At 37.4% G+C, this 60,948-nt stretch overlaps 2 protein-coding genes across 2 annotated transcripts; both read right to left on the bottom strand.

Moving 5' to 3' along the window:
- Nucleotides 1-3,498: 3,498 nt before the first annotated feature.
- Nucleotides 3,499-5,131, bottom strand: LOC141400622 (odorant receptor 67d-like). The gene is made up of 4 exons (XM_073979915.1): nt 4,785-5,131; nt 4,182-4,721; nt 3,887-4,076; nt 3,499-3,810 (listed from the first exon to the last, which is right to left on the bottom strand). The coding sequence occupies exons 2-4, from the start codon at nt 4,490-4,492 to the stop codon at nt 3,598-3,600; spliced, it is 714 nt and encodes a 237-aa protein (XP_073836016.1). The 5' UTR covers nt 4,493-4,721; nt 4,785-5,131; the 3' UTR covers nt 3,499-3,597.
- Nucleotides 5,132-21,284: 16,153 nt separating this feature from the next.
- On the bottom strand, nt 21,285-24,078 carry LOC141403287 (odorant receptor 67d-like). Its single transcript, XM_073985474.1, has 4 exons — nt 23,965-24,078; nt 21,966-22,501; nt 21,671-21,860; nt 21,285-21,594 (listed from the first exon to the last, which is right to left on the bottom strand). The coding sequence occupies exons 1-4, from the start codon at nt 24,076-24,078 to the stop codon at nt 21,382-21,384; spliced, it is 1,053 nt and encodes a 350-aa protein (XP_073841575.1). The 3' UTR covers nt 21,285-21,381.
- Between the last annotated feature and the right edge of the window lie 36,870 nt (nt 24,079-60,948).

Here is a 60,948-nt window from a genome sequence, read left to right as displayed (position 1 = left end):
GCCACTGACCAAGAAAAAAACAACAAAACCAAACCAAACACAATAATTATGCCGTATATAAAATATAGTGATGTTATATCACGAGTTTGCTTTAAAATCTGTACGTACCGTAACGTGGGCTTATACCAAATCACTGACATATACTAAACATTTTTGGCGACCAAACTTCCCCATTAAGGACTCAAAATATTAAATTATGTTAAAATAAGTTTGAAAGAAATTTTTGAAAAAGTTTTAGAGTTATCTTGGACAGTATCCGACAGGTTTTTGAATTTTTTTGGTCATTATCTCAGGGAGTATTGACTTACTTCGGAACAAAATGTACCATTTTAAATGAGGCCGCTCTAACAATCTACTGAAAAAGAGTCAAAAAGATGCGAGAGGAGCTCCTAAACTTCACTTTATCCGAATTTTGTGTGGCAGGTACCCGCAATCAAAAACACCCTGCGTCAAAAACACCCTGCCGTCAGGGTTTCTTGGAGCTTTTAGGCCAATATCTTAGGAATTAAAGCGAGCCACAAAAAAAACTTACTGAAAAAAATTTCAAAACGATCCGTGAGGAGCTCTTAAACTTCACTTTATCCGAATTTTGTGCGGGAGGTACTCGAAGGAGTGGACCGATACAATCCATATTGCAACCTGATACATGACTGTATAAAAAAGTACGATGTGCAAAATCTGCACCAATCAGAAATTTCCTTCGAGAATTATCTTGCGGATTTGCCATTAGTTGGTGACGTCAGGGTTTCTTGTAGCTTTTAGGCCAATACCTCAAGAAGTATGGACTTCCGCAAGAAAAAAATTGTACCGTCATAAAGGGAGCCGCAAGGAAAACTTACTGAAAAAAGTGCAAAACCATCCGAGAGGAGCCCTTAAAATTCACTTTATCCGAATTTTGTGTGGGAGGTACCCGAAGGAGTGGGCAGATATAGTTCATATTTGAACCAGATCTATATCTGGAAGGAATAATACGATGTGCAAAGTTTTGACCAAATCTATTGCTTCCTTCGAAAGTTATCGTTCAGACCATTTTACAGAAACATTTTGAACTTTTGTGGGGAAGGTACCAGAAGGAGTGAACGATATGACCCATCTTCGAACTTATACTAAGTTTGGACAAAATATTACGATACCCAAAATTTGGTTCGAATCGGTTGAACTGTTCGAGTGTTATCAAGCGCACAAGCCTGACAGATATTTTTCGTATCAAAATGTATAAACCTTCCTAGCCTAAAGGCTGAGGGTATTAAAAGTTTCATTGCATCAATGAAGGATTTTCATTGCATTAATGAAAAAGTTTCATTACATTAACGAAAAAGCTTCATTGCATCAATGAAGGATTTTGATTGCATTAATAAAAACGTTTCATTGCATTAACGAAAAAGTTTCATTGCATCATTGAAGAAGTTTCATTTCATCAATGAAGAAGTTTAATTGCATTAATGAAGGATTTTCATTGCATTAATGAACAAATTCGTTAATTTTACTTCAATGAAACTTTTTTCGCTTATTCAATGAAGCTCTACGTTGGTCCGACATCAATGACAAAAGTCATTGATACAACGTAGGATTTTATTCATATTACGTAGCATCTTCTTTCAGTGTATTCGATACAAACAGTTTGGAAAAAAGCTATTTCCATATCCTTAGCTCTCTATTTGTATCAGTTACCAAATTACCTTACTGGTCTCTATAGGAGAATTTGCCAGTTCCAGTGCCAAAGCCATCAGTTTGATGTTTCACTCTTTGGTCGAATTTTCGGACTTCATTCTGTCTCCTGTACATCTCGATTTGTTCACAATCCCGCTTTTCCATCTCTCTCTTTTTTTTGTGTGGAAAAGACGTTTGTCCTCTCTCCTTTTCTCCCGATACTTCCCTCGTGCGCTACGCGTTGCTACTGATTGTAAAGTAGCCCTATATGCCGCATTTTTCTCTTCGCTAGCAGCACGACACTTCCGGTCATACCATGGATTCCTTGGTGGAGGTCTCTGGTATCCAAGTAGTGATTTTGCGGCTGTTTGCATGGAGTGGGCAATGTTACATGTTATCGGGACGAGGAGTGCATTGATTAAGCAATTGGGCCAGTTGAGTGGAATATGCTGTGGCTATCTGTTGTGATTGCAGCTTACCGATGTCCAACTTTCGTGTTGTGTCTATCTATCTATCTATCTATCTATCTATCTATCTATCTATCTATCTATCTATCTATCTATCTATCTATCTATCTATCTATCTATCTATCTATCTATCTATCTATCTATCTATCTATCTATCTATCTATCTATCTATCTATCTATCTATCTATCTATCTATCTATCTATCTATCTATCTATCTCTCTAACTATCTATCTATCTCTCTATCTATCTATCTATCTATCTATCTATCTATCTATCTATCTATCTATCTATCTATCTATCTATCTATCTATCTATCTATCTATCTATCTATCTATCTATCTATCTATCTATCTATCTATCTATCTATCTATCTATCTATCTATCTATCTATCTATCTATCTATCTATCTATCTATCTATCTATCTATCTATCTATCTATCTATCTATCTATCTATCTATCTATCTATCTATCTATCTATCTCTCTAACTATCTATCTCTCTATCTATCTATCTATCTATCTATCTATCTATCTATCTATCTATCTATCTATCTATCTATCTATCTATCTATCTCTCTATCTATCTATCTATCTATCTATCTATCTATCTATCTATCTATCTATCTATCTATCTATCTATCTATCTATCTATCTATCTATCTATCTATCTATCTATCTATCTATCTATCTATCTATCTATCTATCTATCTATCTATCTATCTATCTATCTATCTATCTATCTTTGAAAAAAGTCTATCAGTCTCATACCATTGTCAGATGTTTCGCTGTGTAGACTGAATTTCCCGACTGTTGGGCCAAAGATATTCTCCTTTCCAATGTTAGCATTAAAATCGCCTAGTATAATTGTAATGTCATAGGCATGGCAACGGTCATAAGTTTCTTCTAAGCGCTCGTAAAATATATCTTTGGTCTGTTCGTCCTTGTCTTCAGTGGAAGCATGAGCGCAAATAAAGCTGATGTTGAAGAATTTAGGTTTTAATCGAATTGCAGCGAGTCTATCATTCACTGGGGTGAAGCTGGAGACCATATGTTTTAACCTCCGACCAACTACAATTCTTGAGATTTAGCCGTTCTAAAAAACACATAATTTTTATGCACATATAAGGGAAATATGCACATATTCAGACGAACCGGCTAAAATAACCGAAGCAACCGTGACTGTCCCCCCAACAAATATATGTTTTCTTGTGGAGCGAAATTATCCGAAAACGACTCCTCTTTCTATTGATTCTTCATTCCCTCATTGAGATTCTGTTTGTTTCTTACGCCTTGAAAGACAATGTCGTTTTCAAGTTCACATGTACTCATCCGCCATATGACTCTCCTTTGCATTAAGTTTTTCCCCATCAAAATATACACATTTTGTTAATAAGTAATTTATTTAGAAAGTGAATTGGTGCAAATCTACTGACAAATAACACGATATGTATGCGCAAAAGAAAATGTAAACATTTTACATTCATTCAACAAAAGTCATCAACAACATTGTTAAAGAATAAATTGTTTTTGTGATTTGTAGACCAGTATTCATCGATAGTTCCATTACTGATCCGATGGTTAATCCTGCGGTATTTTGAGCCACCATCAGCATGATACATAACATTTTCTTTTCCTTAACGGAAAGTTCGTACCAGCGAACATCATTGTAACAGGATTGAATGAATTCTTCGTTCTTCGCATTAAATGAGAGGATGATGAAAAACAAATGATTACAAAGAGGTCAAGTGGGATTTCCAAAGGTTACTTACTGTTATATCCACCAGTGTGCCCATGGCACAAAAAACCTGCATCATTACAAAACAATACGCCAAATAAATATAACCGGCTGGCCAAGTTCCCAAAAGTAGGCAAAATAGTGCACAAACTATGGCTACGAAGCAGGTGGTAATTTTTGCAAGCACATTCCAATAGCATATATCTCTGCTGGCGTTAAGGAAACTGTAACAAAAAATTTAAAATTTTTTACTCATTCACAGAAACAACAAAAAATATGCTACGCTAGGTACAGTCGAATTGAGTGGCTGTTGTCGAATTGCTACTTACATTAAATATTTCTGGTGAAACTTTATAATATCCTTTAAAGCAACCATAATGTCCCGTTTTCTTTCCAACTCCGACTCATAGTCATCATCATCTAATATTTGATTGATTTCACGAAATTTACATTGCAGAATTCCCTTAAATGTGGAGATCTGCGATATGGGTGTCAATATCGCCATATCAGCTGCATATAAACCAAAACCACCAACAGTTATAAAGGATGCCTGGACCCCATTTGTTATCCACAAACCGTGTGTGGTTTCAACATCCACGCCCGCCCGGTGCAAAGCCATACACAATTGCTTCGTGGGCATCAAAAATGAAATTGTATAGAACTGTAATCGAACTCATACCAAGGACCAGCATTAAATTAATAAAGGCACATATTTTCATTAAATTCGCCAGCAATTTTAAGCCCCGATTAAGATGTACACGATAATCGGAATGCAATCGTTCATATGTCTCATAAATATCATTACATTCGGATAGAAGAAAACGATATTTATCCTGTTTTACAATGAAACTAATGGAAACGCATAAACCCTGCGAACAATAGGATTTTGTTATTAAAAGTGGCCCAAAAAGTCGTTATCAATTTTGTTATACCTGCAACAGGGTTCCACCAGCCAATGAAATTACTTGAACCAGAATTGTCCAATCTCCCTCCTTGACATAACCGTCAATCATTGTAAAGGTGAGTAACAAAAAAGATACACACAAAAGTATAAAAAGCAGTACGGTACGAAAGTTCACGCGATAATTTTCATCGAAAACATCGACTCCACAAATGTCTGAACAAATCCGTGTAATGCGTATAATTGCATTTAAGCGTTGAGAATGTATTTTCGCCATGACGATTTGAACGGAATGAAGTTAAGATCTGTACTGACAACAATAAATTACGCACAATTGTGAAATTGAAAACGACGAAAGGCTTACACCACTCCTTTTCTGGGAGGTAATACAGCCAACTTATTAGCAGTGTATGGCAAATGTCCTTTCTCACATATTTATGCCGATTAATAATCGCTCTCGAAGGACGCAAAACATTAAAAAGTTGTTATAACACACAAACATACCCAGCAAAATAAATTGGAAGTAGTGCAATGTAGACTAGTTCTTTCACGGCATATTTTGATCCAAATCATACGGAGTCGTGAAAGAGGCACTCCATTCCTTACATTTTAACCGCATTCGGATGCGATCCAATGAATGACATCCTTTCCTCACATTTTAACAGCAATTCCTCACATTCTAGGAGCTGTCACTGACAGTTTGGCTGAACAAAGCGTGAAACTCCTGGATATACTGGAGCAGACGTTGGCCCTGCATCTCAGTCAGGGTGGCTATTCTACTAGGGCCGAGGACGGCTCATCGGATGACGCAATGAACACCACAGTCATTCTAGCGACTGTAGTCAACGATGAGTCGGCCTCGGCCTCAGTGGAACCAGCCACCTGTATAAACTGTGGACCAACCGATGCACCATCAACCCAACCATCGGCCGTAGCCGATGTTGCTGGCTTACAAGGACTTGCTGCTGTTGAAGAAGGAACTACGGCCAAAATACCGGCCGGAAAAGCTCCCACCACCTCAGACAGCTCTGCTAGTCAATGGACCAAAAAGAGGAGGGCGTACCACCGAGCAATGCACTTCCTCAGGAAGTATATTGACAGGGAACCCTCATCTATAACGTTGAGAGAATGTAATCTGATCAAGCTTAATCTCAAGGTAGTGAGAAAGATCGAAAGATCTCGCCCTCACTTACCCAAGAGAAATCCTGATATCAGTAAGCTTTCTCTCTTAACGGCTAATGAAGAGGTTAGGTCAATATCTACATCGACTCCCACAGTCCCCAAGGGCCAAACCGGGAGCGATGCTGACATGATCCGAAAACCATTAAATGATTCGCCTCCATCGACCTCAAAGCTTTCTTCAAAGGGATGTCCCGCCACACAGACAGGACAAACCTCACAGGAGAAGGCAGTCCAGTCGAAGGGGACGAATCATAAGAGCTCTAAATCTGGGAAGTCCGACCGAACACCGGCCTCCGCACCTGGGGAAGCACCTACCAAACGCAATCCATCTACACCAAAAAGTGCGGTGAAGAGAGATAGATCAATGGAGGAGCCACTCCCAGTGCTAAGAGACCCAATCCATGTCAACAACCCAAAATCAATACCTCCCTAAGCGGTTGCCCTACGACTGGGAACAGGAAAGATGCCGCAGACAGTTCAGCATCACAAGCTAACTCGGGCCACAAGGAATCTTCCGGTTCTCATCTTAAGAGCAACAGCAGGGGAAAAGGAACGAGCAGACCGATGGTGCCGGACGAGTTGCGAGCAGCGGTCATCGATAGATCTGACCCTGATTGGATAATCAGAGAGGAGAGGCTACTTATCGAAACTCGTCTGCGTGACATCGTGTTCTCAGGCGAAGGGGAACCTCCAAAGCACACCCAATTTGGCAGTGCCGCTCCATACAGAGGCGTTAGGGTCACCTGTTGTGAAAATAGGGAATCTCTGGATTTCCTCACTTCCACGATAGAGGGCCTTGGCGAACTCTGGGAGGGGTGTCAACTGGCAGTCGTTGGTGTCAAAGAGGTCCCTTTCAGAAGAGTGTTGTCAGCATGGGTTCCACCTCAACCTGTGGATCCCGCACGCGTACTGACTATACTCAGCAGACAAAACCCCAATCTTCGGACCAGCACATGAAATCTGGTCAGCCACAATCTGGAAAATGGAGGTGTTGTCATCAGGGTGTCAATAGACACTCAGGGGCAAGATTACCTAAGGACTCGAGAGGGCAAACTACATTTTGGTCTAGGATGGATCAGATTCGGAGGAACGGAAGCAGCAGCCGCTTCGCATAATGCAGATTAATCTGCATCACTGTAAAGCGGCTGCTGCTGAACTTCTTCTAGCCCACAAGAAATCCGAACTTGACATCGTCTTAATTCAGGAGCCCTATTTATACAAAAATAAGCACCTGCACCACCTTCGACACACCCAACGGGGACAAGGTAAGACCTGTATCTTTTCTAAGAAAAGTGTTAAACTAATATTTCTTTCTAATTTCAGCGGAGGTGATATTACTGCTGTAAGGATGTAATCAGCTCCCAGAGAGCCACCATATTCTCGTCCATTTACATGCCATTCGAGAGCCCTGACCCAACGGGCAAAGACATGGAGAAGCTCGTCAAAGAGATGGGTAGCACTTGTCTCATCATCCTAGGATGTGATGCCAATGCTCACCATTTCCACTGGGGCAGCAGCGACACAAATGCCAGAGGTGAGTCCGTATTCGAGTTTATCTTAAAACGTAATCTTAGAATATGTAACAGGGGAAACGAATACACTTTTCAAAATAGCCCTCATTAACAAATCCCTTATCAGTGACTGGAGGGTATCGGAAGAATGCTCCTTTTCGGATCATCGGAAGATACTCTTCCAGGTCTCTGTAAATGGTATTCGACAGCCACCATTTAGAAAACCGACTGGAACAAATTCAATGAACTAGTAAGCTTCAACCTGGAAGTATCACGCTAGCCCCAAACAGCCACAGAGGTTAGCAGTGCAGTGAAGCACGTGACAGAGGTTTTGGTGGACAGCTATGAGACAGCCTGCCCACAGATTGGGAGAACTATAAAGTATCTTTCAATAAGTACAACAGCGAAATAAAGAAGGCTCATGACCAGGAGAATTCAAACAATGGGTGAACACACAATATCATTTCTAACAACATACTGCCAACAACGAGCCGACACACTGCTTCTTCTCGCCAAGGGTCTGAAGTGGCTTCAACACGAACAAATTACAGCACCTTAATATGGCAAAACCTCCTCACTCGCTCTTCTCTCTAAAATAATTTCTCAACTGTCTTTCAATCCATAGCACTTACTTAACTATTGTTAATTACTTACTTACTTCTTCCCTCGATACCTTCTATGCAATTTTATTTCTTTTCTTTTTTCCAACCCACACTATAGGATGAACACAATGGACCATAAGGTCTCCGAGTGGAGTGGATGTCCAACACGACAGCTGCGCGTCCTTTAACCTAACCTAACCTAACCTAACCATTCCTCACATTTTAACAGCATTTGGATGCTATCTAACGATTGACATCCATTTCTCACATTTAAATTGCATTCGGATGCAGTTTAAGGGAGTCGTGAAAAGGCACTCCGTTCTATACATTTCACAAGCAGTTGCTTAGTGATCCCTAGCAAGCGAATTTGTAGATACCTACAACTACAGAAATTTTTCAAAGAAAGAAAACGTGTGCAACAGTTTCTAAAATTTTTATATAAAATAAAAAATACAACCAAAAGTTGGGAACATTTTTACGGTAACTCACTAGAAGAAAATTTCCTATAAGAACCCCTTTTGCAGATGAAGCAAAAACATTTCAGCTTGGATTAAATGGAGATCGGGCGAAACAAACTCAGTTGCGATTGAATTTAATGAAGAAATTTCAACATCTGTGTTATTGTAATAAAGTTCTTATTATTCTTGTTTAACACAAACAATAAATTCTTTTTATTGGTTTTGGGATTGTATGCAATGGTTTGCATTTTTATTGCATCTTTGAACTGCGTAAAATTACATTCCGAAGAGTACATTAAAATTCAAACTAAAGCACTGCATCAAAAAAAAAACGTGCTTTGGATGCAAATTGAACTGCATACTATTCTAAACTAAAGGGTTAGTAAAAATGCGATTCCAAAGGGATAGTTAAAATACAGTGCCGAAAGGTTAGTTAAAATGCAGTGCTAATGGAGTGCATCTTTCAGTAGTCACGCTCTTGTAAAAATCATGAGTGAAAATCACTTGTACATATGATTTAACTGCATCTTTGGAGGCAAACATTTTGCTGGGTATATACGCCTAGACGCAGATTATCTCATAACCGATGTAACTGCAAATCATTTCCCACAGTGACAATTGTAGGAAGCCTATGCCAATCAAGCAATTTGAACACTTGTCACCTGCCCAACATTTAATTGGTGCAATTGCCCTGTGACATTTAAATTAATTAGTAGATGTATGGTCATACGGTCAGGAGAGCTCACCAACCACTTAATTAATATTTTACTAAAACGAAGGGGAGATGAATTGCAACATACCCTATATGGACTTGAAAAAATTATACTTTAACAAATCCACGTTTTGTGGTCTAATGGTCTATGAAAAAATATTCTTTAAAAAATCCACGTTTTGTGGTCTAATGGTCTATGAAAAAATATTCTTTAAAAAATCCACGTTTTGTGGTCTAATGGTCTATGAAAAAATATTCTTTAAAAAATCCACGTTTTGTGGTCTAATGGTCTATGAAAAAATATTCTTTAAAAAATCCACGTTTTGTGGTCTAATGGTCTATGAAAAAATATTCTTTAAAAAATCCACGTTTTGTGGTCTAATGGTCTATGAAAAAATATTCTTTAAAAAATCCACGTTTTGTGGTCTAATGGTCTATGAAAAAATATTCTTTAAAAAATCCTCGTTTTGTTGTCTGATGGTCTGTGAAAATATATTCTTTAAAAAATCCACGATTCGTGGTCTAATGGTTCAAAAAAAAAAATATTCTTTAAAAAATCCACGTTTTGTGGTTTAATGGTCTATGAAAAAAAATTCTTTAAAAAATCCACGTTTTGTGGTCTGATGGTCTATAGAAAAATATTCTTTAAAAAATCCACGTTTTGTGGTCTGATGGTCTATGAAAAAATATTCTTTAAAAAATCCACGTTTTGTGGTCTGATGGTCTATGAAAAAATATTCTTTAAAAAATCCACGTTTTGTGGTCTGATGGTCTATGAAAAAATATTCTTTAAAAAATCCACGTTTTGTGGTCTGATGGTCTATGAAAAAATATTCTTTAAAAAATCTGCGTTTTGTTGTCTGATGGTCTATTACAAAAATATTCTTTAAAAAATCCATGTTCTGTGGTTTAATGGTCTATGAAAAAATATTCTTTAAAAAATCCACGTTTTGTGGTCTAATGGCCTATGTAAAAAAAATTTTCTTTAAAAAATCCATGTTCTGTGGTTTAATGGTCTATGAAAAAATATTCTTTAAAAAATCCACGTTTTGTGGTCTAATGGCCTATGTAAAAAAAATTTTCTTTAAAAAATCCACGTTTTGTGGTCTAATGGTCTATGAAAAAATATTCTTTAAAAAATCCAAGTTTTGTGGTCTAATGGTCTATGAAAAAATATTCTTTAAAAAATCCACGTTTTGTGGTCTGATGGTCTATGGAAAAATATTCTTTAAAAATCCCTGTTTTGTGGTCTGATGGTCTATGAAAAAATATTCTTTAAAAAATCCACGTTTTTTGGTCTGATAGTCTATGGAAAAATATTCTTTAAAAAATCCCTGTTTTGTGGTCTGATGGTCTATGAAAAAATATTCTTTAAAATATCCACGTTTTATAGATTGTTGGTCCTTGAAAAAATATTCTTTAAAATATCCACGTTTTATAGGTTGTTGGTCATTGAAAAAATATTCTTTAAAATATCCACGTTTTATAGGTTGTTGGTCCTTGAAGAAATATTCTTTAAAAAATCCACGTTTTGTGGTTTAATGGTCTATGAAAAAATATTCTTTAAAAAATCCATGTTCTGTGGTTTAATGGTCTATGAAAAAATATTCTTTAAAAAATCCACGTTTTGTGGTTTAATGGTCTATGAAAAAATATTCTTTAAAAAATCCACGTTTTGTGGTGTAATGGTCTATGAAAAAATATTCTTTAAAAAATCCACATTTTGTGGTCTAATGGTCTATGAAAAAATATTCTTTAAAAAATCCAAGTTTTGTGGTCTAATGGTCTATGAAAAAATATTCTTTAAAAAATCCACGTTTTGTGGTCTGATGGTCTATGAAAAAATATTCTTTAAAAATCCCTGTTTTGTTGTCTGATGGTCTATGAAAAAATATTCTTTTAAAAACCGCGTTTTGTTGTCTGATGGTCTATTAAAACAAGTAAGAACGGCGTTAAGTTCGGCCGGGCCGAACTTGTTATACCCTCCACCACAAGTTCTATTGAAGTAAAATGGAGGTACCTTTCCATGGGGCTATATGAAGGCGTGGACCTATACCTATACAAATTTAAAGGGGAAGTTTGAGTACCCCCAACGAAGTCTAAATACCAAATTTCAGCCATTTCGGTGGAATATTGATGCCGCAACGATCAAAATACCGAAAATCGGGAGGTACCGTTCTATGGGGGCTATATGAAGGCATGGACCGATACCGACAAAATTCTGGGGGAAAGTTTTGTACCACCAACGTAGACAACGTACCAAATTTAAGCCATTTCGGTGTGATAATGAAGCTAAAACCTTCAAAATACCGAAAATTGGGAGGTACCGTTCTATGGGGGCTATATGAAGGTGTGGACCGATACCGACAAAATTCTGGGGGAAAGTTTTATACCCCTAAAGAAGACTACGTACCAATTTTCAGCTATTTTGGTAGGATAATGAATCTAAAACCTTCAAAATACCGAAAATCGGGAGGTACCGTTCTATGGGGACTACATGAAGGTGTGGACCGATACCGACAAAATTCTCGGGGAAAGTTTTATACCCCCAAAGAGGACTATATACCAAATTTCAGCCATTTTGGTAGGATAATGAAGCTAAAACTTTAAAAATTCCGAAAATCGGGAGGTACCGTTCTATGGGGGCTATATGAAGGTGTGGACCGATACCGACAAAATTCTCGGGGAAAGTTTTATACCCCTAAAGAAGACTACGTACCAAATTTCAGCCATTTTGGTAGGATAGTGAAGCTAAAACTTAAAAAATACCGAAAATCGGGAGGTACCGTTCTATGGGGGCTATATCAAAACGTGGACCGATATATCCCATTTTCAATACCAACCATCCTGCAAGTAATAAAAACTTCTGTACCAAATTTTGACTCTCTATCTTTAAAATTGCGAGCTGTATCTTGATTTCAACAGACAGACAGACGGACGGACGGACGGACGGACAGACGGACATGTTCAAATCGACATAGAATTTTATGCTGATCAATAATATATATACTTTATAGGGTCTCCGACGAATATTTCGATGTGTTACAAACGGAATGACAAATTTAATTATACCCTCCATATGGTGGAGGGTATAAAAATATTCTTTAAAAAATCCATGTTCTGTGGTTTAATGGTCTATGAAAAAATATTCTTTAAAAATCCACGTTTTGTGGTCTGATGGCCTATGAAAAAATATTCTTTAAAAATCCTCGTTTTGTTGTCTGATGGTCTATTAAAAAAATATTCTTTAAAAAATCCATGTTCTGTGGTTTAATTGTCTATGAAAAAATATTCTTTAAAAAATCCACGTTCTGTGGTCTAATGGTCTATGAAAAAATATTCTTTAAAAAATCCACGTTCTGTGGTCTAATGGTCTATGAAAAAATATTCTTTAAAAAATCCACGTTTCGTGGTCTAATGGTTCAAAAAAAAATATTCTTTAAAAAATCCACGTTTTGTGGTCTAATGGTCTATGAAAAAATATTCTTTAAAAAATCCACGTTTTGTGGTCTAATGGTCTATGGAAAAATATTCTTTAAAAAATCCCTGTTTTGTGGTCTGATGGTCCTTGAAAAAATATTCTTTAAAATATCCACGTTTTATAGATTGTTGGTCCTTGAAAAAATATTCTTTAAAAAATCCACGTTTTGTGGTGTGATGGTCTATTAAAAAATATTCTTTAAATAAAAAATATGTTTTTATTTATAAATGCAATTAAAACTAGAAAACTACAATAAATTACGCACAATTGTGTAATTAAAAACGACGAAGGGCTTACACCACTCCTTTTCTGTGAGGTAATAAAGCCAACTTATTAGCAGTATTTGGCAAATGTCCTTTTTCACATATTTATGCCGATAAATAATCGCTCTCGAATGGCACAAAACATTTAAAAAGTTGTTATAACACACATACATATATACGCTTAGACGCAGATTATCTCATAACCGATGTAACTGCAAATCATTTCCCACAGTGACAATTGTAGGAAGCCTATGCCAATCAAGCAATTTGAACACTTGTCACCTGCCCAACATTTAATTGGTGCAATTGCCCTATGGCATTTAATTTAATTAGTACACGCATGGCCATACGGTCAGGAGAGCTCACCAATCAATTACTTAATCAATATTTTACTAAAAGGAGGGGGAGATGAATTGCAACATAACCTATATGGACTTGAAAAAATTATTCGTTAACAAATCCACGTTTTGTTGTCTGATGGTCTATTAAAAAATATTCTTTTAAAAATCCATGTTTAGTGGTCTCAGCCGCTAACCAAAAAGAAAAAAAAAACAAAAACTAAACCAAACAAACCAAACACAATAATTATGCCGTATATAAAATATATCGATTTTGAATCAAGAGTTTGGTTGGTTGCGGATTTATAGTTGGTCGGAGGTTATAACATCTGCTCTCCAGCTTTACCCCAGTGAATAAAAGACTCGCTGCAATTCGATTAAAAGCAAAATTCTTCAACATCAGATTTATTTGCGTTCATGCTCCCACTGAAGACAAGGACTAACAGACCAAAGATATATTTTACGAGCGCTTAGAAGAAACTTATGACCGTTGCCCTGTCCATGACATTAAAATTATACTAGGCGATTTTAATGCCAAAATTGGAAAGGAAAATATCTTTGGCCCAACAGTCGGGAAATTCAGTCTCCACAGTGAAACATCTGACAATGGTATGAGGCTGATAGACTTCGAAGCTGCAAAAACATGGTAGTTAGCAGTACCAGATTTAATCATCTCGATATTCATAAGGGCACCTGGCTGTCTTCAGATCAAAGAACAAGTAATAAAATTGATCATGTTGTAATAGATGGAAGACATTCATCCAGCGTGTTGGATGTACAATCGTTCCGAGACGCAAACATTGATTCGGACCACAACCTTGTTGCAGCAAAGGTACGTATCCGTCTAAACGTTGCAAATAAAGCACGAACAGACACAACGCGGAAGTTGGACATCGATAGGCTGCAAACACAACAGATAGCCACAGCATATTCCACTCAACTAGCCCAATTGCTTAACGCGAGCACTCCTTGTCCCGATAACATAACAACACAATGGCAAAATATTGCCCACTCCATGCAAACAGCCACAAAATCTATACTTGGATTCCAGAGACCTCCACAAAGGAATTCATGGTATGACCAGGAGTGTCGTGCTGCTACCGAAGAGAAAAATGCGGCATATAGAGCTACTTTACAATCAGTAGCAACGCGTAGCACACGAGAGAGATATCGGGAGAAAAGGAGAGAAGAGAAACGTTTTTTTCGTAAGAAAAAGAGAGAAATGGAAAAGCGGGAGTGTGAAAAAATCGGGATGTACAGGAGCCAGAATGAAGTCCGAAAATTCTACCAAAGAGTGAAACATCAAACAGATGGCTTTGGTATAGGCACATCCTCCTGTAGAGACCAGCAAGGTAATCTGGTAACAGATTTAAATAGCGTGCTCAGGATATGGAAGGAACATTTCTCCAATCTGCTGGTATCCAATAGTAGCGAAGACGATAATACCACAGATCCAATCCCAGAAGATGGTATAGAATGTATACCGCCCCGCCAAGATGAGGTAAAAACAGCAATCAACCGGCTGAAGAATAATAAAGCAGCAGGAGCCGATGGCTTACCAGCCGAGCTGTTTAAAACCGGAGGCGACGCGCTGATAAGGTGTATGCATCAGCTAGTTAGCACCATCTGGCAGGAAGAACGCGTACCCGACGATTGGAACCTGAGCATCCTGTGTCCCGTCCACAAGAAAGGAGATAAGACTGTATGCTCAAACTATAGGGGCATAAGTCTTCTCCCTATTGCCTATAAGATAGTGTCAGGGATATTGTGCGAACAACTAAAGCCAATGGTCAACGAAATAATTGGACCATACCAATGTGGCTTTAGACCTGGCAAGTCCACCATTGACCAGATATTTACCCTGCGGCAAATCCTAGAGAAGACCCAAGAGATGCAGATCGACACATTTCACCTTTTTGTCGATTATAAAGCAGCATTCGACAGTCCCCTCCGATCAAAGGTATTCCATGCAATGTCTGAATTTGGTATCCCCGCAAAGCTCATCCGGCTTTGTAAGACGATTTTAACTGATATTAGGTCCTCAGTTAAAATTGGAAAGAACCTCTTCGAAGAATTTTGTACCAAAAGAGGTTTCAGACAAGGAGACAGCATTTCGTGGGACCTATTCTACATTTTGCTGGAAAAGGTAATACGAGATGCAAATGTCAAAAGAAATGTCACAATTTACACCAATAGCCACATGTTACTTGCTTATGCTGATGACATAGACATCATGGGACGATCAGTAAAGAAAGTAACTGATAACTTTAGGAAGGTCGAAGCAGAATCTGCGAAAGTGGGTCTGGCGGTAAACGGCGAAAAGACCAAATTGATGGTGTCGACGGGCAAAGCGTCCATAGAGCTCGGACCAACTGTGGAAGTTGGTACCTATAACTTTGAGGTTGTTAAAGACTTCGTCTACCTCGGCACTGCCATAAACATTACAAACAACATCAGTTGTGAAATAAGAAGAATAATTGTTTTGGCCAACAGATGCTACTATGGTTTAAGTAAGCAATTTAAAAACAAAGCCACATCTCGTCAAACAAAAATAACACTATACAAAACGCTGATACTACCCGTGTTAATGTATGCCTCCGAAGCATGGGTACTTGCGCAAGCAGATAAGGCAGTGCTTGGTGTGTTTGAGAGGAAAATTCTTCGAAGGATCTTCGGGCCGATTTGCGTTGACGGTGAATATCGACGTCGTATGAACCACGAGCTATATCAGCTATACAAAGACATGAATATAGTTAAACGTATCGAGATGCAACGATTGCGTTGGCTAGGCCATATCATGAGAATGAGCGATGATGAACCCGCTAAAAAGGCGTATGAATACATGCCACTTGGCGGTGCACGCAGAATCGGCAGGGCGAAGCTTCGATGGAGCATACAAGTGAATGAAGAAATGAAAAGGCGCGGTATTCCAAAAAGTCGAGAAACAGACGTTTTACATTAGAAATGTTACATAAAATAAATATCCCGAATGACCAAAGAATGAACTACAAAACCGACACGGACCACTGTGCGCATATCTATAGGAATTAAGTTCATAAGCATAGACCGAAAGAACTTTAGTTTAGCGTAGACAGTGCAACAAACCTGTGGCTTCTCTCACAAACATGTAAATTTCTGTTTTGTACTTGGTTATTATCTGTTTATAATATATTGTGTTTTTCGTAGAATATCCCTGAAGATGACTGTCGACGACAGTCGAAATTTTGGAAACAATAAAATTTAAAAAAAAAAAAAAAAAACATTAAAATAAACATTGTTTTATTCGACCTTTAGCCAAACTAAATCCAACAAAGTATTACAACAACAGGTCAACAATATAAAAACAATAACATACCATATAAATTACTAAAAATTGTTTATGGTTTTCAATTTTGCTTACAGATGACAACGCCCAAAAGGATACTTAACTTCGCTGAAAGTAAGTATGAAGTGTTTAATGAGAAATGAAAATCCAAATATTGGTTAAACTATTTTTTTATAGTTTTTATGTCTTCGTTTTTTTTTGTCAATTTTCATTTATTTTTGAAATGGAGATAAAAAATAGAAAATCTAATGATCAGTGGAATTACGGAGACTTTCCGTGGTCAATGAAGCACTACTCCCTTAAGAAACCAAATGCTGTATCTCAACATCATCGACGTACACAGGGGATGACACAGCGACAAAAGTTGGAGGTAAGTTATTGTTTACAAAACCAGTAAATTTTTTAACAATGTGTTTATTATTTCAATTTTACTTACAGATGACAACGCCCAATACTATCATTAATGTGGTTAAAACCTGAGGTATTAAATATGACTTGTTTTAATGGTCAAAACTAATTGCAATAAAATGAAATAAACACATTTAGCATTGACTTCATTATTGTTCATTACGCTAGTATGAAATGACTTCGTAACATGAATGAAATCTTACGTTACATCAATGAAATGTGTCATTGATATTGAACCAACGTAAGCTTCATTGCATAGATGAAGAAGTTTCATTACAACAATGAAAATATTTCATTACATTAATGAAGAAGTTTCGTTACGACAATGAAAGTATTTCATTGCATTAATAACAAGTAAAAAAGCATTAAGTTCGGCCGGGCCGAACTTTTCATACCCTCCACCATAAAATATTCTGAACTAAAATGGAATAATTACTTTTCATTCCTGTCCCCAACTTTAAGTGGGTACGTTAAAATGTCAGATAATGTTTATGTACATTTATGCTTCATTCGGGAGGCCCTTTTTTATGGTGCCTATATCTAACTATGTATGTTGACAATTTTTGGTGGACTAGAAATTGGGAGGTACTGTTATATAGAAGTTATAATAAAACATGGACCTATGTTGACAGTTTTTGATGGGAGCCTTTAATATCAAATAACTCCTAATTCGGTTAAAAAATTTAGCTAGAATCTCCAAAATATCGAAAATCGGTACATAACGTGGGAACTTCAAAAGTCATTAACAGCTAGTTCGGAGGTATCTGGGCTATACGAAAATATGAACTTAAATGAACCGTTATATGGGGGCTATACCAAAACGTGGACCTATGTCCACAAGTTTTGTTATATAAGTTTATTGATACTTAAGAACCCTAAATGTCAAGTTATAGCTAAATCGGTCTGAAAATGTAGCTAAAACTGTCAAAATACCGTAAATCGGGGGGTACCGTTATATGGGGGCTATACCAAAACGTGGACATATGTCCACAAGTTTTGTTATATAAGTTTATTGACATTTAAGAACATTAAATGTCAAATTATAGCTACATCGGTCTGAAAATGTAGCTACAAACGTCAAAACACCGCAAATCGGGGGTACCGTTATATGGGGGCTATACCAAAACGTGGACCTATGTCCACAAGTTTGGTTATATAAGTTTATTGACACTTAAGAACCCTAAGTGTCAAAATATAGCTAAATCGGTCTGAAAATGTAGCTAAAACTGTCAAAATACCGTAAATCGGGGGGTACCGTTATATGGGGTCTATACCGAAACGTGGACCTATGTCCACAACTTTTGTTATATAAGTTTATTGACATTTAAGAACCCTAAATGTCAAATTATAGCTACATCGGTCTGAAAATGTAGCTAAAAACGTCAAAATACCGCAAATCGGAGGGTACCGTTATATGGGGGCTATACCAAAACGTGGACCTATGTCCACAAGTTTTGTTATATAAGTTTATTGACACTTAAGAACCCTAAATGTCAAATTATAGCTATATCGGTCTGAAAATGTAGCTAAAAACATCAAAACACCGTAAATCGGGGGGCACCGTTATATGGGGGCTATACCAAAACGGGGACCTATGTACACAACTTTTGTTATATAAGTTTATTGACACTTAAGAACCCTAAATGTTAAATTATAGCTACATCGGTCTGAAAATGTAGCTAAAAACGTCAAAATACCGTAAATTGGGGGGTACCGTTATATGGGGGCTATACCAAAACGTGGACCTATGTCCACAAGTTTTGTTATATATATTTATTGACACTTAAGAACCCTAAATGTCAAATTATAGCCAAATCGGTCTGAAAATGTAGCTGAAAACGTCAAAATACCGTAAATCGGGGGGTACCGTTATATGGGGGCTATACCAAAACGTGGACCGATATATCCCATCTTCGAACTTGATCTTCCGAACTTGATCTTCCGACGGCTAAAAAAATGGTATTTCCCAATTTTCAGCGAAATCGGTCAACAAATGCGACCTGTATGTTGCGAACGGACGGACGGACGGACATGCATAAATCAACTCAGAAAGTGATTCTATGTATATCCCTAGAAGGAACTATGGGTCTATCTCGCTTCCTTTTGTATGTTACATACAAATGCACTAACACATAATACCCCTTACCACATAGTGGTGTAGGGTATAAAAAGGAGGGTTGGCGTTTTTTATTTGGGATGACGATTTTTATTTTGTTTTTCAAAATAGTCACGCTTAATCCCATAGTCGTTGTTTTGATATTTTATTAAAACAATTTTAATTTATTAGTGGGAAAAATTGGCGATGTTTACCAAGGGGTAAAGCAGCGAAGACTATAGTTTCAGATCTCGCCACAGATCTTCATCAGTTCCTTTGTTTCTTGTTTTTCAACAAGAAACTTTTTATACCCAAGGGTCAATTGCCTTACCCCTTGGTAAACATTTTTTCCCACTAATAAATTAAAATTGTTTTAATAAAATAATAAAACAACGACTATGGGATTAAGCCTGACTATTTTGAAAAACATTAATAAAAAAGTTCCATTGCATTAATGAAGGATTTTCATAGCATTAATGAAAAAGTTTCATTGCATTAACGAAAAATTTCTATTGCATCATTGAAGAAGTTTCATTTCATCAATGAAGAAGTTTCATTGCATTAATGAAGGATTTTTATTGCATTAATGAACAAATTCGTTAATTTTACTTCAATAAAACTTTTTTCGTTTATTCAATGAAGCTCTACGTTGGTTCGACATCAATGACAAAAGTCATTGATACAACGTAGGATTTCATTCATATTACGTAGCTTTTTCTTTCAGTGTATTCGATACAAACAGTTTGGAAAAAAGCTATTTCCATATCCTTAGCTCTCTATCTGTATCAGTTACCAAATTACCTTACTGGTCTCTATAGAAGTATTTGCCAGTTCCAGTGCCAAAGCCGTCAGTTTGATGTTTCACTCTTTGGTCGAATTTTTGGACTTCATTCTGTCTCCTGTACATCTCGATTTGTTCACAATCCCGCTTTTCCATCTCTCTCTTTTTTTCTGTGGAAAAGACGTTTGTCCTCTCTCCTTTTCTCCCGATACCTCCCTCGTGCGCTACGCGTTGCTACTGATTGTAAAGTAGCCCTATATGCCGCATTTTTCTCTTCGGTAGCAGCACGACACTTCCGGTCATACCATGGATTCCTTGGTGGAGGTCTCTGGTATCCAAGTAGTGATTTTGCGGCTGTTTGCATGGAGTGGGCAATGTTACATGTTATCGGGACGAGGAGTGCTTTGATTAAGCAATTGGGCCAGTTGAGTGGAATATGCTGTGGCTATCTATCTATCTATCTATCTATCTATCTATCTATCTATCTATCTATCTATCTATCTATCTATCTATCTATCTATCTATCTATCTATCTATCTATCTATCTATCTATCTATCTATCTATCTATCTATCTATCTATCTATCTATCTATCTATCTATCTATCTATCTATCTATCTATCTATCTATCACAACGTGTTCAATTTGATTTCTTGTTTTTTGATCTGGCGACAGCCAGGTGCCGTTATGAATATCGAGATGCTTAAATCTGGTACTGCTAACCACCATGTTTTTTCCAGCTGCAAAGTCTATCAGCCTCATACCATTGTCAGATGTTTCGCTGTGGAGACTGAATTTCCCGACTGTTGGGCCAAAGATATTCTCCTTTCCAATGTTAGCATTAAAATCGCCTAGTATAAATGTAATGTCATGGGCATGGCAACGGTCATAAGTTTCTTCTAAGCGCTCGTAAAATATATCTTTGGTCTGTTCGTCCTTGTCTTCAGTGGAAGCATGAGCGCAAATAAAGCTGATGTTGAAGAATTTTGCTTTCAATCGAATTGCAGCGAGTCTTTCATTCACTGGCGTGAAGCTGGAGACCAGATGTTTTAACCTCCGACCAACTACAATTCTTGAGATATAGCCGTTTTAAAAAACACATAATTTTTATGCACATATAACGGAAATATGCACATATTCAGACGAACCGGCTAAAATAACCGAAGCAACCGTGACTGTCCCCCCAACAAATATATGTTTCCTTGAAGAGCGAAATTATCCGAAAACGACTCTTCTTTCTATTGATTCTTCATTCCTTTATAGAGATTCTGTTTGTTTTTACGCCTTGAAAGACAATGTCGTTTTCAAGTTCACATGTACTAATCCGCCATATGACTCTCCTTTGCATTAAGTTTTTCCCCATCAAAATATACACATTTTGTTAATAAGTAATTTATTTAGAAAGTGAATTGGTGCAAATCTACTGACAAATAACACGATATGTATGCGCAAAAAAATTTAAACATTTTACATTCATTCAATAAAATTCAATAACAACATTGTTAAGGAATAAATTGTTTTTGATATCTGTAGACCAGTGTTCATTGATAGTTCCATTACTGATCCGATAGTTAAGCCTGTGGTATTTTGAGCCACCATCAGCATGATACATAACATTTTCTTTTCCTTAACGGAAAGTTCGTACCAGCGAACATCATTGTAACAGGATTGAATGAATTCTTCGTTCTTCGCATTAAGTGAGAGGATGTTGAAAAACAATTTATTACATAGAGATCAAGTGGGGTTTCCAAAGCTTACTTACTGTTATATCCACCAGTGTGCCCATGGCACAAAAAACCTGCATCATTACAAAACAATACGCCAAATAAATATAACCGGCTGGCCAAGTTCCCAAAAGTATGCAAAATAGGGCACAAACTATGGCCACGAAGGAGGTGGTAATTTTCGCAAACACATTCCAATAGCATACATCTCTGCTGACGTTAAGGAAACTGTAACAAAAAATTTAAAATTGTTTACTCATTCACAGAAACAACAAAAAATATGCTACGCTAGGTACAGTCGAATTGAGTGGCTGTTGTCGAATTGCTACTTACATTAAATATTTTTGGTGAAACTTTATAATATCCTTTAAAGCAGCCATAGTGTCCTGTTTTCTTTCCAACTCCGACTCATAGTCATCATCATCTAATATTTGATTGATTTCACGAAATTTACATTGCAGAATTCCCTTAAATGTGGAGATCTGCGATATGGGTGTCAACATCGCCATATCAGCTGCATACAAACCAAAACCACCAACAGTTATAAAGGATGCCTGGACCCCATTTGTTAGCCATAAAAAATAAGTGGTTTCAAGATCCACACCCGGTGCATAGCCATATACAATTGTTTCGTGGGCATCAAAAATGAAATTGTATAGAACTGTAATCGAACTCATGCCAAGGGCCAGCATTAAATTAATAAAGGCACATATTTTCATTAAATTCGCCAGCAATTTTAAGCCCCGATTAAGATGTACACGATAATCGGAATCCAAACGTTCATATGTCTCATAAATGTCATTACATTCGGATAGAAGAAAACGATATTTATCCTGGTTTACAATGAAACCAATGGGTACGAATACACCCTGCGAACAATAGGATTTTTTAGTAAAAAGCCCAAAAAGTCGTTATCAATTTTGTTATACCTGCAACAAGGTTCCACCAGCCAATGAAATTACTTGAACCAGAATTGTCCAATCTTCCTCCTTGACATAAACCGTCAATCATTGTAAAGGTGAGTAACACAAAAGATACACACAAAAGTAGAAAAAGGAGTACGGTACGAAAGTTCACGCGATAATTTTTATCGAAAATATCGACACCACAAACGTCTGAACAAATCCGTGTAATGCGTACAATTGCATTTAAGCGTTGAGAATATATTTTCGCCATGACGATTTGAACGGAATGATGTTAAGATCTGTACTGACAACAAAAAATTACGCACAATTATGAAATTCAAAACGACGAAAGGCTTACATCACTCCATTTCTGGGAGGTAATACAGCCAACTTATTAGCAGTGTATGGCAAATGCCCTTTCTCACATATTTATGCCGATTAATAATCGCTTTCGAATGACGCAAAACATTAAAAAGTTGTTATAACACACAAACATACCCAGCAAAATAATTTGGAAGTAGTGCAATGTAGACTAGTTCTTTCACGACATATTTTGATGCAGTTACATTTGATGCATTACATTTTAACCGCATTCGGATGCGATCCAATGAATGACATCCTTTCCTCTCATTTTAACAGCATCTGGATGCAGTTCAATCAGAGTCGTGAAAAAGACACACCAATACCGGTTGGAAAAGCTCCCACCACCTCAGAAAACTCTGCTAGTCAATGGACCAAAAAGAGGAGGGCGTACCACCGAGCAATGCACTTCCTCAGGAAGTACATTGACATGGAACCCTCATCTATAACGTTGAGAGAATGTAAGCTGATCAAGATTAATATCAAGGTAGTGAGAAAGATCGAAAGATTTCACCCTCACTTACCCAAGAGAAATCCTGATATCAGTAAGCTTTCTCTCTTAACGGCTAATGAAGAGGTTGGGTCAATATCTACATCGACTATCACAGCCCTAAGGGCCAAACCGGGAGCGATGCTGACATGATCCGAAAACAATGAAATGAATCGCCTCCTTCGACCTCAAAGCTTTCTTCAAAGGGATGTCGCGCCACACAGACAGGACAAACCTCACAGGAGAAGGCAGTCAAGTCGAAGGGGACGAATCATAAGAGCTCTAAATCTGGGAAGTCAGACCGAACACCGGCCTCCGCACCTGGGGGAGCACCTACCTAACCCAATCCATCTCCACCAAAAAGTGTGGTGAAGAGAGATAGGTCAATGGGGGAGCCACTCCCCAGTGCTAAGAGACCCACTCCAGGTCAACAACCCAAAATCAATACCTCTCCAGGCGGTTGCCCTAAGACAGGGAACAGGAAAGATGCCGCAGACAGTTCAGCATCACAAGCTAACTCGGGCCACAAGGAATCTTCCGGTTCTCATCTTAAGAGAAACAGCAGGGGAAAAAGAACGAGCAGACCGATGGTGCCGGACGAGTTGCGAGCAGCGGTCATCGATAGATCTGACCCTGATTGGATAATCAGAGAGGAACGATGGCTACTTATCGAAACTCGTCGGCGTGACATCGTGTTCTCAGGCGAAGGGGAACCTCCAAAGTACACCCAATTTGGCAGTGCCGCTCCATAGAGAGGCGTTAGGGTCATCTGTTGTGAAAATAGGGAATCTCTGGATTTCCTTACTTCCACGATAGAGGGCCTTGGCGAACTCTGGGAGGGGTGTCAACTGGCAGTCGTTGGTGTCAAAGAGGTCCCTTTCAGAAGAGTGTTGTCAGCATGGGTGCCACCTCCACCTGTGGATCCCGCACACATACTGACCATACTCGGCAGACAAAACCCCAATCTCCGGACCAGCACATGGAATCTGGTCAGCCACAATCCGGAAAATGGAGGTGTTGTCATCAGGGTGTCAATAGACACTCAGGGGCAAGATTACCTAAGGATTTGAGAGGGCAAAATACATTTTGGTCTAGGATGGATCAGATTCCGCCTAGGATGAAAGTAGTGGAGGAACGGAAGCAGCAGCCGCTTCGCATAATGCAGATTAATCTGCATCACTGCAAAGCGGCTGCTGCTGAACTTCTTCTAGCCCTCAAGAAATCCGAAGTTGACATCGTCTTAATCCAGGAGCCCTATTAAAACAAAAATAAGATTGCTGGGTTAAACGATAGCAACTACACCACCTTCGCCACACCCAACGGGGACAAGGTAAGAACCTGTGTAGTTGCTAAGAAGTGTCTTAAACTAATATTTCTCTCTAATTTCAGCGGAGGTGATATTACTGCTGTAAGGATGGAATGCAGCTCCCAGAGAGCCACCATATTCTCGTCCATTTACATGCCATTCGAGAGCCCTGACACACCGGGCAAAGACGTGGAGAAGCTCGTCAAAAAATGGGTAGCACTTGGCTCATCAACCTAGGATGTGATGCCAATGCTCACCATTTCCACTGTGGCAGCAGCGACACAAATGCCAGAGATGAGTCCGTATTTGAGTTTATCTTAAAACATAATCTTAGAATATTCAACAGGGGAAACGAATACACTTTTCAAAATAGAATCAGGGGGAGGTTATAGACATAACCTTCATTAACAAAGACGAATCCCTTATCAGTGACTGGAGGGTATCGAAAGAATGCTCCTTTTCGGATCATCGGAAGATCGGACAGCCACCATTTAGAAATCCACGGAAAACCGACTGGAACAAATTCAATGAACTAGTAAGCTCCAAGCTGGGAGTATCACGCTACTCCCAAACAGCCACAGAGGTTAATAGTGCAGTGAAGCACGTGACAGAAGTTTTGGTGGACAGCTATGAGACCGCCTGCCCACTCACTTACCCAGGCAGAAGATGTCAACCGGTCTGGTGGTCGAAAGATCTGGCTAATCTCAGAAAGACTAGCAGAAGGCTCTATAACAAAGCCAACAAAACGAAGTTGTCCACAGATTGGGATACTATAAAGTATCTTTCAATAAGTACAACAGCGAAATAAAGAAGGCTAAACGCAGATAATGGGTCTGCTTTAGCGAGTCTATAGAGAGAGTAAAGGATGTAGCCAGGTTCTGTAGAGTACTATCAAAGGACCCCAAATCCATCGGCAGTATCAAACGGGATGAGGGCACATGGACTAACTCCGGTCTAGAAAATCTGGATCTCCTAGCCAAAACCCACTTTCCCAACTGCATTGATGCACCTGATCGCTCAGCCGATCCACCTATGTGCAACCAAGCCACAGGGAAAGTGGGTGTCATCGAGGAGATTATAAGTCACACAAAGATAGCTTGGGCGATAAACACTTTTAAGCCTTTTTAGTCACCTGGTCCAGATGGTATCTGCCCTGCAATGCTAAAGAATGCACTGGAGGTGTTGATTCCACACCTGGATCACATTTTTGCACCTGTCTACGTCCTTCACTCACTTCGGTTCTGTGGAGGGAGGTCACTGTGACATACATCCCCAAGGCGGAGAAGTCAAGTCACACACTTTCTAAAGACTACAGACCAATCAGTCTATCTTCCTTTCTACTGAAAACCTTAGAAAGATTGCTTGATCTAGGAATAAGATCCAAGTTGGAAAACAGTGTTATAAGTCCTGCCCAACACGCCTACATCAAAGGCAGATCGGTGGAGACTGCACTAAATGAAGTCGTTGGTTTAATCGAGAGGAATATGATGGGCTCAAATTACACGTTAGCAGTGTTTCTTGACATAGAAGGCGACTTTAATAACGTCAAACTCGAATCCATCCACAATTCACTCTTGAACTTAGGTGTTTCCACCACACTGAGCAATTGGATCGATGGAATGCTTAGCGGCAGGATAATCAATTTAAATATCGGTGAGACCCCCATTCGGAAGTCTGTCACCAGGGGCACACCACAAGGTGGCGTACTATCTCCACTGCTGTGGCTCCTGGTGATTAACGAAATACTTAGATAATTTGACCAACTACGTATTAAAGCAGTAGCTTATGCTGATGACGTGGTCATAATGATCAGCGGGAAGTTCCCACAAACGCTATCGGACCTCATGCAAGGAGCTCTTGTCAATTTATCAAGATGGGCACACAACAATGGACTTGGGGTGAACCCATCTAAGACAGAGCTGGTTCTATTTACGAACAAGAGAAAAGTCAAACCATTCACCCTACCAACGCTGGATGGAGTGGCCCTAAAGCTCTCTCTAGAGGCCAAGTACCTTGGCATTATCCTGGACCATTAACTAACGTGGAAAAGGAATGTCGAAGAACGTGCCAAGAGAGGCCTTATAGCCCTTTATTCATGCAAGAACTTTATTGGTAAGAGTAGGTGATTGAAACCACAGGTCATACACTGGATTTTTACGACCATAGTTCGCCCTATTCTGACTTATGGTTCATTGGTATGGAGGAATCCATTAAGACATCCCTTCTCCACAAGATTAGTACCGTTCAAAGAGCGGTATCTCTCTTAATTACCGGTGCCATGAAAAGCACTCCACAGGCTGCCCTCAATGTATTACTGGATCTTCATCCGATGAATCTCGTGGTGCAAGAGTTGGCAGCAAAGAGTGCTCTCCGGCTCAAGGAGATAAGCTCATGGCGCAACTTCGACTTTGGCCTCGCTGTTATTTTACGACGATCTGGACTATCAGTGGGATCGGAGGTAATCAGTGACTATATATCACCTCGATTACACTTCGACGAAATTGAAGCTCGGATACCTGACAGAGAAGTCTGGACCCACAACTCTCCGCCTCTACCCGGTATAGAGGTTTATACCAATGGCTCCAAGATGGAAAGGGGAACAGGAGCGGGCGTCTACAGCGATACCCTCAACTTACGAATCTCGTACAAGATAAGCGAAAATTGTAGCGTCTTCCAAGCCGAAATTTTTGCGGTCACGAAAGCAGCAGAGTTGATAAAAACATGGAAGGGGACATAGCTGGACCGGTGACTATCTGTGTGGATAGTCAAGCAGCTCTAAAATCACTTAGATCCCACTCAATCAAGTCTGCTGCGGTCTTGCAGTGCAGGAAAGCTTTGGAGGCCCTAAGATCAATCGTTACCTTGTGCTGGGTCCCGGGGCACAGCGACATCGAGGGAAATGAAAAAGCGGTTGAGACGGAGAAGGCAGGGAGAAGGCTGGTCAGATCTGGAACAACGAACCTGGCTGTAAGGTATTAAAGGCAATCTGGCCCAACCTCTCCAAACGGAAGACCACTTCTCTACTCTCTATGAGAAAACCCGAACTGAAACTAATGGTTGGAGTAATCACGGGACACTGCAGAATAAGATCAATGACCTGCAAATGGGATAGAGATGACTCCACGGACTACTGCAGATTATGCGAAGATGAAGAAGAAACTGAGACGATTGAACACTTATTATGCCGCTGTCCAATGCTCATGACCAGGAGAATTCAAACAATGGGTGAACACACAATATCATCTCTAACAACATACTGCCAACAACGAGCCGACAACACTGCTTCTTCTCGCCAAGGGTCTGAAGTGGCTTCAACACGAACAACTTACAGCACCTTAATATGGCAAAACCTCCTCACTCGCTCTTCTCTCTAAAATAATTTCTCAACTGTCTTTCAATCCATAGCACTTACTTAACTATTCCTAATTACTTACTTACTTCTTCCCTCGATACCTTCTATGCGATTTAATTTCTTTTCTTTTTTCCAACCCACACTATAGGATGAACACAATGGACCATAAGGTCTTCGAGTGGAGTGACTGTCCAACACCACAGCGGCGCGTCCTTTAACCTAACCTAACCATTCCTCACATTTTAACAGCATTTGGATGCTATCCAACGATTGACATCCATTTCTCACATTTAAATTCTATTCGGATGCAGTTTAAGGGAGTCGTGAAAAGGCACTCCGTTCGATACATTTTACAAGCAGTTGCTTAGTGATCCCTAGCAAGCGAATTTGTAGATACCTACAACTACAGAAATTTTTCAAAGATAGAAAAAGTGTGCATCAGTTTCTAAAATTTATATAAATTAAAAAATACAACCAAAAGTTGGGAAAATTTTTACGGTAACTCACGAGAAGAAAATTTCCTATAAGAACCCCTTTTGCAGATGAAGCAAAAACATTTCAGCTTGGATTAAATGGAGATCGGGCGAAACAAACTCAGTTGCGATTGAATTTAATGAAGAAATTTCAACATCTGTGTTAATGTAATAAAGTTCTTATTATTCTTGATTTACTCAAACAATAAATTATTTTTATTGGTTTTGGGATTGTTTCAATGGTTTACATTTTTATTGCATCTTTGAACTGCGTAAAATTACATTCCGAAGAGTACATTTAAATTCAAACTAAAGCACTGCATCAAAAAAAAAACACGTGCTTTGGATGCAAATTGAACTGCATACTATTCTAAACTAAAGAGTTAGTTAAAATGCGATTCCAAAGGGATAGTTAAAATGCAGTGCCGAAGGGTTAGTTAAAATGCAGTGCTAATGGAGCTCATCTTTCAGTAGTCACGCTCTTGTACAAATCATGAGTGATGAGTTGATGCAATTCCAGAACACTTGTACATATGATTTAACTGCATCTTTGGAGGCAAACATTTTGCTGGGTATATACGCCTAGACGCAGATTATCTCATAACCTATGTAACTGCAAATCATTTCCCACAGTGACAATTGTAGGAAGCCTATGTCAATCATGCAATTTTAACACTTGTCACCTGCCCAACATTTAATTGGTACAATTGCCCTATGACATTAAAATTAATTTGTACACGCCTGGCCATACGGTCAGGAGAGCTCACCAACCAATTACTTAATCAATATTTTACTAAAAGGAAGGGGAGATGAATTGCCACATACCCTATATGGACTTGAAAAAAATATTCGTTAAAAAATCCACGTTTTGTGGACTGATGGTCTATGAAAAAATATTCTTAAAATATCCACAATTTATAGATTGTTGGTCCTTGAAAAAATATTCTTTAAAATATCCACGTTTTGTAGATTGTTGGTCCTTGAAAAAATATTCTTTAAAATATCCACGTTTTATAGATTGTTGGTCCTTGAAAAAAAAAACATTCTTAAAAAATCCATGTTTTGTGGTCTGATGGTCTTTGAAAAAATATTCTTTTAACAAATAAAAAAGTATCAGTAGGCTTTGCCGACAGAGATATACCCTCAGCCTATGTCCGGGATCTTTTCAGAATTTTGTGGCCCTTTTTGGACATTTGAATTTGTCGACTAAAATGTTGATTAGGATTAAAGTTAAAAAGTGTTGCAGAGGAAGTACTTGAAGGAATGGACCGACATAGTCCAATATCTAAGTGGATCTTATTTTGGGAGTCATCTCTTTTCGATAGTTATCGCGCCCACTAGTCATTTCAGTGTGTATCGTATACATTTTGGACCAGTATCGTTCTAAACAGGACCACAACGAACATCATCGGCATACATTTACAAACGATCTTCAAACAGAGCCTTAACTGCACTTAGGCACAAACGTTGAACTTTTTTGAAGGAGGTACCCTAAGAAGAGGACCTATTTGGGCCATTTTAGAAGTTAAACTAAATTTGGGCAAAATATTAGGAGATCCAAAGTTTGGACCAAATTGGTTGATCGGTTCAGGAGCTATCGTGTCTGCAGCCACTACATATGGTGCCGTAGGGTTTTTTACCCCTTTCGGGCTGTTTTTTTTTTTTAAAAATATGGACTTGTTTCTGATAAAAACTTTCACCGTCGTAATTAAGGCAACAAATTCAAGTTGCTTCAACAAAAATAAAAGCGATTCGAGAGCAGGACTTAAGTGAACGTATCCGAAATTTTGTGTGGGAGGTACCCGAAGCAGTGGACAAATATAGTCCATATTCAAACCTGATCTATATCTGGTAAATATATTAGGATGTATAAAGTATGTACCAAATCGGTCAATCCCTTCAAGAATTGTCGTGGCCACAATTTTTCCGAACATTTTTGAAATTTTGTGGGAGAGGTACCTGAAGGGGTGGAAGAATATGGCTTATCTTCGAACTTAAACCAAGTTTGAACAAAATATTACGAAGACCAAATTTTGGACCGAAACGGCAAATCCGTTCGAGAGTTATCTTGCGCTCCAACCACTGCACACGGTGTCACAGGGGCTTTTTGCAACTTTCAACACGTGCTTTGGATGCAAATTGAACTGCATACTATTCTAAACTAAAGGGTTAGTAAAAATGTGATTCCAAAGGGATAGTTAAAATACAGTGGCGAAAGGTTAGTTAAATGCAGTGCTAATGGAGTGCATCTTTCAGTAGTCACGCTCTTGTACAAATCATGAGTGATGAGTTGATGCAATTCCAGATCACTTGTTCATATGATTTAACTGCATCTTTGGTGGCAAACATTTTGCTGGGTATATACGCCTAGACGCAGATTATCTCATAACCTATGTAACTGCAAATCATTTCCCACAGTGACAATTGTAGGAAGCCTATGTCAATCATGCAATTTTAATACTTGTCACCTGCCCAACATTTAATTGGTACAATTGCCCTATGACATTTAAATTAATTTGTACACGCCTGGCCATACGGTCAGGAGAGCTCACCAACCAATTACTTAATCAATATTTTACTAAAAGGAAGGGGAGATGAATTGCCACATACCCTATATGGACTTGAAAAAATATTCTTTAAAAAATCCAAGTTTTGTGTACTGATGGTCTATGAAAAAATATTGTTTAAAAGATCCACGTTTTATAGATTGTTGGTCCTTGAAAAAATATTGGTTAAAAGATCCACGTTTTATAGATTGTTGGTCCTTGAAAAAATATTCTTTAAAAAATCCACATTTTATAGATTGTTGGTCCTTGAAAAAATATTCTTTAAAATATCCACATTTTATAGATTTTTGGTCCTTGATAAAATATTCTTGAAATATCCACGTTTTATAGATTGTTGGTCCTTGAAAAAAAAAACATTCTTAAAAAATCCATGTTTTGTGGTCTGATGGTCTTTGAAAAAATATTCTTTTAACAAGTAAAAAAGTATCAGTCGGCTTTGCCGACAGAGATATAACCTCATCCTATGTCCGGGGTCTTTTCAGAATTTTGTGGCCTTTTTTGGACATTTGAATTTGTCGACAAAAATGTTGATTATGATTAAAGTTAAAAAGTGTTGCAGAGGAAGTACTTGAAGGCATGGACCGACATAGTCCATTATCTAAGTGGATCTTATTATGGGAGTCATCTCTTTTCGATAGATATCGCGCCCACTAGTCATTTCAGTGGGTATCGTATACATTTTGGACCAGTATCGTTCTTAACAGGACCACAGCGAACATCATCGGTATACATTTACAAAGGATCTTCAAACAGAGCCTTAACTGCACTTAGGCACAAACGTTGAACTTTTTTGAGAGAGGTACCCTAAGAAGAGGACCTATTTGGGCCAACTTAAGTTAAACTAAATTTGGGCAAAATATTAGGAGATCCAAAGTTTGGAACAAATTGGTTGATCGGTTCAGGAGCTATCGTGCTCTGCAGCCACTACATGTGGTGCCATAGGGTCTTTTACCCCTTTCGGGCTGTTTTTTTTAAAGAAGTATGGACTTGTTTCTGATAAAAACTTTCACCGTCGTAATTGAGGCAACAAATTCAAGTTGCTTCAACAAAAATAAAAGCGATTCGAGAGCAGGACTTAAGTGAACTTATCCGAAATTTTGTGTGGGAGGTACCCGAAGCAGTGGACAAATATAGTCCATATTCAAACCTGATCTATATCTGGTAAATATATTAGGATGTATAAAGTATGGACCACAATTTTTCCGAACATTTTTGAAATTTTGTGGAAGAGGTACCTGAAGGGGTGGACCGTTCGAGAGTTATCTTGCGCTCCAACCACAACACACGGTGTCACAGGGGCTTTTTGCAACTTTCAGGCTATTTTCTCAGGAAGTATGGACTTGCTCCTGATGAAACTTGTACTGTCGTATGGGGGGGCAGTGAATGCAAGTAGCTGCAACAAAGCAATTCGAGAGCAGGTCCTAAACTGAACTTTTCCGAAATTTTGTGTGGGAGGTACTCGAAGGAGTGGACCTCATCTAAGTCTGGTAGAAATTTCACGATGTGCAAATATGGATCAAATTAGTTACTCCCTTCAGGAGTTTTCGTGCGCACAACTAAGTTTGGACAAAATATTACGAAAGCCGTTCGAGAGTTATCGTGCGCACCAGCCAGCCAGACAGACAGACGAACTGGCGGACGGACATTGCTAAATCGACTCCAAATTGTATGAAACGGATTTCGTCTAAAACCATTATTTCGATGAGGCACATTTTGCCCGTATGAAAGTGTATATACCCTCAATAGCATAAATTCTAAGGGTATAAAAATCCAAGTTTTGTGGTCTGATAGTCTATTAAAAAATATTTTTAAAAAATGCAGGTTTTGTGGTTTGATGGTCTATGAAAATAATATATTTTATAAAATCTACGTTTTGTAGTCTGATGGTCTATTAAAAAATATTCTTTAAATGAAAAATATGTGTTTATTTATAAATGCAATTAAAACTAGAAAATAACAATAAATTACGCACAATTGTCTAATAAAAATGGGGAAGGGCTTACACCATTCCTTTTCTGTGAGGTAATAAAGCCAACTTATTAGCAGTGTATGGGAAATGAATGGCACAAAACATTTAAAAAGTTGTTATAACACACATACATATATACGGCTAGACGCAGATTATCTCATAACCGATGTAACTGCAAATCATTTCCCACAGTGACAATTGTAGAAAGCCTATGTCAATCAAGCAATTTGAACACTTGTCACCTGCCCAACATTTAATTGGTACAATTGCCCTATGGCATTTAAATTAATTAGTACACGCATGGCCATACGGTCAGGAGAGCTCAACAACTTAGTCAATATTTTACTAAAAGTAAGGGGAGATGAATTGCTACATACCCTATATGGACTTGAAAAAAATATTCGTTAACAAATCCACGTTTTGTGGTCTGATGGTCTATGAAAAAATATTCTTTAAAAAATCCACGTTTTGTGGTCTGATGGTCTATGAAAAAATATTCTTTAAAAAATCCACGTATTGTAGTCTGATGGTCTATTAAAAAATATTCTTAAAAAAATCCCCGTTTAGTGGTCTGATGGTGTATGAAAAAATATTTTTTAAAAGTTCACGTTTTGTTGTCTGATGGTCCATAAAAAATATACTTTAAAAAATCAACGTTTTATGGTCTATGAAAAATTATTATTTAAAAACTCACGTTTTGTCTATTAAAAATATTCTTAAAAAAATCCACGTTGTGTGGTCTGATGGTCTATGAAAAAATATTATTTAAAGATCCAAGTTTTGTGGTCTGATGGTCTATGAAAAAAATATTCTTTAAAAGATCCACGTTTTATAGAATGTTCGTCCGTGAAGAAATATTCTTAAAAAGATCCACGTTTTTTAGATTGTTGGTCCTTGAAAAATATTCTTTAAAAAATCCACGTATTATAGACTGTTGGTCCTTGAAAAAATATTCTTTAAAAGATCCAAGTTTTAAAGATTGTTGGTGCGTGAAAAAATATTCTTTAAAATATCCACGTTTTATACATTGTTGGTCCTTGAAAAATATTCTTAAAAAAATCCACGTTTTATGGTCTGATGGTCTATTTTTTATATTCTTTAAAAAATCCACGTTTTATGGTCTGATGGTCTATTTTTTATATTCTTTAAAAAATCCACGTTTTATGGTCTGATGGTCTATTTTTTATATTCTTTAAAAAATCCACGTTTTGTGGTCTGATGGTCTATGAAAAAATATTCTTTAAAAAATCCACGTTTTGTGGTCTGATGGTCTATGAAAAAATATTCTTTAAAAAATCCACGTTTTGTGGTCTGATGGTCTATGAAAAAATATTCTTTAAAAAATCCACGTTTTGTGGTCTGATGGTCTATGAAAAAATATTCTTTAAAAAATCCACGTTTTGTGGTCTGATGGTCTATGAATAAATATTCTTTAAAAAATCCACGTTTTGTGGTCTGATGGTCTATGAAAAAATATTCTTTAAAAAATCCACGTTTTGTGGTGTGATGGTCTATGAAAAAATATTCTTTAAAAAATCCACGTTTTGTGGTCTGATGATCTATGAAAAAATATTCTTTAAAAAATCCACGTTTTGTGGTCTGATGGTATATGAAAAAATATTCTTTAAAAATTCAACGTTTTGTGGTCTGATGGTCCATGAAAAATATTCTTTAAAAAATCCACGTTTTGTGGTCTAATGGTCTATGAAAAAATATTCTTTAAAAAAATCCACGTTTTGTGGTCTAATGGTCTATGAAAAAATATTCTTTAAAAAATCCTCGTTTTGTGGTCTGATGGTCTATGAAAAAATATTCTTTAAAAAATCCACGTTTTGTGGTCTGATGGTCTATGAAAAAATATTCTTTAAAAATTCAACGTTTTGTGGTCTGATGGTCCATGAAAAATATTCTTTAAAAAATCCACGTTTTGTGGTCTAATGGTCTATGAAAAAATATTCTTTAAAAAATCCACGTTTTGTGGTCTGATGGTCTATGAAAAAATATTCTTTAAAAAATCCACGTTTTGTGGTCTGATGGTCTATGAAAAAATATTCTTTAAAAAATCCACGTTTTGTGGTCTGACGGTCTATGAAAAAATATTCTTTAAAAAAATTTAAAATTGGTTTTTAATTGAAATTGGTTTTTAATTGATGTTCAAAGGTTCTTAAAACCAGCTGCAGGCAGTACTCATGTTTAGGGAAATTTTGTCAATGACAACAATTGTCATTCAAGAACTTTTACAGAGCGAAAACAATAGACTTGGAGAGTTTAACTCAAGAAAATAATCTTCAAATTCAAATATAATGAATGGACACTCTCACGGGTTCCACGAAGAGGCCATAAAAGTCTTCAATATGAAGACAGTGCATTCGCAAAGGCAATTGAATTTAGTAACAGCTGCTAAAAGCAAACACCTTTTTGGTCTACCTTTTACATTGTTTGAGCAATTTATTGATACTCAAATCTTAGTCATATTCAGAGAAGTAGAAAAAAGGTCTGAAGGCGGGCAGAACTAACTTATTTAGAACCCACTTAATATGTACTTAGCTGTACCTAAATATCAAGCATTTAAATTCAGATTTAATCACATTCAAGTGTGTTGAGACAATGACAACATATCACGCTGATTTATTCAAAATTCGCAGGCAAACAATAAACTCATAAAATGCTGCTAAGGCTTGAGGATCACTAAAATTTTCAAAGACAGACTGACTAGCTTAGCAGCTGTTACTAAAATTTCTTACCTATGCGAATTGTTTTCGCATTTCTCAATGACTTGTGGATGAGTTTTATGACCACTGCCTGTCATTTCGTGGAAACCATGAAATTGCATATTTAAAATTCATTCAACTTCAGTTTGAAGTTCTTTTCATAACGAAGTTCCTATCGAGTCTTTTGTTTGTCACACTTAAACGTTCTTGAATGGTTGTTTGTTTTCATTAAGAAACCATAGCGCGATATTTGAAAGAATGACATTTTACTAAGGCTTGAGGATCAAAAAAAATGCTCAAACAATGTAACAGCTAGACTAAAAGTGGTACTACAGCTGTTACTTGCTGTTGTTGCTTGCGCAAATATGCCTTGGAGAGTTTTATGACCACCAATTTACCATTTCATGGAATCCGTGAAAATTTGTTTTCATTCAATTTTAGTTCTGAGTAGGACTCTCTAAATCTTTTGTTTTAGCTCTTTAAAAGTTCTTGAATGACCATTGTTTTCATTGAGAAAACTCGACTATGGTGCTCATGGTTTTAAGAACCATTCAAAATCAATTGAAAATTTGTTTTCCTCGAAAGTTAGTCAGTGCAAGAACACCTGCGAGTATTAATGGTACAGTCATAATGAAATTTCCGCGCCAAATACGCCACTAAATTGAATAGTTTTAGAAATTTTTTAAATCTTCAAATATAAGATGGTCAAACCCTCAAGGACTTTCAACAGTTAATCTGTAGAAAGAAACTCTTCTGGAAGTATTTTATAAATATAAATATATCCTTAGATCTTCAACTAGTGGAAGGACTTCTGCAGATAGAAGACCTATAAATGCCGCCTGAAATAATACACAGGTCTTCTAATAAAATAAAAGATCTTGTGGAAGTTCTACAAAGAAAAGTCTCCTGCAGCCATAAGTTCTTCTATAGTTCATCAGTGTTGGTCCATAAGCCGAACTAAGAAAAATATTCAAACGCACTGATCTCTTGCTTCACTTTTCCAAGTTTGTATGACATGTTTTATTATATCACCTTGAACTTTTTCTTTCCAAAGTTTGGCCTTCCTTTCGGGTCTTCCACAAATAGGAAAACTGTTAAATTATATTCCCTGAATATAAAACCTTCAACAGGTCTTCTCCATATAGAAGATCTTTAATAAGCCTTCTGCAGTTAGATGGTCTTCTATAGGGCTTCTACAAACACAAAACTTTATTCTACAAATAGAAATGTTTCTAAAAGCTTCCATCTTAAGAAGTATTCCTTTATATAGGACTTTCAGAAACAGAAGACTTTCTATAGATCTGCTGCAGATAAAAGTCCTTCTTGAGGTCTTCTACACATAGAAGACATTCGATAGGGGTTTTTGTCGTTGATAGGTCTTCTACAAATATAAGTTTTTCTATAGGCCTTGTTTAAATAGATGGCCTTCTTCTACTTCTAGAACACCTATGGAAGGACTTCAATATATATAAGACCTTTATAATATCTTCCCTATGACGAAGACCTGTAGAATATACTCTATGGTGACGTGGGCGATGAACGATACCAAGGAACGGTCCTGACCGGCTTTAACAGGATTTATCTTGGCCCCTCTTTCATCTCAAGTAGACACTGACCTCCCCGTGGTGTCACCTGGGGAGCTGCCTTTAACACCCGTTAAAGGCAGCGAGCTAACATGAGTTATAAGAAATTTAAAAACGTGGATTTTGGGCGTCGGTTTATTAATCCTCCCCTAAAAAAGCAGCCTACTCTGAAAAAACGAAAGAAAAGATAAGCAAAGCCCTCTAAAGTTGACGAACCCCGCAAACGTTTTAAGGACCATGATCTGCGAATCTGCACCTGGAATGTTCGCATTCTTTATAGAGAAGGTGCAGTCTTCGCATTGGCAGACGTACTTGAAAAGTACAAGGCCGATATTACTGCCATACAGGAAATACCATGGATTGGGAAAGGCGTCACAACAACACCTAAAGGTGACGCATTGTATTATAGCTGCCATGACGTAAAACATGAGTTTGTTTGCGGATTCATAGTTGGTCGGAGGTTAAAATATCTGGTCTCCAGCTTCACCCCAGTGAATGAAAGACTTGCTGCAATTCGATTAAAAGCAAAATTCTTCAACATCAGCTTTATTTGCGCTCATGCTCACACTGAAGAAAAGGACGAACAGACCAAAGATATATTTTACGAGCGCTTGGAAGAAACTTATGACCGGTGCCCTGCCCATGACATTAAAATTATACTAGGCGATTTTAATGCCAAAATTGGAAAGGAGAATATCTTTGGCACAAAAGTCGGGAAATTCAGTCTCCACTGTGAAACATCTGACAATGGTATGAGGCTGATAGACTTTGCAGCTGCAAGAAACATGGTAGTTAGCAGTACCAGATTTAAGCATCTCGATATTCATAAGGGCACCTGCCTGTCGCCAGATCAAAGAACAAGAAATCAAATTGATCACGTTGTGATAGATGGAAGACATGCATCAACCGTGTTGGATGTACGATCGTTCCGAGGTACAAACATAGACTCGGACCACTACCTTGTTGCAGCAAAGGTACGTACCAGATTAAACGTAGCAAACAAAGTGCGAACAGACACAACACGGAAGTTGGACATCGATAGGCGGCAAACACAACAGATAGCCACAGCATATTCCGCTCAACTTGACCAACTGGTTAATCAAAGCACTCCTCGTCCCGATAACATATCAGGACAATGGCAAAACATTGCCCACTCCATGCAAACAGCCGCAAAATCAGTACTTGGATACCAGAGACCTCCACCAAGGAATCCATGGTATGACCAGGAGTGTCGTGCTGCTACCGAAGAGAAAAATGCGGCATATAGAGCTACTTTACAATCAGTAGCAACGCGTAGCGCACGAGAGAGGTATCGTGAGAAAAGGAGAGAGGAGAAACGTCTTTTCCCCAGGAAAAAGAGAGAGATGGAAAAGCGGGAGTGTGAACAAATCGAGATGTACAGGAGACAGAATGAAGTCCGAAAATTCTCTCAAAGAGTGAAACATCAAACTGATGGCTATGGTACAGGCACATCCTCCTGTAGAGACCAGCCAGGCAATTTGGTAACTGATACAGATAGTGTGCTAAAGATATGGAAAGAACATTTTTCCAACTGTTGGTATCCAATAGTAGCGAAGTCGACGAAGATACCACATATCCAGATGATGGTATTGAATGTATACCACCCGGCCAAGATGAGGTAAAGACAGCAATAAACCGGCTGAAGAATAATAAGACAGCAGGAGCATAAGATGTATGCATCAGCTAGTTAGCTCCATCTGGCAGGAAGAACGAGTACCCGACGACTGGAACCTGAGCATCCTGTGTCCCGTCCATAAGAAAGGAGATAAGACTTTATGCTCCAACTATAGCACTTTATGCTCCATCTTCTCCCTATCGCAAGATAGTGTCAGGGATATTGTGCGAACGACTAAAGCCCATGGTCAACGAAATAATTGGACCTTACCAATGCGGCTTTAGACCTGGCAAGTCCACCATTGACCAGATATTTACCCTACGGAAAATCCTGGAGAAGACCCAAGAGATGCAGATCGACACCTACCACCTTTTTGTCCGCTACGTTCAAAGGTATTCCAAGCCATGTCTGAATTTGGTATCCCCGCAAAGCTCATTCGGCTTTGTAAAATGACTCTAACTGATACAAGATCTTCAGTTAAAATAGGAAAGAACCTCTCTGAAGAGTTTTGTACCAAAAGAGGTTTCAGGCAAGGAGACAGCCTTTCGTGTGTTCTTTTCAACATCCTGCTAGAAAAGGTTATACGAGAGGCAAACGTCAAAGAAGTGGCACAACCTACACCAATAGCCACATGTTACTTGCTTATGCTGATGATATAGACATCATTGGACGACCAGTAAAAGAAGTAACCGATACCTTTATGAGGGTTTAAAGAGAATCTGCTAAAGTGGGTCTGGCGGTAAACGGCTAGAAGACCAAGTTGATGGTGTCGACGCTCAATGCGTCCATAGAGATCGGCCCAACTGTTGACGTTGGTTCCTATAATTTTGAAGCAGTAACAGACTTCGTCCACCTCAACACCGCCGTAAACACAACAAACAACATCAGTTGTGAAATAAAAGAAGTATTATTTTGGCCATCAGATGCTACTTTGGCTTAAGTAAACAGTTTAAGAACAATGCCACATCTCGTCAAACAAAAACAACGCTTTAAAAAAACACTGATACTACAACAGTGCTGATGTATGGTTCGAAAGATCTACGGACCAATCTGCGTTGACGGTGAATATCGACGTCGTATGCAACATGAGCTGTAACTGCTATACAACGACATCCGTATAGATAAACGTATCGAGATGCAACTATTGCGATGGCTAGGCCATATCATATCATAAGAATGAGCGATGATGAACCCGCTAAAAAGGCGTATAAATATGTGCCACATGGCGGTAAACGAAGAATTGGTAGGCCTAAGCTTAGGCGGAACAAATGTTCTGTAATGGGCCAGCTAAGTAAATAAGTAAGAATGTACTCTATATTTGGAAGACCTATAGGATAACTTCTATCTGTTAAAATCTATAGAATGTCTTCTACAAATAGATGACCTTCTATGGGTATTCTATAGATGAAAGACCGTTTGGGTTTTCGAAAGCAAGCCAAATCCGACGAAAGTTGTTCATGGAAGAAGACCTTCGAGGCAAATGGTCGCCTGTTTCTTCGGCAATACTGACCGTGCGGCGACTATACGGCTTCCTGACAGTAGGACGGTTAATTCTAAGTGGTACACTGCAATTTGTTTGCCAGTAGTCTCCGGAGAATTTCGAAAAACGAACAAGAGGAGACGAATCTTTCTGCATCATAAAAATGTGAGCTATCACATATCGATTAAAGCCAGCGCATGTTTGATCAGACAAATCGTGGAATTGTTGGGACCGTCCTAACTGGGGATCCAATGACTTCATTTGATTCCAGCATATCAAAAAAAGGCGTGGTCAACGATTTTCGTCGCCAGAAGATGCTGTAAAAACTTTCAAAAACAATGTTTAATCGAAATGGAAAAAGGGATTCAACAATTGGTTTGAGTGCATGAAAAAGGGTACAGATCATGGTGGAGACTTCTTAAGAAAACATTGTTTATGGTAAATGTTCGCGTTTTCATTGTTAGACCAGATAGTTATCGTTCAGCCCTCGTATAGGTCTTCCGCAAATATAATGGGTGAAATTGGATTTTTACAAGAATTGATTTTTGATTTCCTTTATTTTTTGCTGTGTTGATGCTGCTTTTCAGCAAAACATTTCAGTATGTTCTCAGATTTTTATACCCTGTGACCGATGCGGTCCATAATTTGCACATCCTAATATATCTACCAGATATTGATCAGGTTTGAATATGGACTATATTTGTCGACTCTTTCGGGTACCTCTCACACAAAATTTAGGATAAGTTCACTTTGAGACCCCCTCTCAAATCACTGTGATTTTTGTTGAAGTGACTTGCATTCGCTACTTCCATTACGACGGTAAAAGCTTTTCCAGAGGCAAATCCATATTTCCTGCGAAAACAGCCCGAAAGGTTAAAAAATCCCTATGTCATCATTAGACAGCGGAATTTTATGCAACCCCTATTTTTGGTTCGATTCTAGTCAAATTTTAGGACTGGGCATATTTTTGGCTTCTGATTAAATTTCAGTCGAAACATATAACATATGCAAAATTATACAAAATGCATACATTTTTGCATATGCAAAATTTATGCATTTCACATTTTACAGACAAGTCAATAAAATAGAGACATGTATAACCACAGCCCAACCTTCAAAATATCGTTCTATGGGGGCTATATGAAGGCCTGAACCTACACTGACAAATTTTAGGTGGAAAGTTGTTTACCCCCAAGAAAGACTTAATACCAAATTTCAACCATTTTGGCGGGATATTGAGGCCACAACCTTCAAAATACCGGAAATCGGGAGGTACCGTACTATGGGGGTTACATGAAGACGTGGACCTACACCGACAAATTTCAGGTGGAAAGTTTTATACCCCAAGGAAGACTTAATACCAACTTTCACCCATTTCGGAGGGATATTGAGGCCACAACCTTCTAAATACCAGAAATCCGGAGGTTCAGTTCTATGAGGGCTATATGAAGACGTGGAGCAATACCGACAAATTTAAGATGAAATGATTGATACCACCAACGAAGACGAGATACCAAATTTCAGTAATTTCCCAACGGACTTACACCGAGAAATTTCAGGTGGAAAGTTTTATACACCCATCGAAGGCTTTATACAAAATGTCTGCCATTTCAGTGTGGTGGTGGCCTCACCTTCAAAATATCGGAAATCGGGAGGTACCGTTCTATGGGGGCTATATGAAGACGTGGACCCATGCGGACAAATTTCAGGTGTAAAGTTTCATACCCCTAACGAAGACTTTATAACACACTTCAACCATTTCGGTGGGATTTCTAGACCACAAATCCTTGTATATAATTTTGCATATGGTTTTGCATATGCTCCAAATATGTAATATGTCAAAATATGCACTATATGCAAAATATGCAACCATTTCTGGGCCTTATTCGTTTTATTTTGTGATAAAACGAGTTTCTCTCTAATCAGATATTCTCTACGACCATGCCAACCATGTATGCATTTGCATAGTACTCCGCTGTCTAGTCATCATATGTAACGGCCGGAAAAATTTGGCCTTCGTCATATTTTGTCCAAACTTAGTTTCATGGGCCAATACCGGCCCACAACTTCCGGTACTTCTCCCCTATATTTAAAAAAATGTCACTAAAATGGTAGGACGATATCTCTTGAACGGGGAAACCAATTTGGTCCCAATTTTGGATCTCCTAATAGTTTTTCAAAATTTAGTTTAACTTCTGGAATCGCCCATATCGGCACTCCCGAAGGGTACCTCTCCACAAAAGTTCAACATTTGTGTCTTAGTGCTGTTAATTCCTAATCCACATTTTTGTCGGTAAGTTTAAATGTCCAAAAAGGGACACAAAATTCAGAAGAGACTGTAAATATGTACATTCGATCTGTCCGTAGATAAAAGTTTCTATTCAAATTGGCTGAGGGTATACCTCTGTCGAAAAATCCGACTGACACTTTTTTACTTGTTTAGACTAAAGTTTCCAGAGATATCGCGTCTTGAAAAAATCGAATTCTGTATTCCTCAATACTTGTTTTACAAATTAAAGGCCTTCACGGTGCTCTTGAATCAAATTTAAATGAAAGGTGCTTATACCTGGGAAGTTTTTGCGGATTTTGAAAGTACAATGTTCATAGATGAGAAAAATCAAAAAACAAAAAAAAAATCGCCGGAGCGCTTTTTAAATAAATCGCGTTTCAAATTGACATTTTAGGGGATGTTTAGGTTTTTGAGATTTTGCTTGGAAACTGCAAGTCCTATTTAAATGGGAATAAAGAAAATGTTGTAGCTATTAAAATTCTTTACAAGATTGACCTTAATGATATTTTCGTAGGTTTTACAACTTTTGAGATACAGAAGTTGAAATTGCGGCAATTCAAATTCAATTCAATTATGTATCGTCTCCTTATAAAACAATGTCATTACTGCAATTCCCCAACTTAAACTTATATATCTAAAACAAGTGAGCAAAGGCTATAGTCGGGACGGGGCCGACCATGTGATACCCTACACCACTACCCCTGTGCATAAACTTTTCACTGGTAAACATTTTTTTAGGGAATATAATCCGACTACCACCAAAAATAATATGTCTCTTTCTCTCTGGGACCCCCAATAAGCAACCAAAATTTCGTGACCATCCGATTAAAATTACGACCTGTAGCTTGATTGCAAAAAAATTGAAGAATTGGAGGCATTACCGACTATTGTGGTATCTCCCTTGTTTGACCACCTTCGCCAACCTGCTTTACACCAATGTAAAGGTAATATTTTCTTCTTCCATTGACAGGCTTTGCCGTTGGAATACCCCTACTAGAAGCCGATATATTCACAAAGAATAAAACTTTGAATTTGTCTCCAAATGAGTTTATCCCCATTCCGACCCCTACATATTATCCGACTATCACCAAAATCAATAGGCTTCTTCCTCTGTGGGGCCCCCATCCACCGCCAAAAATTTCGTCACTATCCGATCAAAATTCCAACTTGTAGCGTGATTACAAAAAATGGAAATATTTTGTATATTACTGAATTTTGCAATATCTCGGTTTGCTCACTTACGCCAACATACTTTGCATCAATATAAACGAGATATTTTCTTCTTCCATTGACGGGTATTCCTTTTGGAATACTTCAACCAGAAGCGGAGATATTCGCATAAAAAAACGTTGACTTTTCTCCACATAAGCTTTTCGCTTAGTCCGACTCCTGAATATTATCCGACTATCACCAAACTAAATAGGCTTCTCCCTCTGTGGGACCCGCATCAACTCTCAAAAAATTCGTGACGATCCGATCAAAATTGCGACCTGTAGCGTGATTATAAAAAAAATTTGACCACCTACGACAACCTGCTTTACATCCTTGTAAAGGTGATATTTTCTACTTTCCTTGCCAGGTTTTGCTTTAGATATACCTCTTAAAGAAACAGAGATATTGGCTTTGAAATAAAACGTTGACCTTTCCCCAAAAAAGTGTTTGCCTATTCAGACCCCTGAATATTATCCGAACATCATCAAAATCAATAGGCTTCTTTCTCTTTGGGACCCCCATTAACCCCCAAAATTTCGTGACGATCCGATCAAAATTGCGACCTGTAGCGTGATTACAAAAAAATCGGAAAATGGGATGCATTATCGACTATTGCCATATCTCTGCTATTTGACCACCTACAACAACTTCTTTACATCGTTGTAAAGGTGATATTTTCTACATTCCTTGCCAGGTTTTGCTTTTGATATACCTCTTAAATAAACAGAGATATTGGCTTTAAAATAAAATGTTGACTTTTCTCCAAATAAGTGTTTGCCCAGTCCGACCCCTAATAATTATCCGACCATCACCAAAATCAATAGGCTTCTTCATCTATGAGACCCCCATTAAGCCACAAATTTTCGTGACGATCCGATCAAAATTGCGACCTGTAGCGTGATTTCCAAAAAAATAGAAAAATGGGTTGTATTACCGACTATTGCGATATCTCCGTTATTTGGTTACCTACGCCGACCTAGTTTACATCATTGTAAAGACGGGATCTTCTACTTTCAGAGTTAGACTTTGCTTTAGGAAAGTCCCCAACCAAAGCTGTGATATTCGTCAATATAATTAAAATCGCAAAAATGAAAATTGGGGTTTTATTTGCTACTATTGTAATATCTTCGTTGTTTGATCACCTACGAGCACCTGCTTTACATCATTATAAAGGTGATATTTTCTACTTTCATTGTCGGGTTTTGCTTTTGGTATACCCCATATAGAAGCTGAGATATTCGCTTTGGAAAAAAAAGTTGTCATTTTATCCACCTAAGTTTTTTGCCCTTTCCGACCCCTAAATATTATCCGACCATCACCAAAATCAATAGGCTTCTTCCCCTCCGGGACCCCTATCAACATGCAAAATTTCGTGACGATCCGATCAAAATTACGACCTGTAGCGTGATTACAAGGTTTAGATGGACAGACGGACAGACGGACGGACGGACGGACTGACGGACGGACACACATAGCCAGATCGACTCAGCTCGTCGAGACATTCATTTTGGTATATATACAGTGCTGCTCAAAACATTTGCAACTCAAATGCCTATGTCACATTCAGTCTATTTTTAGAGACATTTTGAGTTTTGAAATATGTTTGTTTTTGTTATTTGATTTTGTATTGACCATATTTTCAAGATTTAATAAGGATTATTCAATTATGAACACTTACGTTTCAAAAATGTGTGAAATATCGGATGAACACATGTTTTTGTCTGCTCAAAACATTTGCAACTCCGTGGTACGAATACCTGTTAGTTCATTTTTGACGAGTTTTTTGTGTTGATTGGCACCAAATTGTTTTTAATCAGAAGAAGAGGGCAAAAAGCTTTCATGAGGAGTACATTTTATCCCGCCTATTTTTACTTTTGATAGACAAGTATGCCGAAAACAAGACATGTCTAATTTTTTAAGAAAAACTAAAATTATGACCAGAAATTTTTATCAACGCTTTGCTAAAATGGTAATTTTTGAAAATTGTGGATCCAACAAGGTCCAAAAATAAACAAAGCACCATCACAATATCTTTAACAGAGCTGGATACCGCGTAAAAAGAACTAAAATCGCCATAAGATGAAAAGGAGATGCAAGGACAACAACATCTAATGCAGGGGATGATCAAATAATTATACGAATTATTAAGCAGATCTCTCAGAGGTCATCAACAGATGTTAAAAAAGACTTGACACCGATAAATCTATACAAACACCTCCGATACATACCAGGAATACCGGTATACTAAAATAGCAAATTCTGGGAAAACAGTAATTTCCAGGAAAAATTAAATTTTTCATAGAAATTATGCAAAAAATGTGTGGTTATGTGTTTGGAGTAGTGAAACCGAGTACTTCTCTTCGATATAAATCAATATTAAAGTTATATGATTTGAACAAATTTGATATATCACCAGAACGAAAGATAATAGAATTTGTCCCCTTATACGAAAAAGTTGACCCAAGATGTAGAAGGTGTTTTATATTGCCCTGGATGTATTTTTGTGGACAGAAATGGTACAGGATGCATGAGGTCGAGATATTTATCAGATTCAAGAACTAACCGGACAGATAGCATGTCAAAATCGCACCATGTACACTCCAGAAGTGTCGTATAACATGATGTTTTGGCATAATAACGCTTCTAAACGTATATATAACCACGTAAAACTAGTAATTTTTTGCAAATATGCTTTAGTTCTTATCGGACCGGATCAGCTTAAGTAATTTAAATTCATATAGGAGGTTCCGGGACTCTAATCTGGATTCTAGACTATTAAGTATCGAATAAAACCTTGGTATTTAACAATTATCCTTAGAGCACAGGATTCCAAAGGATATATTAATTTATTTAGTTAACTGGTTTCCTTTACGATGTCTCCAGATAATAAATAAAATGTTTAATTCACAATATATTATCAAAACAAAAATAATTTCTTCAGATTTCGAATCAAATTTTCTCAGTTGCAAATGTTTTGAGCAGAACCAAAAGTGAGTTCGAGCTTTGTTTCGTATGTTTTTTGTAAAATAATTGCAATTTTTGCAAATTCATTTTTAAATCTTTAAAAAGGATCCAATAAACAATCAATCTACATAAATATTTGCATTTCAAATCCACAAACTACCTCAAAACTACATAAAATATGAACTAGTCATTCCAGTTGCAAATGTTTTGAGCAGCACTGTAAGTATGGGTCTGCGACCATTATTTCGATGCGTTACAAACTTTTTGGCCAAAACCAACTTATAATACCCTCTCCACATAGTGGTGTAGGGTATAAAAATGGTACAACATAGGACACATTACATAAGCCAGTCTTGTAGAGAATTTTCACAGCTATAAGATTTTCTCAGGTCCCATGCCGATAAGACTTGCCGTATTCAATCAAAATCGCGAAACCCCAACAAAAAAACTTAAAAATGAAAACTGAGCTTCTTTATCTCAAAAATGGTGCAGTCTGAGAACAAATCATAAACGTCAATCCTGTAGAGAATTTTCACAGCTACAACATTTTCTTTAGCTCCATTTCGATTGGACTTGAGCTTTCCAAGCAAAATCGTGAAAACCTAAAAAACACCATTCATGACATTGTTTTATAAGGGGGCGATACAGTCAGTGCATTGTCCCAAATTGAACTTCAATATCTCAAAAATGGTACAACCTACGAAAAAACCGTTAAGGTCAATCTTGTAGAGAATTTTCATAGCTACAACATTTTCTTCTGCCTCATTTTGAAAGGACTTGCGGTTTCTAAGCAAAATCGTGAAAACCTATACAACCCATAAAAATGTCAACTTGCATCGCGTTTATTTAAAACGCGCTCCGGTGATTTTTTTTTTGTTTTTTGATTTTTCTCATTTATGAAAATTGTAGTTTCAGAATCCGCAAAAACTTCCCAGGTGTAAGCACCTTCCATTCAAATTTGATTCAATAGCACGGTGCCTTCTGTAAGTTTTCTGCGGATGTTTAATGTCAGGAATATAAAAATTATTATTATTTTCGAAGGGCTTAAGTAAGCACTTCAAAAACAAATAACCCTATAGATAAACGTATCGAGATGCAACTATTGCGTTGGCTAGGCCATATCATAAGACAGAGCGATGATGAACCCGCTAAAAAGGCGTATAAATTCGAGTCACATGGCGGTGCACGCAGAATTGGCAGGCCAAAGAATAGATAGCGCAAACAAGTGGATGAAGAGATGACTAGGCGCAGTATTCCAGAAAGCGAAGCACTAAACAAAGAGAATAGGAGATCTTTTCTTAGTTGGGTCTATGGAATAAGTGTTCTGTAATGGGCCAGCTAAGTACATTTTAAAAGTATTTATGTGGAAAGAAATATTGACAAATCCTCTTCGCCATTCTGTAAGCAAACAATAAGTAAATATAACAAACCAAGGCCAATCAAGGGGGACATGTTGCCCTTGAAATCGGTTGACAAATATCCAACATACTGAGCAATTGTAAAACAAAAGCCCAATTCAACATTCATGTGACAAAACCTATGAGGAATAAATAAATAAAACGCATTTCATGACAAACTATTAACGTTAAAAGGGGATATTTTGTTAGGACATTAGTAACACTAAAATGTTGTTCGTTATACCCACCAACATTTGAATGAGCAACCGTGAAAGGGGACAAAAGGTAGACATGTTCGCTAAGTTGAGTTCTTTGTTTTAGGTGAACAAGTGACAACAAAAGTCAGAACATGTGTTCATTCGATCATTGTAAAAATCACTATACGGGTATAATGATAATAAGGGACATAATAAGCCAATTCATTTTTCCTATACTTCAGCCCATTTGTCTCCCATTCAAGTCGTTTGTCAAGTGGTTATAAGTTGAAATTGGTTTTTGATTGTTGTTCTGTATGAATTGAATATACAATCTTTAGTTTTATTTAACTGGAGAACAATTGGTTTTTTTCAAAATCTTTGGTTAGTATTTTGGTGAATATGAAAAATTCCAGGCAATTTTTCAATGACTGTCTATTGTTGGATATTTTACATTTATTGGCAAAGATGATTGTTCGTTTTTTTAGAACTGCTCTTTTGTTATAAGTCTTTTTAATAGAAGAAGAATATTGCTCAGAAATTACTTTTTGTGTTATTGCTCATTTGTCTCCATTTAGCTATGAAATTGTCCTCTAAATTGCCTTTAATTGTTATAAATGTTTAACAATTAATAACAATGACAAGTATAAATGAGTTACAAGGTAATAGAAATATAGAATTCTTGGAATGTTCCGAAAAACGAGTCCTATCTGGACTCAGCTTCGAGCGTCAGAACTGTCTTAATCGAACTTGGAGATCATCTTCGAAAAATATTCAAACGATTCAATCCAATTCACCCTCGACTATAGTGAATAAAATGTTGATCTACTTCCACTGACTCATTTCTCCGACTAATGTTTTGTGAGTTAAACTCTTAAAAATCGTTTAAAGTATGTCAGCATTTTTTATATAAAAAACAATATTACTCTATACGAGAAAATTAATAAAAATCATTAAAAAAATGATCTTTGCCTAAACAGGCAAACTTTAAAAAAAAATATTTTTTTATTTATATATTTTTATTGTACAGTTATATTAAATCTATACAAATAGATTTCTCGCACCAGAAGGCATAGCTTGGACAAGTAGCAAGTTATACTTAACCAATAGTTAAAAATAAAATATAAAATTCAATCCATAATTCAGAATAAAATTTAAATTATGTTTAAGTTTAAAAAGTTAATAAAAAAACATTTTAAAACAGAAGTGACAATAAATATTTCTTGTAAGCGGTTTTATATGCTGAAATTTGTTGAATTAACTTTAAATTCATAGGCGAGCCCAAACGGAATGCACTTTAACACTGTTGCAGTTGACCAATCGAACTAAAACTTTGCACACTTTTCAGACTTGGATGACAATACATGATTATGAAATCAAAACCAATAGTGGTCCATTTTACAGTGTTTTATTTAACTTATTACATTGTTTAATTTATCTTGCTTTTCAAATCTGGTAACTCATTCTTGACACAGTTGCAGTTGACCAATCGAACTAAATCTTTGCGCACTTTTCAGATTTGGATGACAATACATGAATATGAAACCAAAACCAATATGGGTCCATTTTTTCTTACCGCCCCATATAGGAGTACCACCCGATTTCAGGTAATTTGAGAATTTTGTCTTCATTTTTTGCCCGAATTGGCTCTAACTTGGCATGTGGTGTTCCTAATGGTCCAGGCATTTCCCCACTAGAAATTGTGACTTTTTTACATTTTTTCTCAAAAATGATTTCCTGTAGTAGGGATGAATGAACTCTTGCCTAATAATCACTACGCTATCGTTTATTCCATTGAAATATAAAAAAAGTTCACGCACAAATCGATTTTAAAAATATAATTTTTTGAAAAAATGTATGAAATGAAAAAAAAAAAAAAATTCAAAAATTATTTTTTGTTGCACGAATGAAGATATAAAAATTTTAAATTTTTTGTGTTTTGTTAAAAATTTATATCTTTAAATAAAAGCATTTACGACATTTTTACGATTCTCAGAATTGAAGAAAATTAGTGAGAAATAAATGTTATGTCAGTTTAATTATCTCATGTGACTCTAAAGTTTATTTTCAATTGTATATCTGCTACAGTGACTTCAAAAAATGTTCCATAATTTTCATAAATTCAAATTTTAAAATAATTTTGTGCGTGAGATTTTTTCACCGACTCACCTTATAATTATGATTTTATGTAATCTTATGGCAAAGCTCATCACGCTATGATACAGGGATATGAGGTTGTAAAAAAGTCATAACCCTAGTGAGTATGAAGTCTTTTGGCGCAATAATTTATTTATTTCCGTCTGTGGAAATTACAATCCTTACAGACTAGCATAAATTATTACAAAAAATAAAAATTATTTTGGACAGCTCCTTTACACGCCCAGAGTTATATTCCATTACCCACATTAATACATATTTCTACTCCCCAACAAGAGCTCCCAATATTATTATCATGTGTAAGATTAACTATTTTTAATCTGTCTTTTAAAAGACATAATAATTATTATAATAATTCTCACTCTCTCAATCTTTTTAAACTATACTCGCTCTCTCTCTTTCTCTCTTACTACCCATTAACTCCCACTTTTAATTGATACTTTTATTACTGAAAAATATTAAATTATCCTCTTAAATGTCGACACCTCCAAATAATAGTATGCTAAGTCCAAATCACAATTTTAATCTAAAATCGTGGATGAAATTATTTATTAAATAATAATTACAAAAAATACATAAACGTCTGAGTTTTGTTGAATTAATAAAAGTAAGAGTATTTTACAGCAGCCACCAGTGGATGCCCGTGCACACCTATGGCTAAGTCTAAAAAGTGAGTTTTGCAGGAGAAGCTCTCAAAGTTTGGAAATTTTTTGAACTTCAGTACTATGCTAAGTCAATATTTGCTTATAACTTCTGTTCGTATTGACCGATCATTACCAAAATTAGACAGAATTTAAGTTAAAGGACGTTCGACACCTCCAAATAATAGTTTGCTAATTCTGAAAAGCGAGTTTTGCAGGACAAGTTCTAAAATTTTGGAAATTTCTTTGACCTTCAGTACTATGCTAAGTAAATATTTGTTTATAACTTCTGTTCGGATTGTCCGATCATTACCAAAATTTGACAGAATTTAAGTTAAAGGACGTTAAATATAAAAATGTAAAGAACTTGAAAAGATGCTAAGTCGACTTAGCATACTATTGTTTGGAGGCGTCGATATTAAGTCAATCTCTTTATGTCTAACTTCTTTGTCTTCGTTTATAAGTTTATGTATTTAGTCAAAGAAGTGGAGTTGTGTTCTAGATCTAGATTAATGAACATCATTTTTGATTTCATCCGTAATTGTTAATACTATGAACCAATAAATTAATATAAAATGGAGAATTGAAGTGCGTTTTATTTAACAATTAAGATAAATGTTTTATCATCAAGTATAAAACATAACTCCAGGTGTTTGAGTTGTTCACAAAAGGAACATTTGTTGCTAATCGAATTTAAGTGCTGTTGTTAAATATACAGTTTAACAAGTAACTGTTTTCAAACTTAGAAAACGAACACTTCTCATGCATTAATAAGTGAAAAATGACAAACAGTTGTGATAAAAATGTCGGGTTATTTGCAAAAATCAGTTGATCGACTTGTTTAGATTGAAAGTATAAATAAAGAATAAACCCACGTAGTTCAACAATAATAATAAGCGATTTTTTTACCTCTTGGTTATATTTTGGTTTGTTTTAGAGAATGTCCTTATCCCTCATTTCGATTTCAGTTAAATAAACCCCTTTTAAGACCTGATTATGGGCTTACGTGTAATACGATCTGGTACCCCTTTGGACCATATGGTAACCCTCTTAGTAGGGATATTATATACCCAATATTGTTGAAACTTGTTAGTAGTTAATCTTTATAAAGAATAAAAGTAATAAAATGTCATGATTTTTTGGTATTTACCGAATAAATGGGGTGTTTTGAAAACTTCATTACGTTTTTAAAACATTTGTTTGCCGCCTTTGTTATTATTGGACAGCGGCATTTTATGCAACCCCTATTTGTGGTCCGATGCATGTAAAATTTTGGGACTGGACATATTTTTGGCTTCTTATTAATTGCAATCGAAACATATGACGTATGCAAAATTCTGCAAAATGCATAAATGTTTGCATATGCAAATATTATGCATTTTACATATGTTCTGATGCAACAAATATTTCAATAATAGGTACAAAAATGTTTGTATGTAAAATTGTTATACCCTCCACCATAGTATGGAGGGTATATTAAGTGTGTTTTTCTGTTTGTAACACATCGGACTAATCATTTGCGACCATATAAAGTATATATATTCTTGATCAGTATAAAATTCTAAGACGATCTAGGTGTGTCCTTCTGTCCGTCTGTCGTAATCACTCTAGCGTTCGCAATAATTGGGCTAGAGCGCTATATTTTTGTACCCGAGTATCTTTTTTTCCATATGCAGGCCAAGTTCGAAGATGGGCTATATCGGACCATTTTTTGTATAGCCCCATATAACGGTACCTCCCGATTTTCGGTATTTTGGGGATTTTAGCTACATTTTTTGACCAACCTACCTGTAATTTCACGTTTGGGGTTCCCAGTGGTCACAACATATCTCCACTAAACACCGTCAACATAGGTCCATGTTTTGGTATATAACGGTACCTCAGGCTTTTCTGTATTTTGAGGATTTTAGCTAAAATGTTTGACAGATCTACCTGTAATTTGACAGTTGAGGTTCCTAGTAATCACAAAATATCTCCACCGAAAACTGTCAGCATAGGTTCATGTTTTGGTATAGCCCCCATATAACGGTACTTCCCGATTTTCGGTATTTTGAAGATTTTATTTACAATTTTTGACCAAACTACCTGTAATTTGACAGTTGAGGTTCCTAGTAATTACAAAACATCTGCACCTAAAACTGTCAACATAGGTCCATGTTTTTGTATAGCCACCCCCCCTTTTTTGTAATTGTCAACGTAGGTCCATGTTTTGGTATAGCCCTCATATAACGGTGCCTCGCCATTTTCGGTATTTTTAACCCAACTATCTGTAATTCGAAAAACTGTCAAAACTGGTACAGCCACCATATAACGGTATCTCCCGATTTTTGGTTTTTAGCTACAAGTTTTTATCCAAATATCGGCAGTGGTCACAAAACTTTTCCACCAAAAACATAGGTCCATACTTTAATTTAGCCCCATATACGGTTCCTCACCGATTGAATGCATTTTTTATGATTTTTATTCCCTCAGCATATGGAGTCCATCGGTTCACTCCTTCGGGTACCTCCCACACAAAATTTCGGATAAGGTCAGTTTAGGACCTGCTCTCCAATCCCTTTGATTTTTTTAGCAACTTGTATTCACTGCCCCCCATACGACGGTTCCAGTTTCATCTGGGGCAAGTACACACTTCCTGAGAAAGTAGCCTGCAAGTGAGGTGGTTGGAGCGCAAGACAACTCTCGAACGGATCTGTCGATTTGGTCCAAAATTTGGCCTTAGTATAATTTTGTGCAAACATAGTTTATGTTTGAAGATAAGCCATATCCTTCAGGTACCTCCCCCACAAAAGTTTGTTCGTACGGTAACTCTTGAAGGGAGTTGCCGAATTGGTCCATACTTTACACATCCTAATATATCTACCAGATATAGACCAAATAAGGACTATATTTGTACACTCCATCCGGTACCTCCCACACAAAATTTTCGATAAGTTCACTTTAAGACTTGCTATCAAATCACTTGGTAAACGTTTTTCAGCGGCAAGTCCATTCCAACAGCCAGAAGGGTGTAAAAAACCCTATTACACCATATGTAGTGGCTGGAAATCCACTTCCATAATGGTCAATGTCGATCCATTCCTTTAAGTATCTCCTTCGCAAAACTTTTGATCTTTAATCATAATCAACATTTTTGTCGGTTCATAAGCCCAACATTTTTAAAACACCCTAAATACACAAGTTTTGGGAAAAAATTGTTTCAATATACACGGGCTGAGGGTATATATCTGTCGGCAAAGCCGACTAATACTTTTTTACTTGTTTATACCTTATTTAGGTATAAGTGGTCACGGAACATCTCCTCCAAACATTGTGGACAGGACAGAAAATAAATATTCCGTTTTACTTCAGAATATTTTATGGTGGAGGGTATAAAAAGTTCGACCCGGGCGAACTTAACACGTTTTTACTTGTTCTGTTTAAAATTCTTTTCAGAAAAGTCAATAAAATAGAGAAATGTATAACCACAGCCTCAACCTTCAAAATACCGAAAATCGGGAGGTATCGTTCTATGGGGGCTATATGAAGGCTTGAATCTAAACCGACAAATTTTAGGTGGAAAGTTGTTTACCCCCAAGGAAGACTTAATACCAATTTCAGCCATTTTGGCGGGATATTGAGGCCACAACCTTCAAAATACCAGAAATCCGGAGGTACCGTTCTATGGGGGGCTATATGAAGATGTGGACCTATACTGACAAATTTCAGGTGGAAAGTTTTATACTCACAACGAAGACTTTAAACAAAATGTCAGCAATTTAAGTGTGATGTTGAGGCCACAACCTTCAAAATATCGGAAATCGGAACGTACCGTTCTATGGGGGCTATATGAAGACGTGGACCCATGCGGACAAATTTCAGGTGTAAAGTTTCATACCCCTAACGAAGACTTAATACCACATTTCAGCCATTTCGGTGGGATTTTTAGACCACAAATCCTTGTATATATTTTTGCATATGGTTTTCATATGGTCATTTTATGCAAACATTTAAAAATATGTCAAAATATGCAAACATTTCTGGGCCTAATACGTTTTATTTTGCAATATAACGAGTTTCTGCCAAATCAGATTCTCTCTACGACCATCCTAACCATATATGCATTTGCATAGGATTCCGCTGTCTAGTTATTATTGTTGAACTAGATGGGTTAATTTTTTATTTATGCATTTAATCTGGTCTTCAACAAATCGATCAACTGTTTGTCATTTTTCACTAATCAATGCAGAGAAGTGTTCGTTTTCTTAGTTTGAAAACAATTACTTGTCAAACTGTATGTCACTCTAGTCAATGAAAAGCCAGAAACCATTTAAGAATTAATTTTAAGTATGAAAACAAAATACTTAAAAGACACTCTGAAATTTATCTCACCGTTCAAACGGCCTGTTTAATACATTTATGATCGATGTGTCTTTAAGAGTAAATGATAAAATTTTATCTATTTAAAATGTATCCGAAATTAGTTTAAAGAGCGAAAATTTCACGGATTCACGAAAAGACTTAACTGTCATAAAACACTTCAAGAGACATTCGAGAAAAGTGGTGTTACTTAGTACAGGTAACCAAATTTAGTTGCAGCTGCTAAACTCACTGACGCGTTTGTCTAGTGGTGCTATTGTTTGGCAGTTTTATTAATCTTCATGTTGTAGCAACAAATTCTTCCTCAACACGCTATGGGTTATCAATGAAAACAATTGTCATTCAACAACATTTTAGTGAAGAAAAACCAACGACTTAAGAGGCATACTCAATAAAACGCCTTCAAACTAAAATTTAATGAAAGAAACGAAAACACCTTTTCGCGGACTCGCACTGAATGGTCCATTGACTTGCGAGATATACATGTATAAGGACAAATCTCCGACTGAATGAAATTGAATGAATTTTAAAATAGAATTTCATGGTTTCTACGAAATGATTGAAATGCCATAAAACTCTTGAATAAACCATTCAGAAATGTGAAAAATATTAGCACAGGTAAGTCGGGTTAGTAATGCCTAGTAAACCTCTTCACCAAGAAGTTACATTGTTATTGTGTTTAGAAAATGTGCTACACTAACAATTTTGCTTGTAGTCTCGGTCTTTTCCACTAGATGTCATTATTTTATTCTTGTATTTTCATAATTCGCTTCAAGATGGCGTTGCATTTGAATTATAATACGCATGCTATTTGCAGTATTTATTAGAGTGCCGAAATATAGGAAGTCATTACCTAGCTCTAAAGTGTAGTTACCAATGCCTACAGTTGGGCATCCATTACACCTTTATTAACACTTTGCAACACTGAAAATGCAAACAACTTTTAGTATGTATGCATTTTTTGAAAGTACATATTTAGACTACAAAAACCCTAGTAGGGTTTTGTCCTGTCAGATCCAGTTCGGATTTTATGGCCTCATCTAAACTGGGCTAAATCTACACTTTTTTGCATTAATCAGGCCTTTATCTCAGAAACGAATAGGAATTTGGCCTTGCTGTCTTCGGTAGCCCTAAACTAGAAGAACTTATCTTTTGAACAGACCATATAAGAAAAACTCTACCTAGGTCATCAAAACCTATAAAATATAGACAATTTTACATAATTGCTGAAAATCTGGTCAGTATCGGCTAAACTATTGGAAGTTGAACAAAGTAGCCTTTTGCAAAAATCTTCTAAATAAAGTTCTTAACAATTCTTTAGAACAATCTGAAACTCTAAAATGCTTCCTTCATGTTGTTTCAGCGGTATTTTTCATCATATCTTTTACAACACGTATTTCAAACACAGTTTATCACCGCATTTCGAATTTCACTACATTATTGACATTTTTATTAAATCGTTTTTGAAAAATGTGCTGAAAACAACGGCACAGGGAATATTTTTCCAAAAGAAAATATACAGAAAAAATTAAAGGTTTTGGATTTCATGGACAAATATTGCTACCATTTAAGTGTCAAAAATTTTGATAATTCTGCCATATCATTCTGTAACCAGGCAATTAATATTACAATCCAAAGCCAATCAAATGAGACGAATGATCCTTGACATTCCTTGAGAAATAACCAATTGTAAAACAAAAGGGCAACACAACACTTATGTAAAGTAGGTACGACTAGGGTGACGTAGGGGATGGAAGATACCAAGGAACGGTCCTGACCGGTTTTAACATGGCAAAGCCCAGGATTTATCTTGGTCCCTCTTTCATCTCAAGTGGACACTGACCTCCCCGTGGTGTCACCTGGGGAACTGCCTTTAACACCCGTTAAAGGTAGTGAGCTAACATGTGCCGCGCGTTCACCCATAAGAACGTTAAAAACTTGGGTTTGGGCGTCGGGTTAGTAACCCTCCCCTAGAAAAAAACAGCCTACTATGAAAAAACGAAAGAAAAGAAAAACAAACCCCTCTAAAGTTGACGAACCCCGCAAACGTTTTAAGGACCATGATCTGCGAATCTGCACCTGGAATGTTCGCACTCTTTATAGAGAAGGTGCAGTCTTCGCATTGGCAGAGGTACTTGGAAAGTACAAAGCCGATATTACTGCCATACAGGAAATACGATGGACTGGGAAAGATGTCACAACAACACCTAAAGGTGACGCACTGTATTATAGCTGCCATGACACAAAGCATGAGTTTGGTTGCGGTTTTGTAGTTGGTCGGAGGTTAAAACATCTGGTCTCCAGCTTCACCCCAGTGAATGAAAGACTTGCTACAATTCGATTTAAAGCAAAATTCTTCAACATCAGCTTTATCTACGCTCATGCCCCAACCGAAGACAAGGACGAACAGACCAAAGATATATTCTACGAGAGCTTAGAAGAAACATATGACCGTTGTCCTGCCCATGACATTAAAATTGTTCTAGGCGATTTTAATGCCAAAATTGGAAAGGAGAATGTCTTTGGACAAACAGTTGGGAAATTCAGTCTACATAGTGAAACATCAGACAATGGAATGAGGCTGATAGACTTCGCAGCGGCAAAAAACATGGTAGTTAGCAGTACCAGATTTAAGCATCTCGATATTCATAAGGGCACTTGGCTGTCTCCAGACCAAAGAACAATAAATCAAATTGATCACGTTGTGATAGATGGAAGACATTTATCGAGCGTGTTGTATGTACGATCGTTCCGAGGAGCAAACATAGATTCGGACCATTACCTCGTTGCAGCAAAGGTTCGTACCCGTCTAAACGTTGCAAATAAAGCACGGACAGACACAACACGAAAGTTGGACATCGCCAAGCTGCAAACACAACAGATAGCCACAGTATATTCCACTCAACTGACCCAATTGCTTAATGATAGCGCTTCTCGTCCCGATAACATATCAGCACAATGGCAAAATATTGCCCACTCCATGCAAACAGCCGCAAAATCAGTACTTGGATACCAGAGACCTCCACCAAAGAATCCGTGGTATGACCAGGAGTGTCGTGCTGCTACCGAAGAAAAAAATGCGGCATATAGGGCTACTTTACAATCAGTAGCAACGCGTAGCTCACGAGAGAGGTATCGGGAGAAAAGGAGAGAGGAGAAACGTCTTTTCCGCAGGAAAAAGAGAGAAATGGAAAAGAGGGAGTGTGAACAAATGGAGATGTACAGGAGACAGAACGAAGTCCGAAAATTCTAACAAAGAGTGAAGCATCAAACTGATGGCTTTGGTACAGGAATATCCTCCTGTAGAGATCAACAAGGTAATTTGGTAACTGATACAGATAGTTTGCTCAGGATATGGAAAGAACATTTTTCCAAACTGTTGGTATCCGATAGCAGTGAAGACGGCGAAGATACCACAGATCCAATCCCAGATGATGGTATTGAATGTATACCGCCCAGCCAAGATGAGGTAAGGACAGCAATAAACCGGCTGAAGAATAATAAGGCGGCAGGAGCAGATGGCCTACCAGCCGAGCTGTTCAAAACCGGAGGCGACACGCTGATAAGGTGTATGCATCAGCTAGTTAGCACCATCTGGCAGGAAGAACGCGTATCCGACGATTGGAACGTGAGCATCCTATGTCCAGTCCACAAGAAGGGTGATAAGACTGTGTGCTCCAATTATAGGGGCATAAGTCTGCTCCCTATTGCATATAAGATAGTATCTGGCATATTGTGTGAGAGACTAAAGCCTATGGTCAATGAAATTATTGGACCCTATCAGTGCGGCTTTAGACCTGGCAAATCCACCATTGACCAGATATTTACCTTGAGACAAATCCTGGAAAAGACCCAAGAAATGCAGATCGACACCTTCCATCTTTTCGTCGATTATAAAGCAGCATTCGACAGCCCTATACGTTCAAAGGTGTTCCAAGCCATGTCTGATTTTGGTATTCCTGCAAAGCTCATTCGACTTTGTAGAATGACATTAACTGAGACGAGATCCTCAGTTAAAATTGGAAAGAACCTCTCCGAAGAGTTTACTACCAAAAGAGGTTTCAGACAAGGAGACGGCCTGTCGTGTGATCTATTCAACATCCTGCTGGAAAAGGTCATACGGGACGCGAAGGTCAAAAGAAATGGAACGATATACACGAACAGCCACATGTTACTGGCTTATGCCGACGACATTGACATCATGGGTCGATCGGTAAAGGAAGTAACTGACACCTTTGCAAAAGTCGAAAGAGAATCTGCTAAAGTTGGTCTGGCAGTAAACGGCGTAAAAACCAAGTTGATGGTATCGACGCGTAATATGTCCATAAACACAGCACCATCTGTGAATGTTGGTACCTATAATTTTGAGGTAGTAAAGGACTTCGTCTACCTCGGCACCGCCATAAACACAACAAATAACATCAGTTGTGAAATACGAAGAAGAATAGTTTTGGCTAACAGATGCTACTTTGGGCTGAGTAAGCAGTTTAGGGATAAAGCCTCCTCTCGTCAAACAAAAATAACACTGTACAAAACACTGATACTACCCGTGCTAATGTATGGTTCCGAAGCATGGGTACTTGCTCAAGCAGATAAGGCAGTGCTTTGTGTGTTTGAGAGAAAAATTCTTCGAAAGATCTACGGGCCAATCTGTGTTGACGGCGAATATCGGCGTCGTATGAACATCGAGCTGTATCAACTATACAATGACATCAATATAGTTGAACGAATCGAGATACAACGATTGCGATGGCTAGGCCATGTTATAAGAATGAGTGATGATGAACCCGCTAAAAAGGCGTATAAATACGGGCCGCATGGAGATTCTCGCATATCTGGAAGGCCAAAGCTTCGTTGGAGCGAACAAGTGAAACGAAATATCAGTAAACTACATATCCCAGATTGGGAAAATACAGCAGCAAACAGAGAGGATTGGAGATTTTTTCTTAGTTCGGCTTATGGAACAAATGTTCTGTAAAAGGCCAGCTAAGTAAGTAAGTAGGTACGACTTGAAACTATGAAATATAAATTACAAAAATAAACAAAATTCCTTCGCACTCATTTGATGGCAAAACTATTAACGATAAAAGGGGATATTTAGTAAGGACATTAGTAACTCTAAAAAGTCATTTGTTACAGCCAACAGCGTATGAATGAGCAGCGTTGGAAGGTGACAAAAGGTAGACATGTTGTCGAAGTTGAGTTCTTTGTTTTTAATTGAATGAGTCAGAACAAAAAGTCATTCATTGCAATAACACTCGACGAACATG

This window comes from Musca autumnalis, unplaced genomic scaffold, assembly GCF_047663935.1.
Source record: "Musca autumnalis isolate F117 unplaced genomic scaffold, ASM4766393v1 scaffold_4, whole genome shotgun sequence".
In the NCBI taxonomy this organism is placed as follows: Eukaryota; Metazoa; Arthropoda; class Insecta; order Diptera; family Muscidae; genus Musca; species Musca autumnalis.
Note: the sequence above shows the minus strand (reverse complement) of the source record. Positions and strands in the feature narration are given on the sequence as shown.

Excerpts from the sequence above, each read along its gene's own strand:
- LOC141403287 (XM_073985474.1), bottom strand. The coding sequence starts at position 24,078 with ATGTCACGCCGACGAGTTTCGATAAGTAGCCATCGTTCCTCTCTGATT. Across the intron at positions 21,861-21,965 it reads TTTCACCAAAAATATTTAAT|TTTCCTTAACGTCAGCAGAG; the intron begins GTAAGTAGCAAT and ends TTTTTGTTACAG. Across the intron at positions 21,595-21,670 it reads GCACACTGGTGGATATAACA|AACGAAGAATTCATTCAATC; the intron begins GTAAGTAAGCTT and ends CTTAATGCGAAG.
- LOC141400622 (XM_073979915.1), bottom strand. The coding sequence starts at position 4,492 with ATGCCCACGAAGCAATTGTGTATGGCTTTGCACCGGGCGGGCGTGGAT. Across the intron at positions 4,077-4,181 it reads TTTCACCAGAAATATTTAAT|TTTCCTTAACGCCAGCAGAG; the intron begins GTAAGTAGCAAT and ends TTTTTGTTACAG. Across the intron at positions 3,811-3,886 it reads GCACACTGGTGGATATAACA|AACGAAGAATTCATTCAATC; the intron begins GTAAGTAACCTT and ends TTTAATGCGAAG.